Below are 72,089 nucleotides of genomic sequence, written 5' to 3'. Positions count from 1 at the left end.
TCACAATACTGAGAAATAGAATACATATAACTGAGCTGTTGGCCAAAAGGGACCATGGCAATTCCTAAACAACATACTATTGCCAAAGGCTACTTGTTGATCTGCACAAACTAATGATAATTTCCTATTATTGATGGTAATACATATACAGCTCATTGAATACAAAGAAGTTGAGTAGGTGCCTACTTAGAGCCTTTATCCCTATGGACCAATGTTCATGCTCCTAGAAGGTATTCTACACACTACTAAAGAAGAAAGGTAAATTCTACCCCAGTTATAAACCACTTAATCTACAGTGATGTCCTGCTTATACATATACTTGCCTAGCAGAGGTACAAAGCACATAGGAATAACCAACCAAGGTCTGATTTAAGTCTCAGTCCCTGAGATGAAATCCATACCTGATACTGTTTAGGTAGCCAATATCCTGAGACTAGTAAGACCAGAGACCTAGCAAGAAATGAAACACTACTGTTCTTCTAAAGGAATTTACCAATAAAACAATACCTAATGACATTCTGAGATACAGATCCATCAGAGCCTTGCTCATCCTTCAACAGAGACACTTCCTCCTGTAGCAGACAAGAACAAATAAAAGAGACCCATAGTTATACCATGTGCACAGAATGAGATATTTTGGAACACTCAAATCTAAATGAGGTATCTCCATCAAATTCCTCACCTTAAGGCTCAAGGAAGCACATGAAAAAGGAGGCAGAAAGAATATAAGAGCAAGAGAGAATGGATGTCACCAAAGAAGCATGGCCTTGTAACCACAGTAGGATAGATGCACATACAGTCTCAGAGACTGTGGCAGTATGTTCAGAACCCACAGGTATCTGTGCCAGGTATGGTCTCAACACTGACAGAATATGTCAACAAATACCCCCATCACTAACTCTGATGCAATCTACAATTGATAACCATTCACAAATGAAAAGTTAAGTTTCCCCAACTAAATCTCACTAGCGATACAAACCACTTTTTAGACAAAGCCCCAGGACGAGCAGAAGATTGGGGAATGCCATGTTTGGAGGTTCTCTGTTTCATAATGTTTTATTTCAGAGCATATTTTTTAACTTTACACATTTTTATGTTCATATTTTGACACTTATTTTTCTGTATGTCTTTGCATCTATATGTATTTCTTGTGCTTTTTCTTTGGCTCATTTTCTTCTGTTTGTTTGTCTTGACCTATCTGGATTGGATTGTCAGGCTTTGTTTCATCTTATATTATTTAACATTATTATTATTATTATTCTCTAGATGCCTCCTTTTTTATTTTTTATTTTTGATTATTTTATTTACGTTGCAAATATTATCCGCCTTCCCAATTTCCCCTCCACAAACCCCCTATCTCCTCCTCCGTGCTCTGCCTCTATGAGGGTGCTCCCTCACCCTCCCACCCATTCCTGCCTCAAGCAGCCTATCGTTTCCCTATCCTGGGTAATCAAGCCTCCACAGGACCAAGGGACTCCCCTTGGTTTGTCAATTCAGAAAATTTTATTTTCCTAGTGTCCTTGATCTCCTCTGGCTCTTACATCCTTTCTCTCTCTTATTATCTGATCTCGGAAGAAAGCATTTGACTAGAGAAACATCATTGACAGCTGTGAGTTACAAGGTCTCTCTATCTCTGTCTCTCTCCATCTCTCTCTCTCTCCATCTCTCTGTCTCTCTCTGTCCCTGTCTCTGCCTCTGTGTATGTGTGTGTGGGAGGGTATTGTATTTGATTTTGGGTTTCTGCATTTCTTTCTGTCTGCTGCTTGCAGAAACCTCTCAGATGATACCCAAATAACACACAGATCTATGAACATAGCAGAATATCATCAGGATTAGGGGATTGGAAGTCTTTTTTTTTTCTTTCTTTTTTTTCTTTCTGTTTTTGTTCAGTAGTATTTGGCTTTACTCTGGGTCCTTGTGTTGCCTAGTCACTGGTTTTTGATCACCAAGTATTGTCAAGTAAAGCTTCTAACGCATAAAGAGGGCTAAGTCAAATCAGACATTGTTTGGTTACTTCCACAACTTTGTACCACCACTATCCTAGCATATCTTGCAGGTAGTATATGATTGTAGGGATAAAGGGTTTGTGGCTAGCTTGTTTTTTATAGTTTCTCTTTTGATAGCTTACAGAGTACCTACCCTTACCAAGGACACTGGAACATACATGTGAAGGTTCTAAGTAGGCACCAGATCAGCCTTTTTATCTTCAGTGAGTTGTGGGTGTTGTCTTCAGCAACAGGGCCTTAAAGTTTTTGTAAATTACCATATTGTAGCTATTATTTTAAAAATTTTAAAACTATAATCTACTTATTAGATTGGCCCTGTATGCAAATAAATTCTCAACACCCATGATGAATCCTCCTGTAATTTGATGTTATTGTATTGAATTTGTGGTTCAATGAAAAGTAATTGGTATAGATAAAGCGATTTCAATGCAAAAAAATTATAAATAGGGACAACTTAGGAAGATGTTAAGTAATACTCTAAGAAACAAATAGGTTTCAGAAACGGAATAAATGAGAGAAAATATATATTTACATTTTTCTTAATTTATATAAAAGTTCATTGTTCCTGAAGTAATGACAAAATGAATTAGATAATTAAAGAATAGAGATACATAAAGTCAATATACTTTAAAACAGAGAAGGGAAAATTTAAATATACTTAAGCATAAATCAAACAACTTGTAAAGATTTTATATGTAAAAGACTAAAATATCTTCCACACCCTACAGCCTGTCTGCCTTGAAGGAGGTCCACAGTAACCAGGAACACAAGTGAGACCCCTTCCCACCGAAATTCTAAAGCGAACTGGGACACCCAGAGAGCCCAGCTGATGAAGGACCTACCCACCCTGCCAAGATCCACCTTCTTTCCAGTATGCAACCTGGACCAGATGTCCTCCCATACCCTACAGCCTGCCTACTTCCCAAGAAGTTTCCAATAACCAGGGACAGAGCCTGCCTGTCTCCCAGGAGGTCAGCAATAACCAGAAACACAGGAAGTCTATCATATCCAGGGGCACAGTCCTTGTGATTCCAACCTCCATCTACAACTGGAGCAGATCCTGATGCTGTAGCCCAGAGTCTGCCTAGCTCCCAGGAGGTTCAACCTGGCCAGGAACACAGGGAGTCTGCCCTGACCAGGGACATATGAGGCCTGATCTAATCAGAGACACAGGAGGCCCCACTAAATAGAAACAGCACTAGCTGCCTCCCAGAAGACCAGTTTTCACCCAGGTAAAAGAACTCTATCTGCTTCCAAGGATGCCAGCTCCAGACACAGGAACCCAGGCCAGTTAACAGCAGGGATAACCAGATGGTGAGAGAAAAATCACAAGAACATAACTGACAGAGCCCAATGTAATTTGGCAATATCAGAACCCAGTTCTCCCACCATAGCAAGCACTAGATACCCTAACAGTTCTGAAAAGCTAGATTCTGACCCCCCCAAAAAAACCCTATCTCATCTCATGAAGATGATAGAGGCATTTAAAGAGAATATAAATGATTCCCTTAATAAATACAGGAAAACACAGGCATAGGCAGAAACCCTTAAAGAGTAAACAAACAAATCCATTAAAGAAATATAGAAAAGTAGAATCAAACAGGTGAAGGAATTGAATAAAACAGCCAGAGACCTAAAAATGGAAATAGAAATAATAAAGAAAACATAAATGGTGGCAACCCTGAAGATGGACAACTTAGGAAAGAGATCAGTATCTACAGATGCAAGAATCACCAACAGAATACAAGAGATAGAAGAGAGAATCACAGGTGTAGAAAATACCATAGAAGCTATTGACCCAACAGTCAAAGAAAATACAAAGCTCAAAAAGCTCCTAACACAAAATATCCAGGAAATTCAGGACACAGTGAAAAGATCAAACCCAAGAATAGTAGGAATAGAAGAGGGTGAAGATTCCCAGCTCAAAGGCCCAGAAAATCTTTTCAACAAAATCATAGAAGAGAATTCCCCTACCCTGAAGAAAGAGGTAGTCATCAATGTACAGGAAGCCTACATAACACCAAATAGATTGGGCCAGAAAAGAAAATCTTCTCATCACACAATAATCAAAACACTAAATGCACAGAACAAAGAAAGAATATTAAAAGCTATAAGGGAAAAAGGCTAAGTGACATATAAAGGTAGAATTATCAGAGTTACACCAATTGCTCAACAGAGTCTCTAAAAGCCAGAAGATTCAAGACAGATATCATCCAGATCCTAAGAGAGCACAAATGCTAGCATAGGTTAATAACTCCACCAAAACTTTTAATCACCATAGGTGGTGAAACCAAGATATTCCATGACAAACCAAATTTAATCAATATCTTTCTACTAATCCAGCCCTACAGAGAATACTACAAAGAAAACTCCAACACAATCAGGGTGTTAAATTTCATATATCACAACAAATATATAAGAAGAGGAACTTGCACTTAAAGATAAATAGTACAAGCTTCAGCAACAAAAGTAACAGGAACAAACAATCATCTATTCTTAATATCTTTCAAAATCAATAAATTCAATCCGCCAATAAAAGGATAGAAGCTAACAGACTGGATCCATGAACAGACTGTTTATATATTCATCACTTTGCTGCATACAAGAAAAACACTTTAGTGACAAAGACAAATACCTTTGACTACCTCAAAGAAATATAATGGAAAAAAAGTTTTCCAAGCAAATGGTCCCAAAAAGCAAGCTAGAGTGGCCATTCTGATATCCAATAAAATTGACTTTTAACCAAAAGTTATCAAATGAGATATGAAAGGACACTTCATATTCATCAAAGCTAAACTCCACCAAGAGGAAGTCACAATTCTGAACATCTATGCTTCAAATTCAAGGGCACACACATTTGTAGAAGGAACTTTACTAAAGCTCAAAACACACATTGAAACTTGCACATCAATACCCCACACTCACCAATGGACAGGTCATTGAAACCAAAACCAAACAGGCAAAGTGAAACTAATAGAAGTTATGAACCAAATGGATTTAGCAGATATCTATACAACATTTCACCCCAAAATAAGAGAATATACCTTCTTCTCAGCACCTCTTGGAAACTTTGTCCAAAATTGACCATACAATTGGACACAAAACAGGACTCAACAGATACAAGAAGATTTAAATAATCCCATGCTTTCTATCAGATCACCTTGAACCAAGGCTGGACGCCAATAACAACAAAAACAACAGAAAGCCCACATACTCATGCAAACTGAATAACTCTCTGCTCAATGATAAGTTGGTCAGGGAAGAAATAAAGAAAGAAATCAAAGACTTTATAGACTTCAAATGAAAATGAAGACATAGTATACCCAAACTTATAAGAAATAGTGAAAGCAGTGTTAAGAGAAAAATTCATAGCACTAAGTAGCTTCATAAAGAAATTGGAGAGATCCTGTACAAGCAACTGAACAGCACACCTACAATCTCTAGGACAGAGAGAAGCAAACATACCCAAGAGTTGTAGATGACAAGAAATAGTCAAACTCAGGACTGAAATCAACCAGTTAGAAAAAAAGAGAATAAGAGAAAGATACAACAAAACCAAGAGCTGATTCTTTGAGAAAATCAAGATAGATAAATCCTTAGCCAAACTAACTAAAGGGTACAGAGACAGTATCCAAATTAACAAAATCAGGAAAGAAAAGGAAGACATATAGCAACAAAAACTTAAGAAATTAAAAAAAAATCATCAGAACCTACTACAAAACCTCTACTTAACAAAAATGAAAAATCTGTATGAAATGGATTATTTTCTAGACAAATACCATGTACCAAAGTTAAGTCAAAAGCAGGTAAACTAAACAGCCCTATAACCTCCAAGTAAATAGAAGAATTCATTAAATTCTCCTAACCAAAGAAAACCCAGGGTCAGATTGTTTTAGTACAGAATTCTACCAGACCTTCAAGGAAGACTAATACAAACAATCCTCAAGTGATTTCAGAAAATAGAAACAGAAAGAACACTACCTAATTCATTCTATGAAGCCACAGATACTTTGATATCTAAGCCACACAAGGATGCAACAAAAAAGAGAACTTCAGACCAATTTCACTTATGAATATCAATGTAAAAATACTCAATAAAATTCTCACAAACAGAATCTAAGAACACATCAAAACCATTATTAACCAAAATCAAGTAGGCTTTGTCCCAGGAATGCAGGGGGATGTTTTGGTATATGAAAATCCATCAACCTACAAAAACTACATAAACAATCTCAAGGGAAAAAAATCACATTACCATCACACTTGATATTGAAAAACAAAATCTCAACAAAATACAATACCCCTTCATGTGAAAAGTTTTGGAGAAATCAGGAAGTCATGACACATGTCTAAACATAATAAAAGCAATATATAGCAAACCAACAGCCAAATTCAAATTAAATGAAGAGAAACTAGAAACACACTAAAATCAGGGAAAAAACAAGGTTGCCCACTCTCTCCCTATCGATTCAACATGTATCTAAATTTCTTCCCAAAGAAATTAGAGAGTCAAAGAAGATCAAGGGGATATAAATTGGGGTGGAAAAGCACAAAGTAGCACTATTTAGTTATATATATATATGATAGCATACATATGCAAACCCCAAAGTTCCACCAGTGAACTTCTATAGCTGATAAACAACTTCAGAAAAGTGGCAGGATGTAAAACTAACTCAAACAAATCAGTAGTCTTCCTTTATACAAATGACAAGCAGACTGAGGAAGAAATTAGGAAAACAATCCCATGTATAATAGCCACAAATAGTATAAAATACCTTGGTGTATCTCTTACAAACAAGTGAAAGTTCTGTATGACAAGAACTTCAAATCCCCAAAGAAAGAAATCAAAGAAGACAAATGAATATTGGAATATCTCACGTACTCATGGATTGGTAGGATTAGCTTGGTGAAAATGGTCATCTTATCAAAAGCAATCTACAGATTCAATGCACTCCCCTTCAAAATTACAACCCAGTTCTTCACAGACATGGAAAGAGCAATTCTAAACTTCATGTGGAAAAACAAAAACCCCTGGTTAGCCAAAATAGTTATCAACAATAAAAGATCTTTTGGGGGAATCACCACCCCTGACCTCAATCTGTACTACAAAGCAGTAGTGACAAAGACCATGTGGTATTGGTAGCGTAAGACAGGTTGACCATTGGAATAGAATCAAAAAGTGAGTATAGAAAATGTGGTTCATTTACACAATAGAATACTATTCAGCTATTAAAAACATGAAGACATCATGAATTTTGTAGGCAAATGGTTGGAATTAGAAAATATCATCCTGAGTGAGGTAACCCAGACTCAAAAGGACATGCATGGTATGTACTCACTAATAAGTGAATATTAGTCAAAAAGTACAGAATAATCAAGATACAAGCCACAGACCATAAGAACTGTAACAAGCAGAAAGGCACAAGAAACGATGCTTCAGTCCCACTTAGAAGGGCTCCTGGCACATATATAGCAGAAGACTGCCTAGTCTGGTCTCAGTGGGAGAAGACATGCCTAATCCTCAAGAGGCCTGAAGCATCAGGGAGCAGAGAAGGCCTGCTGTTGGCAGGGAGAGGAGATAGAATCACCCTCTCAGAGGCAAAGGGGAAGAAAAGTGGGATAAGCAACTGTGGGAGGGGGGAACATGAGGTTGGGAAATGGCTGAAATATAAATAAATAAAATAATTTTAAAAAACCTAAAATATAGTGAAAAACTTCTGAGTTTATGTAAATAAATGAAGATACATGTCTTGACTTCAGATTAGAACACTTACAACATTGTGAACATATCAATTCTTCCCACTTCAATCTGTGCAAAGCAAATAAATATCAGCCAAAATTTTATAGTTATTAACACACTGATTAAGAAACTTCATTCAAAAACTTAAATCATAGAGTAGTTAATATGAAGGAAAGAATAAAGTAGAAGGATTCCAATTATATTTTATCTTGAAGCATTAAGTAAAGATACAGATATATTATCAAAGAAAAATAGATGGTAAACAATTATATCAGTAAATAATTTCTATGTAAGTTAAGATAGAATAATCATCCCAAAATAACTTTACACAAAAGAAGGTAATTTAGTATTAAAAAGTCATTATTTTAAAGGTTGGTGCCAGAAAGAAATGATGCCCATAGGCAAAAATATTGCCTTTCTATATACAACATTTAAAGTAATGAGTATAATAAAAAGGGTTGGCAAGGACCAATCCCTGACACTCTTAATGATACTCTGTTATGCTTACAGACAGGAGCCTAGCATAGCTGTCCCTTGAGAACTCTACCATAGCTGTCTGAGGCAGAGGCAGATCCTCACAGCCAAGCATTGAACAGAGGTCAAGGACAACTATGAAGGAACTGAAGGGGATACCAACTTCATAGGAAGACCAACAGTGTCAACTAACCTGGATCCATGGGATCTCCCAGAGACTGAGCCACCAAACAAAGATCATACATAGGTTGGTCCTAGGGCATTGGTGCATATGTAACAGAGGACTGACTGCCTTGTCTGGCCTCACTGGGAGAGAGTGTCCCAACTTCTATATATAGGTGATGCCCCAGAGTGAGGGAATACCTGGGAGGTCACCCTGGCAAAGGCAAAGGGGATAAGAGAAGCAACATTTGGGAATATAAGTAAATTAATTAATTAATTAATTAATTAATAAATATATGGTATAATGAATGATTATGTAAATCACAGTTAACTCTTAAAATCATTAAATTATTCAGGGTGATTCTTTCATATTAAATGTAGGCTTATTTTTAAATAGTTACAGAAAACTACAGTATAAATTTGTCCAAATTCATACACATTTACCACAAACAATGAACTTTTACATGAAAACCAAGTAAAACAAGTCTACTTAGGTTAGAAGAAAAACTGTAATAATATATCTGAATATATTCTATTAATGTGATGTGGTTCCGTGGAAGATGATAAAATGTAAACTCAACTATGTTTGAGAGAGTTGGAATTTCTAGTTGAAAGTAAAACAAATTGTCTATTCTAGAACTAGTATTCCAGGTAATAAGTTGTCATTAACAACAATACAGTCTCACAATTCTAAAGTCACAGCACACTGTAGGACAAATGGACACTTAGATGCACGGTGGAGACAGCCATCTAAATTTCAAAGAGTGATGCACAGGATGATAATAAATAGCAGAATATTTGACTAATACATGTGCTGATGATTTAAGAACTGGAGACAGCAGCAAAAGTGCATGCTGTTCTTTCAATGTATACAAAAGGTTTACAATACATATATGCAAAAGATTACATAATAATAATGGACAGGAGCATATACAAAATGAGTGTACATATAAATTTCCTCTTACTCTATTAGTAGAGGTAATAATGGGATGACATTCTTACAGTATTATGTACACACAAATAACAGATCGTATATATAGAATTACACAATCAAGAAAGTTAGGAGTGCTTATAGCGTCAGCTGCTTCTAGAACTAAGGTAAGAAAAACACAGGAAATTTCTGAAACATGGAGTTCTAAGAGGCAAGAAGAAATGCTAAAGCAAAAGCACTAAAACACACAATGTGACCTTACAGTGTATGAATGTGATCTACAAGCTAAGTGAAAGAGTACTCAGAACACTGAGTAACAAAAGAACTTTAGTATTGTACTGTAGCCAAAGTAATTAGAGTTTTCACTAACTCTTCTTCTTATATTTAAGAAGTATAGAGAGATATATACCTTAAATTAAGGTAAACTGGTAAATAAAGGAATTACTCTGCAAGAAGGCAATATTACAAACACTGCCAGTGTTCACAGTGTGCATAAAATGACACTTTCCATGTAGTCTTTGTAAGGTTCAAAAATTTCAGTCTAATCATAAAATACAAAATAACTAACAGAAGTCTTCACACAAATCAACCTTCTCAAAAATAAAGACATTGAAAAACTGAGAGCCAAGTGAACTTACAGAGAGATGACTGGATATGTTAACATTAAACCATAACTGGACATTTTTTAAAATGAAAGCACTGCCAATAATGTATAAAATACAATTAATTAGGATGTATCTGTTTTACACACTTAGAATGATGAAATTTCCATATTAGTAAAAGATTTTATTATCAAATGGAACCATGAATGGCATATGGAAACCATTATTTCCCTCCACTCTACGCTATAATTTATTGTAAAACAAACACAGATATTCCCAAAATGGTTTTTGGGATAATCTTTATGAATGGTTGATAGAAACAAGGAATTAGAGTACAAATCCAAGTACAAATTTGTGGTCAGAATTTCTTCTTTAATGGGAAATATTTTGTTTAGTTCAGAATGAGAGATAAGAAAAGAAATATTTTTTGAAGGCTAATGAGGAACTGGAGTCATGAGAGATAAAAGGAAATTAATTATCTGAAGATTCATGATTAAATTGTAAAGATGATTGCTGGTGTATGTGTCTCTGTGTGTCCTTTTGTGTCTATGTGTATCTCTGTGTGTTTCCATGTGAATCTCTCTCTCTCTCTCTCTAACTCTCTCTCTGTATGAGTGTGTGTTTGTGTGTATATATGTGTGTTGTTTGTGTGTGATTGTGTGTGTTTATGAATGCATGTGTATATTTGTGTGTATGTGTGTGTGTGTGTGTGTGTGTGTGTGTGTGTGTGTGTGTAGTGAGAATTATATCTTCAGGAACCACGAGAATTTCTCAGATTCCCTGGATTCGGAGCTTCATATTGTTGTGACCTTCCCAGCATGTATCTAGGAACAGAGCTGTGGGCCTCTGGAAGAAGAGCTTTTAACTAAGTACTATCCCTGCAAATTCAAAAACATTTTTTAAATTAGACTTTAATTATTTATTTTGAAACCTATTATTCCAGAATTATAAGATGCTTTTATTTCTAATTTATACACAAAGCACTCATTATTATTTTGCAAAAATGTTTATTTAAGAAGTATGTTTTCACTATTAGATCAATTAATGGTAATAATAATAAACTGCTGGAATAAAGTAACAAAAACTTTCTCCATTATTCCCTATTATTTAAATATTTATGTGACAACACAAAAGCCCAAAACAATATTTTCATAAAGAAGTTCCTTAACAAAGAATTGTGAACATTCAGAATTGTTACATCTTTGGGGTAACGTTTATTTACTCTTGTTTAAAGCAATGTAATAAAGAAAATACATGCATAAACTTTTTAAAGCCAACTAATGTCAATGAAAACACACAGTTGTGTTGGGCTTTCCAAATATTTCAGATATTGTACTGTTTCTCTAGATCATACCTGTAATTCAAGAATACCATTAAATCTAGTAGGAATTAAAACTAATGGGAAAAGCATCAACTTGTCTTTGTCTCTCAGCAGATACCCAATATCTTCATAATTACTTCTTCCTTTTGGCTGGTGACTTAATTGGAAATATTGTTTCCTAGATGTGTAATTGAGATTATCCCAGAGTAAAGATATCATGCTTTACATAACAATTTTTCACAATGATAAATGAATGTGTACTCAAGTTTCATTTTACTGTATGCTTCTCAGTGTTAAATAAACTGAAAATGAGAACTCAAAGTATTCCTGGGCAGCCAGAGGAAATTCAGTTTTCTTTGCTATGTTTTCAGATAGCCCTAAAAGACTCCCATATGGGAAGTTTATTTATAGTCCCCACAGGGTTCTATTCTGGGCAGAGCTTTGCGTGAACCCACCTGAGAAATGCTTGGACTTCCTTGAACTATAATTCACCTCACACATTGTGCATCCATCCAGTAAGTTGTAGCCAAGAACAAATCTGGCTTCCTTCCCACTCACAGTATAAGCTCCATACCTTACACAGAGATGAGCAACATGGAGCTGTATGGTTTTCTGTTTACATAGCATGCCTATAGTGCATAGTGACAAGGTAAAGAAATGTTGTCTCTACTTGATAAAATACAAATGTGTGTGCATCAAACAAGTCTTAATTCATAAATGAATCCTGTATATGACAGAAAATAATCGCAGCATGTAGTCACATGTGAAATAATTTTAGAGGACTTCGAAGGTTGTTATGTCAATAAAATTGGGGGCCAAGAGGTTCCTATGTCATCCACCAAAGTGTGAAAACAGTTGTTTTAGAACTATATTATTGCTTAATTTTGTCGAGACATTATCATACATGTATATAATATTTTCTTTTTTTTTTTTTTTTTCATTTTTTTTTATTAGGTATTTAGCTCATTTACATTTCCAATGCTATACCAAAAGTCCCCCTTACCCACCCACCCCCACTCCCCTACCCACCCACTCCCCCCCTTTGGCCCTGGCGTTCCCCTGTACCGGGGCACACAAAGTCTGCGTGTCCAATGGGCCTCTCTTTCCAGTGATGGCTGACTAGGCCATCTTTTGATACATATGCAGCTAGAGTCAAGAGCTCAGGGGTACTGGTTAGTTCATAATGTTGTTCCACCTATAGGGTTGAAGATCCCTTTAGCTCCTTGGGTACTTTCTCTAGCTCCTCCATTGGGAGCCCTGTGATCCATCCATTAGCTGACTGTGAGCATCCACTTCTGTGTTTGCTAGGCCCCGACATAGTCTCACAAGAGACAACTACATCTGGGTCCTTTCAGTAAAATCTTGCTAGTGTATGCAATGGTGTCAGCATTTGGAAGCTGATTATGGGGTGGATCCCTGGATATGGCAGTCTCTACATGGTCCATCCTTTCATCTCAGCTCCATACTTTGTTTCTGTAACTCCTTCCATGGGTGTTTTGTTCCCACTTCTAAGGAGGGGCATAGTGTCCACACTTCAGTCTTCATTTTTCTTGAGTTTCATGTGTTTAGGAAATTGTATCTTATATCGTGGGTATCCTAGGTTTTGGGCTAGTATCCACTTATCAGTGAGTACATATTGTGTGAGTTCCTTTGTGATTGTGTTACCTCACTCAGGATGATGCTCTCCAGGTCCATCCATTTGGCTAGGAATTTCATAAATTCATTCTTTTTAATAGCTGAGTAGTACTCCATTGTGTAGATGTACCACATTTTCTGTATCCATTCCTCTGTTGAGGGGCATCTGGGTTCTTTCCAGTTTCTGGCTATTATAAATAAGGCTGCTATGAACATAGTGGAGCATGTGTCCTTCTTACCAGTTGGGGCTTCTTCTGGATATATGCCCAGGAGAGGTATTGCTGGATCCTCCGGTAGTACTATGTCCAATTTTCTGAGGAACCGCCAGACTGATTTCCAGAGTGGTTGTACAAGCCTGCAATCCCACCAACAATGGAGGAGTGTTCCTCTTTCTCCACATCCTCGCCAGCATCTGCTGTCACCTGAATTTTAGATCTTAGCCATTCTCACTGGTGTGAGGTGGAATCTCAGGGTTGTTTTGATTTGCATTTCCCTAATGATTAAGGATGTTGAACATTTTTTCAGGTGCTTCTCTGCCATTCGGTATTCCTCAGGTGAGAATTCTTTGTTCAGTTCTGAGCCCCATTTTTTAAGGGGGTTATTTGATTTTCTGAGGTCCACCTTCTTGAGTTCTTTATATATGTTGGATATTAGTCCCCTATCTGATTTAGGATAGGTAAAGATCCTTTCCCAGTCTGTTGGTGGTCTTTTTGTCTTATAGACAGTGTCTTTTGCCTTGCAGAAACTTTGGAGTTTCATTAGGTCCCATTTGTCAATTCTCGATCTTACAGCACAAGCCATTGCTGTTCTGTTCAGGAATTTTTCCCCTGTGCCCATATCTTCAAGGCTTTTCCCCACTTTCTCCTCTATAAGTTTCAGTGTCTCTGGTTTTATGTGAAGTTCCTTGATCCACTTAGATTTGACCTTAGTACAAGGAGATAAGTATGGATCGATTCGCATTCTTCTACATGATAACAACCAGTTGTGCCAGCACCAATTGTTGAAAATGCTGTCTTTCTTCCACTGGATGGTTTTGGCTCCCTTGTCGAAGATCAAGTGACCATAGGTGTGTGGGTTCATTTCTGGGTCTTCAATTCTATTCCATTGGTCCACTTGTCTGTCTCTATACCAGTACCATGCAGTTTTTATCACAATTGCTCTGTAGTAAAGCTTTAGGTCAGGCATGGTGATTCCACCAGAGGTTCTTTTATCCTTGAGAAGAGTTTTTGCTATCCTCGGTTTTTTGTTATTCCAGATGAATTTGCAAATTGCTCCTTCTAATTCGTTGAAGAATTGAGTTGGAATTTTAATGGGGATTGCATTGAATCTGTAGATTGCTTTTGGCAAGATAGCCATTTTTACAATGTTGGTCCTGCCAATCCATGAGCATGGGAGATCTTTCCATCTTCTGAGATCTTCTTTAATTTCTTTCTTCAGGGACTTGAAGTTTTTATCATACAGATCTTTCACTTCCTTCGTTAGAGTCACGCCGAGATATTTTATATTATTTGTGGCTATTGAGAAGGGTGTTGTTTCCCTAATTTCTTTCTCAGCCTGTTTATTCTTTGTGTAGAGAAAGGCCATTGACTTGTTTGAGTTAATTTTATATCCAGCTACTTCACCGAAGCTGTTTATCAGGTTTAGGAGTTCTCTGTTGGAATTTTTAGGGTCACTTATATATACTATCATATCATCTGCAAAAAGTGATATTTTGACTTCCTCTTTTCCAATTTGTATCCCCTTGATCTCCTTTTGTTGTCGAATTGCTCTGGCTAATACTTCAAGTACTATGTTGAAAAGGTAGGGAGAAAGTGGGCAGCCTTGTCTAGTCCCTGATTTTAGTGGGATTGCTTCCAGCTTCTCTCCATTTACTTTGATGTTGGCTACTGGTTTGCTGTAGATTGCTTTTATCATGTTTAGGTATTGGCCTTGAATTCCTGATCTTTCCAGAACTTTTATCATGAATGGGTGTTGGATCTTGTCAAATGCTTTTTCTGCATCTAACGAGATGATCATGTGGTTTTTGTCTTTGAGTTTGTTTATATAATGGATTACATTGATGGATTTTCGTATATTAAACCATCCCTGCATCCCTGGAATAAAACCTACTTGGTCAGGATGGATGATTGCTTTAATGTGTTCTTGGATTCGGTTAGCAAGAATTTTATTAAGAATTTTTGCATCGATGTTCATAAGAGAAATTGGTCTGAAGTTCTCTATCTTTGTTGGATCTTTCTGTGGTTTAGGTATCAGAGTAATAGTGGCTTCATAAAATGAGTTGGGTAGAGTACCTTCTACTTCTATCTTGTGAAAAAGTTTGTGCAGAACTGGAGTTAGATCTTCTTTGAAGGTCTGATAGAACTCTGCACTAAACCCATCTGGTCCTGGGCTTTTTTTGGCTGGGAGACTATTAATAACTGCTTCTATTTCTTTAGGGGATATGGGACTGTTTAGAAGGTCAACTTGATCCTGATTCAACTTTGGTACCTGGTATCTGTCCAGAAATTTGTCCATTTCGTCCAGGTTTTCCAGTTTTGTTGAGTATAGCCTTTTGTAGAAGGATCTGATGGTGTTTTGGATTTCTTCAGGATCTGTTGTTATGTCTCCCTTTTCATTTCTGATTTTGTTAATTAGGATTTTGTCCCTGTGCCCTTTAGTGAGTCTAGCTAAGGGTTTATCTATCTTGTTGATTTTCTCAAAGAACCAACTCTTCGTTTGATTAATTCTTTGAATAGTTCTTCTTGTTTCCACTTGGTTGATTTCACCCCTGAGTTTGATTATTTCCTGCCGTCTACTCCTCTTGGGTGAATTTGCTTCCTTTTTTTCTAGAGCTTTTAGATGTGTTGTCAAGCTGCTAGTATGTGCTCTCTCCCGTTTTTTCTTGAAGGCACTCATAGCTATGAGTTTCCCTCTTAGAAATGCTTTCATTGTGTCCCAAAGGTTTGGGTACGTTGTGGCTTCATTTTCATTAAACTCTAAAAAGTCTTTAATTTCTTTCTTTATTCCTTCCTTGACCAAGGTATCATTGAGAAGAGTGTTGTTCAGCTTCCATGTGAATGTTGGCTTTCTGTTATTTATTTTGTTATTGAAGATCAGCCTTAGTGCATGGTGATCTGATAGGATACATGGGACAATTTCAATATTTTTGAATCTGTTGAGGCCTGATTTGTGACCTATTATGTGGTCAATTTTGGAGAAGGTACCATGAGGTGCTGAGAAGAAGGTATATCCTTTTGTTTTAGGATAAAATGTTCTGTAGATATCTGTCAGATCCATTTGTTTCATCACTTCTGTTAGTTTCAGTGTGTCCCTGTTTAGTTTCTGTTTCCATGATCTGTCCATTGGTGAAAGTGGTGTGTTGAAGTCTCCCACTATTATTGTGTGAGGCGCAATGTGTGCTTTGAGCTTTACTAAAGTTTCTTTAGTGAATGTGGCTGCTCTTGTATTTGGAGCATAGATATTCAGAATTGAGAGTTCCTCTTGGAGGATTTTACCTTTGATGAGAATGAAGTGTCCCTCCTTGTCTTTTTTGATGACTTTGGGTTGGAAGTCAATCTTATCAGATATTAGGATGGCTACTCCTGCTTGTTTCTTCATACCATTTGCTTGGAAAATTGTTTTCCAGCCTTTCATTCTGAGGTAGTGTCTATCTTTTTCTCTGAGATGAGTTTCCTGTAAGCAGCAAAATGTTGGGTCTTGTTTGTGTAGCCAGTTTGTTAGTCTATGTCTTTTTATTGGCGAGTTGAGACCATTGATGTTAAGAGATATTAAGGAAAAGTAATTGTTGCTTCCTGTTATTTTAGTTGTTAAAGGTGGCATTCTGTTCTTGTGGCTGTCTTCTTTTAGGTTTGTTGAGGGATTACCTTCTTGTTTTTTCTAGGGCGTTGTTCCCGTTCTTGTATTGGTTTTTTTCTGTTATTATCCTTTGAAGGGCTGGATTCGTGGAGAGATAATGCGTGAATTTGGTTTTGTCGTGGAATACTTTGGTTTCTCCCTCTATGATAATTGAGAGTTTGGCTGGGTATAGTAGCCTGGGCTGCAGTTTGTGTTCTCTTAGTGTCTGTATAACATCTGTCCAGGCTCTTCTGGCTTTCATAGTCTCTGGTGAAAAATCTGGTGTAATTCTGATAGGCTTGCCTTTATATGTTACTTGACCTTTTTCCCTTACTGCTTTTAGTATTCTATCTTTATTTAGTGCATTTGATGTTCTGATTATTATGTGTCGGGGGGAATTTCTTTTCTGGTCCAGTCTATTTGGAGTTCTGTAGGCTTCTTGTATGTTCATATGCATCTCATTCTTTAGATTTGGGAAGTTTTCTTCAATAATTTTGTTGAAGATGTTTGCTGGACCTTTGAGTTGAAAATCTTCATTCTCATCCACTCCTATTATCCGTACGTTTGGTCTTCTTATTGTGTCCTGGATTTCCTGGATATTTTGAGTTAGGATCTTTTTGCATTTTCCATTTTCTTTGATTGTTGTGCCGATGTTCTCTATGGAATCTTCTGCACCTGAGATTCTCTCTTCCATCTCTTGTATTCTGTTGCTGATGCTCAAATCTATGGTTCCAGATTTCTTTCCTAGGGTTTCTATCTCTAGTGTTGCCTCGCTTTGAGTTTTCTTTATTGTGTCTACTTCCCTTTTTAGGTCTAGTATGGTTTTGTTCATTTCCATCACCTGTTTGTATGTTTTTTCCTCTTTTTCTGTAAGGACTTCTACCTGTTTGATTGTGTTTTCCTGTTTTTCTTTAAGGACTTGTAACTCTTTAGCAGTGTTCTCCTGTATTTCTTTAAGTGATTTATTAAAGTCCTTCTTGATGTCCTCTACCATCATCATGAGATATGCTTTTAAATCTAGGTCTAGGTTCTCAGGTGTGTTGGGGTTCCCTGGACTGGGCGAAGTGGGTGTGCTGGGTTCTGGTGATGGTGAGTGGTCTTGGTTCCTGTTAGTAAGATTCCTCCGTTTACCTTTCGCCATCTGGTAATCTCTGGAGTTAGTAGTTATAGTTGACTCTGTTTAGAGATTGTTCTTCTGGTGATTCTGTTACCGTCTATCAGCAGACCTGGGAGACAGATTCTCTCCTCTGAGTTTCAGTGCTCAGAGCACTCTCTGCTGGCAAGCTCTCTTACAGGGAAGGTGCGCAGATATCTTGTATTTGGACCTCCTCCTGGCCGAAGAAGAAGGCCCAAAACAGGACCTTTCTCAGACACTGTGTTGCTTTGGCAGTTCCCAGGTGGTACAGACTCTCACCTAAGCAGACTAAATTCCTAAGTTCCTTGGAGTCCCGGGACCAAGATGGCGACCGCTGCTGCTGTGGCTTAGGCCGCCTCCCCAGCCGGGTGGGCACCTGTCCTCCGGTCCGGAAGGTGGCCGGCTGTCCCCGGCCCACTCAGGGTGCTGCCTCAGCGCCTCTGTGCTTCTGCCTGTTCCAGAAGCTGTCAGGTTCTCTGGCGCACCCTCTCACCTGTTCAGACTAATTTCCTAAGTTCGGCGGGTCCCGGACCAAGATGGCGACCGCTGCTGCTGTGGCTTAGGCCGCCTCCCCAGCCGGGCAGGCACCTGTCCTCCGGTCCAGACGGTGGCTGGCTGTCCCCGGCCCACAAAGGATGCTGCCTCAGTGCCTCTGTGCTTCCGCCTGTTCCAGAAGCTGTCAGGTTCTCTGGCGCACCCTCTCACCTGTTCAGACTAATTTCCTAAGTTCGGCGGGTCCCGGACCAAGATGGCGACCGCTGCTGCTGTGGCTTAGGTCGCCTCCCCAGCCGGGCGGGCACCTGTCCTCCGGTCCGGAAGGTGGCCGGCTGTCCCCGGCCCACACAGGGTGCTGCCTCAGCCCCTCTGTGCTTCTGCCTGTTCCAGAGGCTGTCAGGTAATATTTTCTGATTACCCTCTCCTTCTTCACACTCTTTTATCCTCTACCCATACTTACCAACTCTCTTGTTCCCTCTTTTATAGCCCCTCAATCCAGTGATTACACAGATATCTATGATAAACAAAAAGGTCACAATACAAACTCAAAATAGTAGTTTTATTCCAATGGGTACACATGATGCCATGGCCTGAGCTGTAATGGTACATCATCTGTGTCTAGCTGTTTAACCCTGCCACGGTCACTTTCATTTCTGAGGAAGAATAGCACTGCATGTTCTTGGCAGAGCTGCTCAGCTAGATGACATTAATGAATAGCGACACCACATCAAGCTTAGAGAACTAGCCCACAATGAAGTTATTTATGTAACATATTATTCTAGGCTGCAAACCAAGAAGTGATGGCTCTTTAACAGTCAGGGCCAAGAATTAGCAGAGCTAGGTGTCTTATTCATAGCAAAGCAATATAGCAAAGTGTTCCACTGCTTTCCAATGGAGTAATTAAAACATTTATAGTCAAGTGGATCCATAGGATATGATGCATACCAAACTTTAGCCACTACCTACAGCCATTTCTAGTAACTACCGTATCCGGGCACTGAAAAAAAAATCATAGCCAAAAGGTACAAACATAACATAAAGCTACATTTCATATTTATTCCTGCAGAGGACCTCTGTAGTACTGCAGCTTTTCTTGGAGGATATTTTCTACCTGAAGTGTAGTAATCCATCTAGTGTCCACAGGAAAGAGCTACCTGCAGTTTAGCATGTGTTCATAGAAAATTACTTCAGTTCTTTTAGGTTAAAAGATGTATAATTTTAACATAATGTGTTAAATAAGTCTTTTGTTCATTTAAACTGTATTGTTATTATCAAAATAATAAGACATATAATTTAAAAAGAAAACAGTCATTTTATAATTAAAAGTTGCTTTGCAACACTTTTAATTGCCCCCTTAAATGGCAAAAAACCCTCCATTTAATGTTTTACTCTGTTTTCCAAAGGCTAATCTAATTTCTTCAAATTTTATGTGTTTAACTATCTCTATTGAGGTAATGATTTTACAAATTATATATTGAGTCACTGTTAGGATAACTGAGAATTTAGTTTTGTATAATAATTTTATTATTCTTTCATTTACATTCATAAATTCTATGCACTTAACATGAGGATATTTTCCCTAAAATATTTCGTTAGAATGAGTCACCTTGACCATATCATGTTTCACAATCCTCTGGCAGAATCCTCCAACCCCAGGAGAGGCCAGACCAGCATCCTGAACTCCAGGTAGAAATCCCCTCAACTCTGCCCATGCCTGCCCAGCATAAACCCAGCTCCCCTCTTCTCCTGGTCATCATATTCTGGCCCACATTACCAGTGAAAGGCTACCCCACCATAGTCCAGAACATCTCCATGAATCCAAAAAGCCAATCCAGCTCCCTGAAAACCAGGGATACTTCTACTGAACCATATGCCAGCCTTACATCCTGAATTCCAGAGGATCTCCATGTAGATCAACAGAACCCCAGCTCCCAACTTTGGCAAAAACATCCTGTTTGGCCAGAGGCCATCCAGATTATTAGAAGTCCAATCCCCAAATGTGGTAGAGACCCTCTTCTCAATCACAAAGCACTTCAGCCAGAAGACCAGAGAGAAAATGAAAACCAAGGAAGAAAACATCCATCCAGCAAAGACAAGCCCAAAGATCATCACCTAGCTCTATGATCATTCCAAATGCAGATGCCTAGATTCCAGTGTAAGAACATAATTAACAACAAGTAGGACAGTGTGTCACAAGCAGAGCCCAGCCATCCCACTACAGCAAACATAACACACCTAAGCACATGAGAACAACCTTAAAATCAACTTTATAAAGATAATAGAGCTCCTTAAAGAAGAAATTAATAAATCCAGTAAAGAAACTGAGGAAAATACTGTCACAATAATGGGAGAAAATCAATAATTCCATTACAGAATGTCAAGAAAGCCAAGAAAAACCAAACAAATAGTTGAAAGAAAAAATATAACTGTTCAAGATCTGAAGATTGATAAAAAAAAAAGCAATAAAGAAGACACAAACTAAGGAATTCTTGAGATGGGACATCTAGGTTAATGGACAGGAACTAAAGGCACAGCAACACCAACAGAATACAAGAGATAGAAGATGCAATCTCAGGTATTAAAGATAAAATAGAAGAAATAGATGCGTCTATCAAAGGAATGTTAAATCTAAAAAAAGAAAAAAGAAAAAACTGACACAAAATATGCAAGAAATATGGGACACTATGAAAAGACCATACATAAGAATATAGACATCGAAGGAGATTCCCTAAAACTTTCTGTCAATGTGAGTGCAGATTAACCACACACATTTTAATCCCTCTGGCCGAAACACAAACATATCCCTAGTGTACAACTTTAAGGTAAAATTGGTTTTTAGAAGGAAGCAGCCATGTTTGAAAGTAACATCTAATTGAGTGGAGTACAAAGTAATAAATCAGAAAACATAGAATGAGTCAGAGATAGGATATGCCAAAAATCACAAAACAGGCTCAAAAGGGAGACTATTTAAGAGCAGCACAGGGAGAGTCAGTTGGGAGTCACACTAGTGAGTTCAGTGCAATGGAGCTGAAACACTTGAAACCAGAGAATAAGAAGAAGACAGAAGATTAGAACAAATTGCTTGACGTAGTTTGAGGTCAAGCAGGGAAATTCAGGAAGAAGCTGAGAGAAGCCAGTTTGTATCAGTCAGCTTAGAGAGTAGTTTCAGACAGAGCAGCTGAACCAACCACCAAGAGGTCAGAAAGAGCTAGAAAGGGTAAGTTTATTCAGCAGTAAGCCTCTGAGATGACAGTTATATCAAGCAAATAAAATATATATTTAAAATCAAAAATACATCTGGCAGAGGACTAATATTCAAAATATGTAACAAACTCAAGGAACTATTGAACAATAAACTAAACAATGCAATTTAAATGAGGTCAGATCTAGACAGAAAATTCTCAACAAAGGAAGCTCAAATGGCCATGAGGCACTTAAACATTTAATATCCTTATCTACCAAGGAAATTCAAATAAAAACAACTCTGAGATTCCATTTTATACCTGTCAGAATGTCTAATATTAAAAACACAAGTGATAGATAGTTCATGTTGATGTGTATATGGAGCAAGGAGAATATTCCTCCACTTCTGGTGGGAGTTTGAACTTATACAGCCTCTTTGGAAATGAATATGGCAGTTTCTTAGAAGATTGGGAATAAATCTAACTTAAAACCCTGTTATACCACTCCTGGGTATATACCTAAGGGATACTCCATCCTACTGCAAGGACACTTAACTATGCTCATATATGCTGCATTCAAAGTAGCCAGAAACTGAAAACAACCCGGATGTCCCTCAACCAAGGAATAGATTTTAAAATAAATAAATAAATATGGTACATTTACACAATGGAGTATTACTTAACTTAAAAAAAAAATGACATCATGAAATTGGCAGGCAAATTGGTAGAACTAGAAAAAATCATTATGAATGAGGTAACCCAGACCCAGAAACACAAATATAATATGTACTCTCTTATAAGTTGATACTAACTGTAAATTAAAGGATAATCATGTTACAATCCACAGGCCCAGAGCAGCTAAGTAACAAGGAGGGCATAAAGGGAGATGTTAGAATATACCTGGAAAATGAAAATAGAATAGATATCAAAGGTGGACTCGGGGCAGGTGAGATAAAAACAGGAGAAATTAGGTAGGGGTTGGAATGGATGAAGAGAACACTAGAATCGGGGAGCATTTCACATCGGCAGAATGTGCTGAAACCAGAGTCTGGCATGACCATCATCAAAGAGATCAGAGTGACTGTGCCCATCTAATGGGAGCAGATACAGAGTCCCATAGCCAAATATTAGCCAAAGTTTGGGAAGTTCTGAGGAGAATAGGGAAGGAAGATTTGGAGTAGCCAGACAGGTCAACTGTGCCACATTTAGCTGACCAGGACTCAAGTGGTCTCATAGAGCTCACGGAGCCTGTAAGGATCTGATCTAGCTTGGTGTCTTGACCAGTCTTCATTAGAGAGGCTTCCTCTAGCAGCATATGGGAGCAGATTCCGAGACCAACATCCAGATATTATAGAGAAGGGGTGTCTAAACTGGAGATCTCCATAGCATTTCCCCCCTTGAAGCTCAGTTAATCCCTTAAAAGAGGGGAAGGAAAGATTTTAGTAGTCAAAAGGGATGGAGAACACGGACCACTGAATCAACAAAGCATAACTCTCATGGATTCACAGAGACTTGAGTGGCAAGCATGGATCCTCTGTGTATGTTACAGCTGTTAGCTTGGTGCTTTGTGGGATTCATAACAGTGGGAACAGGTGTATCTCTGACTCCTTTGCTGTTCTTGGGACTCCCTTCCTCGTACTAGGTTGTCTTGCCCAGACTAAATAGGAGGGCATTTGTCTTGTCTTATTTTATCATGCTTTGTCATGTTTGGTTATTGTCCCTTGGGGGCCTGCTCTTCTGTGAAGGGAGATGGATGATGGATCTAGTGGAGAGTGATGTGGCAGGGAGGAAGGGGGACTAGAAGATGGGGAAACTGTTTGGAATGTATTGTATGAGAGAAGAATCTTTTTCAATATAAAAAGATTTTCCTTTAACATAGAGTCACCTTATATCCCATCTAATCCCTATTTTACAGGTTGTTTTCCTCACTGGCTTGTTTTAAACACTGCAATAGTAGAATTAAATACAATACATTCTCAGTTGTCTGAGTTGTTTAAAGAATTATAATGATATCAATAAAAACAGGAAGAAAAGAGATGCAAGTATTTATTTACTACCACTGAATGCAGGACAGAAATACCAGATTTCATTACAAATATTATTTTTATAATCCTCATCAAAGAGTAAGTTAGTAACATTTTGTCATTAAGAAAATAACTTTTAAAAGTTTGGATTATTAAAAAGATTATAATATTCACAACACTTATAAATGATACTTGGCCCTTATAGTAATGTGTGGATTGATAAGAGCATATGTAAATTTACTTTCACAACAGATTCCATTCCTGAAAACAATAGATGATAAATGTGATGGATTTTATAAACCTGTGCAAAATGATTGCAAAAGTTCTAATGGTGGCCAAAACGGGATGTATATAAGATGCTGGTTCCATTCAACTGTGTCTTTTAAGCTGACATTAAAGGAAAAATGTACTTATATTTATATATTATTTACATGAGTAACTTTAAACATCATTAACTGTGAGGTTAAATTACAATGAAATAAAATCTGAAGACACTGTGGAAGTAGAATTTGGCCTATTCATCTAAATTGTCAAAATTAATAGTGTATTTGTTCTAATTTACATTTAGGCAAGTGAGATACACCTTAATATAGCTTTCTTCGTGCTGACACTTCTCATGCTTCCTCTCTTATTCACATTTATCCAGGATGGTCCTTCCTAAGACAAATGCCATTGGACAAGTTTTCCATGTGGCAATCTGACAGTGTATTTACACAACCTCAGATGGCAGTGTCATTACTACCATGGCCTATCACCGAAGGAAATGTTGTTCTGTGTGTTTGCTTGTGTATTTATGTATATGCATGCACATAAATATATTTGTACATTATCTTAGTGTTTCTATCTCTGTGCAAAGACATTATGATCTAGGCAACTCTTATAAAAGAAAATATTGGGGCGTCCTTACTGTTCCAGAGGCTTAGTCCATTATGATCATGGGTGAAAGCATGATAACAGGCAGGCAGGCAGGGTGTTGGAGAAGCAGCTGAGGGTTGAATCCTGATCAGCAGGCAGCAGAGGAAGAGAGTGAGACTGGGCCTAGTATGGGCTTTTGAATACCAAAAATCACTCCAGGAGACAGACCTCTAACAAGAAAATGACACTTTCAAATCTAATACTGGAAACTAAGCACGCAAATAAATGAGCCTATGGAGGCCATTCTCATTCAAACCACAAAGGAATGTGTGTTCGTGTGTGTGTGTGTGTGTGTGTGTGTGTGTGTGTGTGACCTGAATAGTTTATTTTATATTTATAATGTATTGAACTGGCATTGTCTTGATATGTACATATTAGTACTTAACGTGTATTATTTATCTTAAATAGTGTCTCTTTCAAAAGGATAAAATACCCAGACTTGTTAAAATGATATATTAAAATAGTATACCATTCTTGAAATAAACTTTTAGAACAAATTAGAAGTCATAATGTATTATCCTATTTAGAACAATGAGTACTGATTCATACACAGACTACTGTAACAACCTGAGCATCATAGTTGAGGAATCAGAGCTGAGATTCCATGTATGATAAGAAGCACAAATAACAAGGAACCCATTCAAACCTCTTGTTTTGTGAGTTGTTCATGTTTTACTAGAATAATTTTCTTCAGTATAATGTTACTAACGTTTATTTCATCAAATGAAGATATATCTAATAGCATTCCAAAAGGATGTAATGGGCTCCTATAACTTTTATTTTCTATTCATTGCATTTCATTTTCAACTGTATCCAGCAGTGTGTCACTATTTTTTTCCATTTCTTTATTTTTTTATTTTTAGTGATCATTTCATTTGTTTACATCTCAAATGATATCTCACTTCCCAGCTACCTACTCCACCAACCCTCCATCCCATGATATCCCACTTCCTGGTTAATACTGGAAACTAAGCACGCAAATAAATGAGCCTATGGAGGCCATTCTCATTCAAACCACAAAGGAATGTGTGTTCGTGTGTTCGTGTGTGTGTGTGTGTGTGTGTGTGTGTGTGTGTGTGACATGAATAGTTTATTTTATATTTATAATGTATTGAACTGGCATTGTCTTGATTGTCTTGATATGTATATATTAGTACTTAACAACCCCTATCCCACATCTGCCTTCTCTCCTCCCCTTTGCCTGTATCAGGAAGCTCCCCCATACCCACACTCTCCCATCCCACTGATCCAGCATCCCACTACATTGGGGCATCAAATCTCCCCAGGACCAAGGGCCTCTCCTCCCATTTCTGTCAGGCTAGCCATCTTCTGCTACATATGTATCTGGACTCTTACAATGTCCAGATTTGAAATTTTAATCCTGGGAAACCATCTTCACTTTGTCCTGACTTGAATTTGTAACTAGTATATTTTTGGGAAAAGGGTACATTTTTGCAGATGTGATCATATTGGGAATCTTGGGATGTGAAAATTATCCAGTGTACACAAAATACAATCATGGTGTCATTATTAGACACACACACACACACACACACACACACACACACACACACACACACAGAGAGAGAGAGAGAGAGAGAGAGAGAGAGAGAGAGATTACACAATAGAAGTCAAGATGAATGTAGGCAGAGAGATTTGAACATGTTGTCTTTGGTGATTGGGTGATATGGCTGCAAACCAGTGACTTACCAATATCTATGAATTGTAAGGAAATGATATTTTCAATTCCATAGCCCCCAGAGAGAGAGTAAATCTCTATTTGACCTGACATACAGCCTCAAAAATTTAAAGCAAATACAATTTCTCTTGCATTAAATGACACAACCATATTTAACTAATACATCATACTCCAGACTGTATATTTCCAACAGAATAATAAAGCTTCAGATAAATTAACAACAAAAATAATGCTTATAAAGTCACAGCAAAAGAAACAAAAATTTCAAAGCCTATTTGCATGTCACTAATACAATTAGTCAGCACTTTTCAAGGAGGGTGATATTATAGAGACAATAAAAGAACATGTGCTAAATGCTTGTCTGTGCTCCAGTGAGTCCATATGTGAAAACTGTAGCTGAAGTTATTTGCTCATTTGAAAACTCAGCATCTCAAACATTCGATCATATCCTGTTAAACTATCAATTCCTACACTATCACGGTATATGATGTAATATGATTCAAGAAGTCTAAATTTAAACATCAAAGAATTAACTTACCATAGAGGCTTTTTTATTCAATAGTTGTGGTATTTTGAAAATATTATTCACATTTTAATTTCTTCAGTTATCACACATAGACACACACACAACTCATAAAAGATCTCTAGTTTATAGTATGATTTATGCATGAACATTTCACTAGGCATAATGTTAAATAATGCTAGTAATATTGATGGTATCTTATTAAATGTGTATTTCCCAGCCATTTTTTTAAATACTAAACATAAAAAGCATCAAGTCATATGTTTTGTCTACCTCAAATATAACTGAGTATTTCACACTTATTAGGTAGTTACCAGTTTTTAGATCAGAATAAATGAATGAGCTAATGAACAAATGAGTGATGTTTTGCATAAAGTGTGCTATGAAATTGTCCATGAATATACACTTGCAAATGGTGATCATGAACAACAAAAGGGTTAATGGATTTCCAGCTAAGAACTATGGACAACCACGTCTTGGTTCCTAATAGAGGGCTCCATCCCTGAAACTTCTTTTTCCTTACTTTGGAACCATATCATTCACAATTTAAAAGGCTTAATAAGGGAGAAGAAGGAAAATTGCAAAGAGAAAAAAGAAGAAAAGGGAGGAATATGGAAATGGAGAAAGGAATCAGTGAGGGGACCAGAAAAAGAAAAGACAGGGAGATCGGTGTGACCTCTGCTGACTGCATCCTGATCTGATTCTTTCTGCCTGAGCTCCAGGTGTGCAAACTACTGCAAGTTCACATGGGTATGTAATCACACTACACAATCAAAACCAATTCATGTTCTAGTCATTTCCCCAATTTGAAATTATGAAGTAAGTAATAGATTTTATTGGTATTACTTAAATCCTTTTATCTGTAAAGTGGTGTGGAGGTGGATTCAAAATTAAGGAAAGGTACATGTTTGAATTTAAGTGAAATGAATTCACTTAGAAATAGGTGCCAAATGTGATGCATGAAAAGGGACATTTCCAGAAGAACAAAGAAAACAGTCACCTGAAATGATGCTGGAAAAGCAAATAAAATGAAAACAAAAGTGTTAATTGGATTTTTCATCATAGGACACCTTATTGATCTCCATGGTAGCAGTTGAGAGGCAAGATGCAACATGTGGAGGAATAAACAAAAAGCAAAGGAAAAAAGACAAAGTTAGAAACATCTCAAAAGAGAAATAGAATAAAGATGACATAGACAAAGGGAGTCAATATGTGATTTCTAGTTAATTATTGTTTGTCAACTGAATACATGTATATCACTGTATTATTCCCCATAATCTTCCCAAAATTACCTCTCTCAATTTTATTTCTTTTTATCTACTATCTATCTATCTATCTATCTATCTACCTACCTACCTACCTACCTACCTATCCATCTATCTATATATCTACCTATCTCTGACTCACTAAGTACAATTAGCACTGTGTAGGCTTTGAGTTTCTTAAAAAAACCCTATTTTTAATAAGTGCTCTAAAATGCTTCTAGCCTATAATTCAAATGTAGGGGGAGAAAGATGGTAAAAAAAAAAAAAAAAAAAGACAAGGAATTGTAGATCTTTATAGAAGTAGTTTCTTGGGGGCAATTCTAATCTCAGTCAAGATACCAACAGTTCCATTCAGTAGTGCCAAACTATCAAACACAGATCACTAGCAATGGCATGATCTAATAGAAACAGCCAGTTTTCCACTGAATTAGCACGAGTCAACAAGAGGGACCAAGAACCACAGAGATGCCAAGAAAAGTTCTCTAGTGTGACTTTCTCAGTGAAGTAAAGATCAGCAAAGGCAAAGACACAAGACACAAGACCAACAAAACATTACAAAGATATATGAATATGCCCTCACTGTCCATTGAGTTCTATTTATACTCTCTCTAAATATCACATGTCCTCACACAGGTCTTGCCTCAGCAAAACAACACATGAGTATGTCTTAGCAAAACACCACATGAGTTTGTATCAGCTGACATACCCAAAATCTTCCCCCCTCAGTGCTGCCCACATGTGCATGGATTGATGGGTTGGGCCATCCATGGAAGCATGGCAAGTCTATCATTGGCCAAACCATCAGAAAATAATGTAGGAGACAGCCCCCGCCCCCTTGAGCTCAAGATGCCTGGGACCCATGATGACAAGGAAGAAAAACCTGCTGGGGGTACTGTGTTTCAGAGCATGAGGCTATGGCTTCTTATGGGCCTCAGTATGAATACTGAAAGGCCCCAAGGCCTGCTTCTTTGGCTAGAGCACCTCGTGATGTCATTTCTGCAATTATTCTCAGGACTTATCATTCTCCTTATCTATTTACTGTTCCTTCTCTTTCTTCCTTCCTTGATTAAAGTAGTATTTGGTGACCTGGCAAGACATAGTAGAATCCCGTTTGATATCCAGAAACTAGATGTTACCAAAAATATTAAAGTGAAAGCTGTTCATGAATGCAAGAGAAATGTATGTTACAGTTCCTTGCCCAAGGTACAAATGAAAGTAATCTAGAGCAGTAGGCAGAGATGAGTAAATCTGCAGCTGTTTCCTGCCAGTTTTAGTCTAAATAATAAACAATTCTGAATAATGAAAACAGGACATTTTTATTATAAAGCTGATTATGGAATAATCATCAATGGCTTCCTTGGGTTTAGGGACAATGGTGTCAGCCTCATAGGAATTTTCCATACAGGTTAGGTGAGGATGTTTTCGTAGACGGACAAATGAGGTCTAAAAGTTACAAAGACTGAAGGGTTAGCCATATGACATCAGGTTTGCCCTTTTATAAAACCATACTGTCTCACACATGTCTGGAAAACACTGACTTTGTGACCACAATATTGCTGCCCCTGACCTCACCGAAGACTGGTGGTAGAGAGATATAAAAAGAAAAAAACAAAAAACAAAACGGTGCTTGCTGTAAAACTTTTATGTTTCGAATTGTATAGTTCCCTTTTTCTATTCTAAATTTGTACTTCTCTGTATCATAAGAAAATGTTGGCACAGTAAAATAGAGAAACATTTACCCACCCACCTATGAACTTTGTAATTCAACTTCCTGGTATGATTTCAATAAAAGACTGAGGCTGAGTCAAGTCTATATGAGTACACTGACTCCTGAGTTCAGGGGCTCTAAAGTCAAAAAAGAACAGTCTGTCAGTATTGTATCACAATTTTGTGTTTTCTTATTGGCCTACCAAATATCTCTAGTCCTTGACAACTCCTGAATCTTGTTAAGGCTGGACCCTGGCCAAAAGAGAGAGAGAGAGAGAGAGAGAGAGAGAGAGAGAGAGAGAGAGAGAGAGAGAAAGTAAAAGAAAAAAGGAAAGAAAAATAAGATTGGTCCTCATTGATCATCTATCCTTTTCAAACAATTCCTTGGTAAAGGTAGGTAGAACCTAGAAATTGTCACCTCCATGATCCATGAATGCTGGAGATTTGTTTGACTTGTGTTAGATGCTGTGAGTTTGCAAGTTTGGTACCCATGTTGAGTCCTGAAGTCCAAATTTCACAGCACTCCTCCTCATTCTTCAGCTCTTATACACTCTGTCTGCCTGTTCCACCATGATTTTCCCTGAGCCTTGAAGAGGGGTTCATAATATATTACATTTAGTGCTGAGCATCAGTTCTTTAATTCTCTGAGTTTTATTCAATTATGCATCTCATCACTGTCTGCTGTCCACAGTGAAAAGACACTTTTTCTGAAGAAAATTGAGGGCAGCCCAAATATGTGTGTATAAACATATAGAAGCAGGAAAAGGGAGGATGGGATGGGGGATTCCTGGAGTGGAAACTGGGACAAGAGATAATATTTGAAGTGTAAATAAATAAAATAGCCAATAAATATAGAAATATACTATTGAAATAGTGAAAAAAGGAGGCAGTTTGACAACATAAGCTTTTTATAAAATAACAATACCAGGTACTATTCTAAGGCCTATGACCTTAGCCATGAGTTATAGTGTTGCAAAGAGACACCATGACCAAAGCAATTCTTATAAAGAAACCCATTTATTTTGAGCTGACTTACACTTCAGAGTTTAATCAGTTAACAACATTGTGGAAAGCATGGCACTGTACAGGCAGACATGGTGATAGAGAAGGAACCTCTGGATTTGCAGCCAACAGGAAGAAAGAAAATGACACTGAGCCTGGACTAAGCACTTGAAACCTCAAAACCCACTCTGAGAAATACTTATTCCAACAAGGCCTCTCTTCCTAATAGTGCCACTTCCTATGAGTCTATAGATGTCATTTTCATTCAAACCAACACAATCCCTGACCCCCATAAGCTTGTCAAGATATTATAGTGCAAAAATGCATTCAGTCTGTCTTAGGGTTTTACTGCTGTGAACAGATACCATGACCAAGGCAAGTCTTATAAAAAACAGCATTTAATTGGGACTGGCTTACAGGTTGAGAGGTTCAGTCCATTATCATCAAGGTGGGAGCATGGCAGTATCCAGGCAGGCATGGCGCAGGAGGAGCTGAGAGCTCTATGTCTTCATCCAAAGGCTGCTAGTGGAAGACTGACTTACAGTCAACTGGGGTGAGTATCTTATACCCATACCCACAGTGACACACCCATTCCAACCAGGTCACACCTATTCCAACAAGGCCACACCTTCAGATAGTGCCACTCCCTGGTCCAAGGATATACAAACCATTGCATTCCACTCCCTGGTCCCCATAGACTTGTTCAAAAACATAAGTCTATGGGGTCATACTTAAACATAGCATAATGCAAAATGCATTTAGTCCAACTTTCAAAGTCCTCATAGTCTATAGCAGTCGCAACAATGTTAAAAATCCAAAGTTTAAGGTCTCTTCTGAGATTCATTCAACTTAATTAACTGTAATCCCCAAAGCAAGGCAGGAAATCAGCTGGGCAAACTCCAAACTCTGCATCTCAATGGCTGATGTCAAAGCGGTCTTCAGATCTCCACTCCTTTTTCATCTTTGTTGACTGCAACAAACTGCTTTCTCCTGGGCTGGTTCCACTCCCTGTTAGCAGCTTTCCTCAGCATGTATCCCATGGCTCTGGCATCTTTATCATCTTTGAGTCTCCAAGGCAATTTCAATGGTAACAGCTTCTTGTTTCAGTGTCTGGGATTCCACTTGATCTTTTGGACTCCTCCTAAGGGCTGGCATCACTTTTCCAGCTCTGCCCTCTGTAGCACTCTAAGCTCAGTTTGATCCACTCCACTACAGCTGCTGTTCTTGGTGATCATCCCATGGTACTGACATCTCCAATACACTGGGGTGTTCCACTCCAACCAGGCTTCACCAATAGCCTCTCATAGGCTCTCTTCATGGTGCCAAACATCAAATCCTTTGCCTGACCCCTTCAGTTCTGGGCCATCAACTACAGCTGAGGCTACACCTTCTCCAATGGCCTTCCATGACTTCTCACAGTGCCAAGCCTCAGCTGTTCTTCATGACAACTTCATGCCTTCAAAACCAGTACCACCTGGGTGACTCTTAAACATTACCAAGTCAGCTGCAGCACAAGGTACAACCTTGGCTATCTCTGGAACACAGCTTCTTTGTGCTCCCAAAAAACAACTCCCAGATTTCAACTCAGTGATGCTGGTCTCTTCTTAATCATTGCTAATGTCTTAGCTCCAGCTAACCAGCATCAATTGTCCCAGTAGTTCCTTCCATTCTTAACTCTAGAGCCAGAGCCACATGGCTGAAGCTGCCAAGTTCTGCTGCTTACAGGATCTAGAACATGATCCCCTTGTACTATTACATTAACACCGGCTTTATGTTTTCTAAATCCTTCACTGCCTATGCTTGGCTATCCTGGTTCTTGCTCTGTAGATTGACCTTGAATGCAGAGATCAGCATGCCTGTCTCATGAGACTAAAGGTTTGTACCACTATGCCTGGATCTAAATTCAGCTGGGTAGGATCTTGCCCCAAGGTCCCACTCCCTTAATCTGTTATTTCCTAGAACACAGGATTTTGCTCCTTTTCACTTCCTGGTATGCCTTTAATACTCGAACCATATATTTTATATTTGGCCTTTCTAAGCTTGCTATGCTTGTTCAAACTTCTCTTTGTGAGACTTAACCAGAGAACAGAGTCTCTGCTGGGCTTTTTTGAAACTTCCTTTGTCAATGCAATTAATCCAAGTCTCTTCACCTTAGCCTCAGGCAGACTTTTCAGACAAGGGCAAAAAGTAGCCACATTCTTCACCAAAATACCACAAAACAGTCTTTATGCCACATACTGAAAGTCTTCTCTTTTGAAATTTCTTGGGCTAAGGCAACACAGTTCAAATTACTCCCAACAACAAAGTCTTCCACATTCCTACTAGGATGACCCATTAAGCCCCATTTAAAGCATTCCACTGGGTTCCAAATCCAAAGTCCAAAAAACCCACATTCTTTCAAATAAAAGCATGGTCAGGCCCATCACAGCAATACTCCACTCCTGGTACCAACTTCTGTCTTAGTTAGGGTTTTACTGCTATGAACAGACACCATGACCAAGGCAAGTCTTATAAAAAACAATATTTAATTGGGGCTGGCTTACAGGTTTAGAGATTCAGTCCATTATCATCAAGGTGGGAGCATGGCAGTATCCAGGCAGGCATGGAGCAGGAGGAGCTGAGAGCTCTATGTCTTCATCCAAAGGCTGCTAGTGGAAGACTGACTTCCAGGCAACTAGGGTGAGGATCTTATACCCATACCCACAGTGACACACCCATTCCAACCAGGTCAACCTATTCCAACAAGGCTACACCTTCAGATGGTGCCACTCCCTGGTCCAAGGATATACAAACCATCACACAGTCCAAACTTAAAAGTCCCCTTTCATAGTCTATTGCAGTCAGTCCACATTGTTTAAATGTCCCAAGTTCAAAGTCTGTCCTGAGACTAGTGCAATCTGTTAAGTGTAACCCCCTGTAAAATCAAAATGAAAACACAGATTCCATACTTCTAACATGTAATGTTACAGGGCATATGCTACCATTCCAAAAGGAAGAAAGGGAGCATAATTAAAAGATCTTGGATCAAAGCAAGACTGATATTCTGCTAGGCCAATTCCAAACTCTCCATCTCCATCTGATGTCAATGTGCTCTGCAGATCTCCAACTTTTTCAGCTTTGTTGACTGCAACACACTCCTGTCTCTTGGGAAGTTTCTACTCCCTGTTATCAGCTCTCCTTGAGCAGTATCCTGTGAGCCTGCCATCTGTGATGTATGTATCTGACCTCAGTAGCTTTCCTTAGTTGTGGAGGGATATTCTATAGCTCCGTTCTTGTTCGTTTGACTCTAATGTCAGAACCAGAACCAGGTGGCCAATGTTTCCAAGTTCTGCTTGCTGCAGCTGGAACAAGGCCCCCTTGCTCAATTAAATTTTTACCAAATTTCTATTTTTGATGTTTTTCTCTACTGCTTAAGCTTGGCTGTCCTGGCACTTGAACTGAAGATCAGGTTATCCTAGAGCTCAAAGATCTTCCTGCCTCTACCTCCAGAATCCTGTAATTAAATGCATGCACCACCCCTCCTAGTCTTAAATTTCCTTTTCACAGTTGAAAGATTCACTGAGTAGGGTCTTACCCTGAAGTCCCTACTCCTTTTTTTTTTTTTTTTTTTTTTTAGGATCCAGTTTTTCATAAAACTTTTTCCTAGTGCTCTACTTTGCCTCAAACTGAACATTTTGTATTTGTCCTTGTTCAGGTTGCTCCTATTCATCATAGATCTTATAATTTTGCCCACTAATAACCAAGCAACACAGTCAACACTAGGCTTTCTATAAATCTCCTCATCCAAAGCTATTAATCTATGACTCTTCATATAGCCTCAGGCAAACATTTTGGACAGGATAAAAATCAGCTACATTTGAAAACAGCCACATTCTTTGACAAAATATCAAAAGAATGGTCACTTGGCCACACACTAATATTTATTTTTCTCTGAAACGTCTTGATCCAGGCCCCCAACCACTATCAGCATGACTGCCTTTGACTTTCCTACTAGTATGGCCAATTAAGCCACACTTAAAGCATTCAACTGCTTTCCTAATCCAAGTCTAAACATCAACTTTCTTCTAAATAAAAACATAGTCAGACTTACTGGAGCAATACATCAGTTCCTAGCAACTTCTGTCAATTTTTAGGTTTTTTTTTTTTTTTTTTTTTTTTTTTTTTTTGGCTGAGAACAGACATCATGACCATGGCAACTCTTTTATTATTATTATTGTTATTATTGTTGTTGTTGTTGTTGTTGTTGTTGTTGTTATTTAATCTTTTTGTACAGTCCAGTCCTTATCCCTCTTCCAGTCTACCTTCCAACTGTTGCTCATCCCATTCCTCCTTCCACATCTCCAAGAGAATGTCCCCACCCCACCAAACTTCCCACTCCCTGGGTCCTCAAACCTCTCAAGGGTTAAGTGAATCTTCTCTCACTGAGGATAGACCAGAAAGTCATCTGCTGTCTATGTGTCAAGGGCCTCATATCATCAGCTAGTGAGTGCTGCCTAGTTGGTGGCTCAATGTCTGAGAGATCTTGGAGGTCCAGGTTAAATGGGACTGCTGGTCTTCCTATGGGGTTACCCTTCTCCTCAGCTTCTTCCATCATTTCCCTAATTCAACCACAGGGGTTCCCAGCTTCTGTCCTTTAGTTAGGTGCAAGTATTTGCAACTGATTCTTTCAGCTACTTGTTGGGCCTCATAACATCATAACCATTACAACTGTTTTAAAGAAAAGCTGGCTGACAATTCAGAGGTTTAGACTATTGTCATCATGAGAAAAAGCATGGTAGCATGAGGCAGACATGGTACTGAGAAAGAACCAAGAGTTCTATGTCTGAATTGGAAAGTACCAGGAAGATATAGGGACTCTGGGACTGGCTTGATCACTTAAAAATCTCAAAGACCAACCCTAGTGTAAGAAACTCATACCTCCTAATAGTGCCACTCCCTATGAGACTATGGGAGACATTTTCATTCAAACAACAACAGTTACTACATAACTCATGTAACCATTTTAGAAATAAGTGCATTTTGCCTGGCAATTCAGCATTGTACCATGCAGGGTATATTGATGTCACAACCAACCCCAGAAGATTAAATAGCACCGTCTGACATTATGAAACCTAACCAGCAGAGAAACAGATTTGGTGTCACTTTGACCTCAATTTCTCTATGTTCAGCAATCAAACTGTGTGGTAGCTACAGCAATAAATATTAAAGATGTGTTCATGGTAGGTAGCCAAGACCAATGGTGATGTCCTGTCTTTTTTAGAACTCTGAGAACATTCTGACCAATAACTTCTATGAAGATCTCCTATGCTTTGCACTGAGACTTTAATGACTCCTTTGTTCTTGGAACATCATTTTATATTCATGCAGGGGGCATTTGTTCAGAATAAACCAAAGGGAAGGTATATAAAAAAGCCATGAGGGAGCCTACTATTTTACAAAACAATGAAAATATTATTTGAATGGTATTGATATTAAATGCATGTTATAAGATAAAAGAGGAAGGATTACTGGGTTTAAACAATTAAGTGGAGATGGGGGTGAAGAAAAAGTGGTCATGGATGGATTAACCAAAACTAAGGCTACATAAAAAAATTTATTTTAAGAAAACTCAGTTAATAAATGATCTCAAAAATGTAACTTTTAAAAGTGATTTTAGATACGGTATGCCAATAAAAATATGAAGAAATTCTGCTTTGAGAAAAATAAAGGATGGGTATGAAAATCCTTGAGAAGATTATAAGAATTAAGGCTTTTCCAAATAAAAACTGAGGAGAAAATAAAGAGAATAAGACAATGCTTGTATAGAAAATGGTTCAACAATATGTATGGTATATATATATGTGAAGAGAAATGCAGATTTCAGTCAGAGGTGAACAGTGACAAACTTTAGTGCCTCAATGGATTTTAGGACTTAATCTTGTCAAATCACCTTGTAGTGGACCAAATAGAGTTAAGGATAAAGTATCTGGGGACACATGGATTTAATAAAGAAGGTAGTTAGGTGTGGTCTTAGGCATGTGAGATCAAGGCAACTTTAAGAAACAGGTTGTTGAAACTGTTGAAACAGAAACTCAAGAATAAAGCAACAGAAATGACAGATTTGTTACCTTGACTTAATCACTGAAAGTAAGGGAGGCACAAATTGAGGGTGAAATTATGAGAAGGGAAGGAAAGTATTTAGTGAATGAGCCAAGATGGTGTAGGGTCTAGATGAACAGTGACAGTAGTTTATCCATTTAGAATGGGTTATTAAGAAGATACAGTTTTTAAATAGGGCAAGAGAAGATACATGTATACATGATTGAGACTTGTCATGTAGTCTAAAACTTTTAGATAATGCACATGCAGACACCTACATATAGTCAATATAATACATACTAAGAAATTCATTGTTAGTTCAGGAATATCATTTTATAAAAAGGGAGAGAATGTTTGATAAAATTTCTTCTGATCCTTTTAATAAAAAAGAATATGACAAGGATTTTTAGAAGCCTACCTATATGTTGATAAGCAATTTGATCTAAAATAAATTTCTTGATGATAAGGACTATTTCATAAATACCTATGATCTAAGCAACTGACACAGTTTGGGGAACGGAGATGCTGAATTTGTTGAATGTGTTGTTGTAAGGAAGAACTTCAAATATATGAGGATCTCTTTTAATAATAACTGAATCCAGGAATAATTTATGAGATTCTAAATTAGCCTCTACAGAACAAGTCAAAATGTATTACGCTGTGATGTGTCATGTGGAACTTAAATAGCATCTTACCTATCAGGCATCACACAGTTTGGACCTTAATGCCTAGCACATTTCAAATTTACTAAACTAAATGTGGATGAGAATTGTGATTTTATGTTCTTATATATTGAATAGCAAATAATTATTAAGCATATTTAGGAGAAAACCCAAGAGATCAGACCTTGTCTAACCCTGGCAATTTGCTCGGCCCATCTGTGGCCATGGTTCATGAATGATGTGTTCCACCAGGCTGGTGAATAAATAATCATTGTCATTCTCCTTCATTGCGTCTTCTACTCACGGAGGCCATTAGCAGATGAGAGTGACATTAATGCACATCTTGTATAATAAAGACTCCATGACTATAAGAATCTTACATTCGTTGTCAAGGACCCATGAGAACAGTAGGAGGGAGATGAAGACTAGATAAAAAGGTAAAAATAGCAAAATTCAATACAACTTTAAGTGAAGTGAACTAAAAAGTGAGTGAAATTACAGTTATATTTGACACTTGGAGACTGATTATAATTAAATACAATGCATATGTGTATAGCAAATATATACAAAATAATATACAGATACATTTTGTGAATATAGTATGTATACATAGGTACATACACACACACACACACACACACACACACACACACAGTTAGGAGTCCCACAAAAACATCAAGCCAATATCCATAGCTTATACTTAGAGGATCGGTACAGATGCATTCAGGCCCTAGGCAAAACCTATGCTTACCCCTTCAATCTCTGTGAGCCAGTATGAGCCAGGTTTAGTTGATTCAATGGACCATGTTTGCCTAGTGTCTTCCATCCCCTCTGGCTTCTATAATCTTTCCTCTCCCTTGTAGTTGATTTAATGGGCCATGTTTGCCTGGTATCTTCCATCCCCTCTGGCTTCTATAATCTTTCCTCTCCCTCTTCTGTTAGGGTTCCCTGGGTTGCCAGGGGAGGAACTCAGTGTAGACCTCCAGTTTAGAATCTTTCTCCTCATAATGCCTGGCTGTGGGTCTCTGTAACTGTACCCATCTGGTGCTGAATGAAGCCTCTCTGACGATGACTGGACAAGCCACTGATCTAGAGCATAGCAGAATATCACTTCTTGATTTTCTTCCGGTTTTTGTGTGCTTACTAGGTGCTTCGTTTCCTTGTTTGTTATTTGTGTGTCTGTTTGTTTTGCCTCTCATATTTGGTTCTCTCTTAAGTGAGGGGCTCTCCACTCTTTTGTTTCTGTGCATCTAGGCAGTGTAGAGCATGGATACCCTCTCCTGGCATCAACTTTAAAGTAAACCAGACAGTGGTTGGCCACTCTCAGAAGTACTGTGCTACCATTTTCCCAGAACTTCTTGCTAGCAGGACAGATTGTAAGTGGAGAATTTTGTGGCAGGTTTAGTATCCAGTTTTCTCTTTCCCTAGCCTACTTCACATACTTCATACTTCACGTACTGAAGAGACTAGAAAGTAGGGGTGAAGATTTCCATGCAATAACCAGCTTAACCTGGTTGAGCTGTGTGGATGTTGTCTTCATCACAGGTCCTTGCTGTCAGATTTCAGAGAGAAACTTTCTGTCCTAGCATCAGCCTAAGTTGTTTGGAGATCTTCACAGAACCCCCTCGACCAACAGTTCAACCAAACACAAAACCAATACCATTACTAGAAGCATGGCTGGCTAAACAGATGCCTAGCTTAGAGTCCTTATGCCCCATTACTAGGGGTTGTTACTATGGTTGACCTCATAGATTTTAGAAAGTGTCTACTGCACTATTTCCAAATCACCCACAAGACACAGACACACCTCGATTCCAGTTGTCTCTCCCCATATTCTCTCCCTGTTTTAGTTAGGGTTTCATTGCTGTGATGGGACAACATGACCAAGGCAACTCTTATAAAGGAAAACATTTAACTGGGACTGGCTTACAGTTTCACTCAGTCTATTATCATCATGGTGGGAGAGCATAGCAGGGTTCAAGTAGACTTGGTGCTGGAGAAGTGAAGAGTTCTACATCGTGATCCAAAGGCAGCCAGGAAGAGACTGGATATAGCAGGCAACCAGGAAGAGGTTCTGAGTTCCACATTGGGTGGAGCTTGAGCATATATATGACTTTAAAACCCACACTACTCACAGTGAAACACTTTCTCCAATGAGGGCACACTTCTTTTTTGGTTGTTGATGTTTTGTTTTGTTTTGTTTTGTTTTGTTTTGTTTTGTTTTGTTTTGTTTTTGGTTTGTTTTGTTTTGTTTTGTTTTGTGTTTGGTTTGGTTTGGTTTGGTTTGGTTTGGTTTGGTTTGGTTTGGTTTGGTTTGGTTTTTTTTGAGACAGGGTTTCCATGCGTAGCCCTGGCTGTCCTGAAACTTACTCTGTAGACCAGGCTGGCCTCAATCTCAGAAATCTGCCTTCCTCTGCCTCCCAAGTGCTGGGATTAAAGCTGTGTGCCAGAACTTCCTGACAGAGGCCACACCTCTTAATAGTGCCACTCCTTATGGGCCAAGCATTCAAACACATGAATCTATGGGGAGCAAACCTGTTCAAACTTTCACACTCCCTCCATCCTTTCTCCTCCCAACCTGATCTCTCCTGCTTCTGTCCCCACCCACCTGCACTCTACCAGTGAAATCTATGCTATTGCTCCTTTCCAGGATGATCTATGAATCCCATTAAAGCCCTTTTCTTTACCTAACTTTTCTAGGCATGTGTATCCTAGCTTTATATTTACTTAACAGCTAGCATCTAGTTAAAAGTGAATATCATAATTTCTTTTAAAATATAAATAGTGTATTACCTGGGTTTCTAAAGCATTTCACCCTCTCTATTGCTAAACATCCTGCCAATTTTAGTTTATTACTTATTATTTATTATTTATTATGGGGTTGCCTTGTGCAGCTTCAATAGGGGGTCTTTTATCCTTTCTAATTGTATCTTGGTTTGTTTTGCTTGATTGTTTTATCTTGGAAGCATGCTATTTTTTTTTTTTTTTTTGAGATTGAGGGAGTACATCTAGGGGAGAGAGGAGAGGGTATTACCTGGGTTTCTAAAGCATTTCACCCTCTCTATTGCTAAACATCCTTCCAATTTTAGTTTATTACTTATTATTTATTATTTATTATGGGGTTGCCTTGTGCAGCTTCAATAGGGGGTCTTTTATCCTTTCTAATTGTATCTTGGTTTGTTTTGCTTGATTGTTTTATCTTGGAAGCATGCTATTTTTTTTTTTTTTTTGAGATTGAGGGAGTACATCTAGGGGAGAGAGGAGAGGAGGCAGGACTAGAAGGAGTAAAAAGAGGAGAAATTTGGGTAGTGATATAGATAGATAGAGAAGAATCTATTTAAAAAAAAGAGCATCTATTCTCGTTTTGTTGTTGTTGTTGTTTTTTGTTGGTTTAGTTTTTTGAAACAGGGTTTCTCTGTGTAGCCCTGCCTGTCCTGGAATGCACTCTGTAGACCAGGCTGGCCTTGAACTCAGAAATCTGCCTGCCTCTGCCTCCCAAGTGTTGGGATTAAAGGTGTGAGCCATCACTGCCCAGCTTCTATTCTTGTTTTAATCTTATTTCTGTTATTATAATTACAACATATATCCCTTCCTTTTCTTTCTGAAAAACCTTCCATCTACCAGCCCTATCCTCATAGCTTCTTTTTCACTAATTGTTACTGTATACACACACGCATATCTATCTATCTATCTATCTATCTATCTATCTATCTATCTATCTATCTGTGTGTGTGTGTGTGTGTGTGTGTGTGTGTGTGTGTATCACTTGAATGTATAAGGTATGTTTTCAGGGCTAAACATTTGGTGCTAGACAAGCAATTGATGTGCTATGCAACTCTCTAGGGTAAATTCATCTTCCTTCTTCTGGCTTTTCTTATCTTTCTGTCATTCTTTTTGTGGATTGAGGCCTCATGGGCTTCATTCTATCTATTTTGGCATGTCCATTGGTGTCCTTCTTGTTTAGATCACATTTTAGCAGTCATTTCCGTGAGATATTATATGTGCATCTTCTGACATTACAACAAGCTTGCAAGACCCTTTCATTCCAAGGCCTTTTCCAAAATTATACTCCATTGGATTCTCCAGTCTGTTTCCTGGGTATTTAAAGAAAATACTGTAAAGATACAGTGGAATAGGTGATAGCCTGGGGCAAGCAAAATGGCTTCACTCACATCTTACAAGGATCGTCAATATCCTATTGATGGTCACCTTTAAAATGCAGGATATTTAATATTTTTTGGCTTACATTACTTTTAGTGTGTGTGTGTGTGTGTGTGTGTGTGTGTGTGTGTGTGTGTGTGTGTGTAAATATGAGTATTTGCATCTGAAGCAAGCAGCAAGTGAAGCCAGAAGAATGTTTCAGATCCTCTACTACTAAAGTTACAGACAGTGGCAAGCTGTCTTATACGAATGCTAAGAGTTGAACTTAGGTCCTCTGGAAGTGCTTTAAGAGGTCTTAATTGCTGATCCATTTCTCTGGCCCATTTAGCATCATTTTATACTGATCAATGGACCACAGATTACTGTTTCTTGAGCAAATGGAAGACTTAGTCAACATTGTATTACCCAGAGAAGTAACTGCTAGATTTCAGGAATGTACATTTTCAAATTTACAAGAAAATAATGACAGTTTGTTCATGAATATGGTAGGATGGAATTGTAATTTCCTCACTGGGATGATATGATTATATACTTATGTTCTCTCTGAGACATTGTATTAGCAAACATTTTCAATTCTATAAACTCAGAGAAGCAAAGTAAAATTTCCTCGGTTTTTGATTTGCATAAACTTGATCATTACTAAGGTTATATATTGTCAACTTTTTATGATCATTAATAATGATTCTTTTAAATTACTAGTTTATGCACCTTGCTTTTTCTTCAAATTTAGTTTCATTTTTGTTTGATATAAAGGTACTCATCATCTATTCTAAATATTAAATTTTTCTCTTATTTGAGATAAATATATTTAATATTTTATAAACATTTAAACTTTACCATAATCAATGCATCAGTATTTTTCTTTATTAGATAGATAGATAGATAGATAGATAGATAGATAGATAGATAGATGATAGATAGATAGATAGATAGATAGATAGATAGATAGTAGATAGATAGATAGATATAGGTATAGACATAGGTATAGACATAGGTATAGACATAGGTATAGATATAGGTATAGGTATAGGTATAGGTATAGGTATAGGTATAGGTATATACTTGTTTTCTTTGCTGTCACAGTAGTACCTCTTCCATTATGAATTGGGTTTATTTCTTCATTCACTTCATTCAGTTTATGCCTTTCAGTAAATGTAATTGATTCTTCAGTAAAATTTCTGTACAAATTCTATAGGTTTATTTCTAGATACATTACACTTTTTGCTTCTGTGGATGATATTTATTCAACATCTATATATATTTGAAACACAAGAATGTTATTGATTTGGAAGTACTGATATTGCTTGGAGGAACCTTGCTAATCATTAATCTTAATAGTTTGTAAAACTCTTGAAGGGGATTTTAGGACCCTGTTCCCTCCTTGTCTCTTTTGTTTCTTGGCACTGAATTGACTGTTTGCTCTGCCATTCTCTCTCACTTACTTGAGAATGGTCCATCACATTATGGACTGACCCTCTAAATTATGGTCCAAAATTAACCAATATTTTTTATTTAACTGTCCCAGCTATTTGCTATAGTGATAGTAATAGAACTATCCCACAGATGATTTGTTTTTAAATTTGTATTAAGATTATAAAGCCAGTAGAAGTAATTTTGTGACTAGACTACCCTAAACTGCAATTCCAGAGTATTCCACTAGTAGAATACAAGACTTTAATAGAATATATAAAGAAGTAACTATGTAAGATAATTTCTTGGCTAGAAATATAAGTTGTCCTTACTTCATTGATCCCAAAAGGGGGATATTACTATGAAAATCCTGCTTTAGTTGGCAGCTTCTGGTGGTCTCATCTGCTTAAAATGGAGATTCCCAAGAATAAGGTGGGTTAAGTGTCACTTATGTCTCCTGGGCATATATCCAGAAGATGCCCCAACTGGTAAGAAGGACACATGCTCCACTATGTTTGAAAATCAAAGTAGATTAAAACATGTCATAAGATCTAACTCTTCAAGCCTTCTCTCCATTTTTAGTAATTGTAAAAACACTTTAAATTTCTTGGCATGACATTATCTCAAAGTTTCCATTGTGCTCTCTGGAAGATCACTCTTCAGTTACTCTCATTGCTTTGCATCTTTTTTGGTCTACGTTTATCCAACGTTATCTCCATTCCTCTACTTTGTTCTTCTCTGTGTTACTAGCTTTCCTTACACCTTTTTCTTCTAAAAGAAACTGTAGTAAGACTTTTAAAAGTAGAAAAGGGAATTTCTCACTTTTACAAATAGGAGAAGTATATTCTCTAAATTTTTGGACTCCTAACTTCATATGACATAATAAGCATTAAGAATCATTTTGTGATCTATTAGATGAAAAAATGTGCTTTGGAATAAATATGTATACAAGAAAATATTTGATCCTTACTGATGTTATCTATTAAATGTCATTGAAGCCCTTGCTCAGAAGCTATTGTAAGCAGCATTGCATAGGACAGCAGGTGCTTACTCAGTCCAGTTTGCTTGGTACACAAAGGAATCAGAACACTGTGACCTGCTAATCTCATGAGTATAAAAAAAATGATGCGTTTTTCTGTGTCCTACTTTCCTTAATTCAAAACAATAAGAAAAAATGAATGAAAATAAATGTACCTGTTTCCTTGGCCAATTTTTTTCTTTTTTTTTCTTTTTGTTTTTGTTGTTGTTGTTGTTTTTGTTTTCAAGACAGGGTTTCTCTGTATAGCCCTGGCTGTCCTGGGACTCATTTTGTAGACCAGGCTGGCCTCGAACACAGAAATCTGCCTGCCTCTGCCTCTTGAGTGCTGGGATTAAAGGTGTGAGCCACCACGCCCAGCACCTTGGCCAATTTTAAGGTGTAACACAAAATATACAAATATAATATATGAAGCACTTAGAGCAACACAACAAAGGGGAAAATAGTCAATAAAGTTTATTATCATAACTTGCATTTCCCACTAATTTATAGTGGATTTTTTTTCAGATTCTTTTACTTATTCACTTTATGTCCCACTCAGTGGCTCCCTTCTGGTCACTCCTTCCCATATAACACAATGCTGCTCCATACACCCTCCCTTGTCCTCTGAGCAAGTGTGCTCCTTCCTGGGTAACCTCCACTCCCCACACTTCAATTCTCTGTGAGGCTATTGTGCTTCCTTTTGCATTGAGACCAGACAAGGCAGCCTAGCTAGAAGAACATGTCCAGGCTACAACTTTTGGGATAGCTCCTGTTCCAGTTGTCCATGTTCTGTACCCACATGAAGGTTAAACTGTACTTCTGTTACATGTGAGCATGGAGGTCTAGATACAGCCCATGTATGTTCTTTGGTTGGTGGTTCAGACTCTGACAACTGGAAGGGTCCAGGTTGATTGACGCTGTTGGTCTTTGTGAAGTTCCTATCCAATTTGGTGCTCACCATCCTTCCTCCTACTTCCATAAGAGTCCTCAAGCTCCATCCACTGTTTGGCTATGGATGTTTGTATCTGTCTGAGTCATCTGCTGTCTGGAGCCTCTCAGAGGACAACATGCTCCTGTCTGCAAGCATAATAGTGTATCATTCGTAGTGTTTGAGATTGGTGCATGAGCAAAGTTGTTTTGTTTTGTTTTGTATTGTTTTGTTTTTTAGTGACTTCGTGCTATTTTACTATTCAAGCACTGAGAGACAGTCAGATCCTATGCTGATAATCTTAAATGAGCACGTGAACATGTACTTATGAATATACTTAAAAGTAGAGCAGCTAACTCAAAAATAAGAAAACACAAAGTACATAAATCACATCTCCACAACAGATGCATGGGCACAAAAAAAATTCTGCAAATTATACCAGATTTTTATGGTGTATAGAAAGTACTAAAATGAACAAAATATTTCTACCTTTATGTTAGAGACAAAGAATGAAGTAAAGGTAGACCAATGACCTATGATTTATCAAGGAAATAGAATAGATGGGGGGGAGGGGCAGGCATTGTATTCTCTGTATTCCTATCTCTTCTATTTTAGGAAATAGTCTCCAAATGAAATATTTGACAAGATAGAAGCCAATATAATGAAGCTATCATGTATTGCTCTCTCAATTCTTGTACTTAATATCACATGATTATTATGGTGAACTATCTCAAAAATGCCCATCCTCAGGTAAAAGAACCTGAAAAGTTTTGGTGAGGCCCAACAATATCTATGTTTCCTTTCTAAACCAATGTTCTTCACTTATTTCCAAATCGGAGTTAACAAAATGGAGTTAAAAAGAAAGCAAAAACAAAACAAAACAAGGGAACTTGGCAAAGGATACATTATTATGAAGGATGAGTTTTTGAATTAAATAGACACAATAAATGCTATAAATAATATTTGTTCTGACTACTACAGCTGAAAAACAACAGGCAAGACCTAATGATGGCTGTAAGAGAAGTTTCCATTTCCTATAGAACTGTGTGGGATGCATGATGAATGTAGCATCCTCAAAGTCTTATGAAATATAACACTGAATGATACATACTTAAAGCTTGAGGAGGAGACCTGGAGACACAAGGAAGGGAGCATGCATACACCAAACAAGTCCTTATGGATCAACCTCATGTCCTTCTTCCATAGGAGCACAGTCAAGGAAGGTATCTAATGAGTATTTCACACCTAAACTGCAGAAAGCTACTTGAAAAGCAATCTTTTTAGATTGTTCTTGCTGAGATGAAAAGCTAAATACATTTACTCAAATGGACATAAGTTCAAGTAAACAAATGAAATTCTCCTTGATCAATGAAGCAAGATGAGGAGAGCTGTAAGGTTCTATTCTTTACATCATATGAGTCTCTTACTTTGTACATAGTTAGCGCATAACATGGTATGTGGGGCTTATCAAAGCTGAAAAGCTGAATGCATGCAAACATCTAGCTTATAAAACAAAGGTCAAGGATGTTCACAGCTTGAAGAAAAAAACAAAATATTTTAAAACAATTATTATGGTCATAACAGAAATAAAAGGTGGGGAGAAATAATGGTAGCTACTAAAGAATGGGAATGGCTGAGAGATAAATTAATATTGCAACATGATTGTCGAACTGTCTGCAGGCTCTCAGACTGTAATCTAATACATGTATTATGTCAGTATCAAGAAAAGTTAGAGTTCCATTTAAGTGCAAGTCACCAAATCATGAAGATTTTTTTTTTTTAATTTTGCCCCGAGCAAGGCACTTAAGTTTTCAGAAGACTTTGATAAATGAGAGAGGGCATACTTAAGAGTAAAAGGACAGAGCAAAGGCAGCTGGAAAGCATGCATGGAAAGCTGTTAAATAGATTAGAATGGTTTTTATATTTAAAATGTATTGTTTTATTATTTGATAGTTTCATATGTGTGTTAGTTATTTTTATTCACCTAACCCCCAACTCTCTGTCTCTCTCATTTCCCTCTCATCTTTCCACTGAAAACTTTGCTTCCAAAAAGTGCCCCTTCCTATTTCCATGTCATTGTGTGAGCCTTGTGCATTGCACACCGAATTTAATTAAGATTGCCTGCATGAGCATGGGTGGGATGCTATTTCCATGTACACGAGCTACAGTTTCATTCAGAATGAGATTAGAGACATTATGCTCTCTTCTTTCAGAAGGCATTACAAAGATATTACATCTTTGGTTGTGTGACAAAATATCATACAGGAATCAATTTAATGAATGGAATGTTTATTCTTTCTTACAGTTTGGAAAACACTGTGCATCATAGCAGGAAAGGTAGGTAGAGCAGCAGAGGCAGGAGACAGCTGTCACTCTGCAGCAGGTCAGGAAAGAGAGAAAGAAATGTAAATGGCAAGGACTATGAAATCTCAAATCTTCTCTCCCTTCACTCTACCTCCCCACCCCCATGCCTGTGACTATGGAAAACAGTGCCCAGAGCTGCTAACCAAGTCTTCAATCATAAAAGTATGGTGGACACTTAACATTCAAACCACAACAACTGAAATAACCAAAGCAGTGGAAGATCTGCACACCTCAGAGGAGTGGAACAGAATGAATTCAGGACAAAGCAAAGATGGAAACAATACACAGTAGGTAACGGTTAGTCAATAAATTGAGTTGTGAAAAACAAGCATCTTTATGCAGTAATATGAAACAGTTATCATCAGGTAAGGGGCCTATATAAAAAATGAACAAAAGATTCAATGAAGACTTAAGCATAAAGCTATAAGCCTCAAACCCCTGGAAGAAATCATAGAGAAGAAGTTTGCTGGCACAGGTATCTGAAATAAATCCATGATCATGGCACGAGATACACAGAAAACACAATGTAAATAAGTGCAAAGTACACTTGTGCAGAGAGCACAGGTCATTGAGTAGTGGCCTCCTAGAGTTGTCCCTACAATTGGATTTGAGTAGTTACCACAAGAGACAGTGCACCAAGGACCAAGGTAAGAGGTGGCTGCTAACTAGTTCTCCAGCCCTGAAGCAGGGCAGCCATCTTACTTGGGTACCTGTGACTACTATCAGTGACCTCTGGGTTCCCCATCCAGCAACAGCTCCATTGGGACTGACAAGTACCCCAAGGATACTGTGCCTCCCCAACCCCCACACACCCGTGTCTCCTCAAGGCTGATCTTGTCTACTGGTAGGCCAGCTTTCTTTCAGAGAAGGTCATCCTCCCACTCATGGCCACAGTACCGGAATCTTATGAGTAACGAGTAAACTGTTAGTGTACTACAAAGAAAACAATCAACCAAATTAAAAGGGCAACTACAGAATAGTTTTTTTTTAAAGGGAAATTGTATTATCTGGCAAGGAGTTGAAATAAAAAATATATAAGCACTAACAGAAAATAAAATAAGCAAAAGATTTGAACAGAATTCTCTCCAAGGAACAAACTAAATGGACAATAGACATAAAAGAAAGTCCTTGACATTACAAATAATCAGGAAAATGGTAAACTAAAACCATAAAGAGACTCCTCTCCACATATTTTAGAGCATAAGATAATGATCATGTGCATAGGTGCAGAAAGAGTAGGACCTGTCATGGCTTGAATAAGAACAGCCCCAATAGACACATTTATTTGAATTCTTAGTCATCAGGGAATTGGACTACTTAGAAGGATTACAAAGTGTGACCTCATTGGAAGGAATATATCACTAGGGGTGGGCTTTGGATTAATACTATTTCTATTTCATTATAAAGAATACATTTATTAGCAAAATATTAAAATTAATATATCTTTGTAGATGCATTCATCAGCCTGAGTAGATAGACTTTACATTATAAGGTACCTCCCTGCTAAAGTAGAGAAGTACTGACCTTAAACTTTAATAATTATATTTTCTTATATTTACAATCAAATTATCTGAATTAACAAATTTGGTAATTTAATCAATGAAATTGGAACTTTTTCTCTAACAAATTTGTGGCTATGGGTGACTGAAATAATATTTAAATGTTCATTTAAAATATATGTATAATACTCGACTTCTATTTAAAATATTTAATGTGATATTGGATAATGACCATTGATGGTCTACAATAAGACATTTATTTGAAGTCAAATTTGCACAGTAGGAGAATACAGTTTTGTTTTTCATGTGTGAAATTTAATGCTGCAAAACCTATAAACTTCCTTTTTTTTAAGATGAAATTACTCCTATAAGGTATCTATTCTCAAAGTCCTAATCATGGGTTTATTATCTGGTTTTTTAACATGTTACTCATCAAAATAATTACATAAACTCTAAGCAATACCCGATTTACAACATAATTATAAAGCCATCTTAATTGTGAAATGAAATTGAACTGCACAAGAGAGATATAGAAGAGCTATTTTAAAAGACAACTGCAAGAGTCCTCAGGTTCTTCCTATCACATGTAGGTTCTGTTTATGACAGGTAAACTAAGCCTCATTCTCTATCCTAATCGTCATGGATTCTTAGTTTATGTGCAGCCTCAGGTCGTTAACGTCCTTGGCGTTACTACATTAACCAACTCATCAGATGAAGCAGCACAAATGATCAACTATAATTTGAAAGACACAAGATCAGGGCCTGTCTTGAAACACTAGGATGCTCTTTGGCTTAGATGTGGCACACAAACTCCCTAAATAGTATTTGAAGCCACAGTGCATACCTAAAATAGGGCTATTTTGATGATCAAAAGTCTCTGGTTTTGTTTTCCAAAATTAAAGTGCTTATGTAAGACGTTTTAAGAAGCCTTGTCTCAGAAATATATAAATTGAAGGACTGTGTGCAGCAAAACAAAAGGGACCAGGAAATCTTAAAAGCATTTCATAGACACATTTTCTTCTGCTTACAAATTACAGTCTTATTTTGGCAAGAGATCTATCAGTGGTGGGTGTTTAAGATTTGACAAGGCAGGATCTTTTCTCTCTGAGTGTCTTTTAAATGGAAATAAAGAATTGTAACCCCATTGCTAACCCTTTAGTATCCTGGGTAAAATTTTGAATTAATATTACTTTAATACATATTTATGGAACACTAATAAACATAGGCATTGTTCTAAATTATTATTATTCTAGAAATTATTCTAGATGATTGTGACACTCCTATAAACAAGATGAGAGGAACAGTACTTGAATAGTATTTTATTTTTTTCTATACTGTTAGTTGAGGTCGGAATATATGCCCTAAATATGGGAAGCACCATTTATGGGCTGGACACCCAGACTGAAGGAAAAAAAAAGGAAAGACCATGACTAGGAAACTCAAAGTCACTAAGGATAAACCTAACGTTCCTTTGTTGCATGGACATAATATCACATGTGCCAATTTAGCAAATAGATTTGCTAATGTCCAGAGATTATTGTTGTTCTCTGCCTTGGTCAGATAAGTTTCATCTCGTTGTGAGTGCTGATCAATCCCTGTAACTTGTCTCAGCATTCATAATTGCTCAGAACAAGTGATTGCTGAGCTTTTGTCCCTAAATGAGGCATGCATACTTTGCCTCCAAGGATCAGGGGGAGATCATGAGTGCTACATCAACTCCAGTAATGCCTCATGTGACAGGCCTAGAAACCTGGATTCAGTCCTGACCTGAAAAGTTCATGCAAACTTAGCCTCCTGGAACCGTGGCATCCCATAGCACATATGCTCCAAATTTTTCCTTATGTTAGTCAAAGTATGGATCTGTATGCTTTCTTTCAGTACTGTTTTATTATAGGAGTCTCCAAGCAATGACTTGCCAAATACCTAAATAAAATTGAACTTTGCTTCCTGGACTTCATCAATGCCCTAGGTAGTCCTTGAGACAACCCTGGTCTTGGAATTCAGTAAGAATGTTGCCTATTCAGTGGCATTCAGAATTGCCTGTAATATTGTAAGAGAGATAGTGAAAGAAATCAGGCATTACTATCTACTACATAGAGTTAGAAATCTCAGGGCAAGCTTAGCAAAGTATACTTAGAATCTTCATTACAATCAGGTATGGCAGACTACATTCCATATTAGAAGAAAGTTGGTGAGGTCTTCTGACAAATGGAGATTCACTACAGATACTTAAAAGAGAAGCTAATTTACTCCCACATGCAGGAATTTACAATGACCTAGGAAGAAGGAAGGTTGTCTAAGAAGGAACTAGAGAAAATACTTAGAACTATAGATAGCTGAGTCCCTCCCATACACAGGAATTTACAATGGCCTAGGGGGAAGGTCGACTGTACAATAGACTAGAATTGGAACTATTGCAAGGGCATGAAGTCCTTGCCCCTGGCTTCTAAGACTAAGCTGACCTTAGGTGGGTCTGCTTTTGATCCCAGTTGTTAACATTGATTTTTATCCCAGTTGCTTCCTGTTAGCTTTTTGTATGCATTCCTCTGTTTTGTGTAAAAGTCACTTATAAGACTGGTGCTCTCTTTGAGACAAATTGCATTCAGATACAGCATGCTCCCTTGTGACTGTGTCGGTTTGTCACCTTCTTGCCAACTCCCTGCCCACCTGTCCGGAACCATGATTTCTACCAGGGACTGAAGGGGGCTGACTGAGGTCAGTCTGTGGCACATGAGAAAAGCTAAAAGAAAAAAAAAAAGGGGGGGGGGTGAGTGGAATGTAGTGAAATACCATCTTGCCATAGCCACAGCATTCATTAACTCTGGAAAGTGTGGCCTCAAGGGCAATATATACAAGACATGCACTAAATGAGGTCCATCAACAATCCATCATGTTGGTAGGAGTTTCATTAGGACTCACTGCTCCACAGTAAACTATAGGTAGTAATAGATTGGGAAAGGAATCGTTTGATTTTTAGTGCCATAGCCACTGATAATTTGCCTATGGCTCAGTAAATAATCTCTTGCATATGCTCATCTCTGCAGCCCTAATTAAACTGCTGGAATCACATACACAGTCACACACACACAAAAGATATGAACATAAGAGGGAGCTTGATAGAAAGTGAAGGGGGTCAGTAGAATAGAAAGGGGATAAAAAAGCATAATTGGAGATACATGTAACCAAAATACAAATGTGAGCATATAATTTGTCAAAGAGTAAAGTAAAATATTTTTAAAGAAAAGAAAACAATTTAAACATTAATGTTCACGCTTCCATAATTGTGACAGTGTGATAATGAAAGATCCTGACAGAATGTAAAAAGTAACAGAAGCCCAGAAATTGCAAAATAGATTTCACTCATAGCAGAACTAGCTACACTGATTTAGAAAAATAGAGGTGCACAATGCTCTCTGGCCGGTCCTTGAACCCCTGTGTCTGCCAATGCTCTGACTGTTCTTTGAACCCATGTGTGTGCCCACTGCTGCAGCCCACTGCCAGGTGTTTGTGATATTGGTTGCTTGGGAAGAGTAGGAAAATTTCCTCAACAACCACAGCTGGGGCCAATCCGGAGTTGCTGTACCTGCACCAGACTCTTTCCTTGTACCCCTCCCATACCCATTTCTTGAGAAATCATTTTAGAATAGACATTTTTAAGATCTGGAAATGCCCTACTCCCTCCTTCTCCTTTCCCCCATGAGGGCCTATAAAAACTGGTACCCCTTTCCCCTCGGGGTTGACTCCTCTACCCTTGCGTGGGATATGAGTCCTCCCCAGAGCTCTGGTTTTCCCAGAATAAATCCTCGTGTGGTTTGCATCAAGCTTGGTCTCTCATGAATTCTTGGGGGTCCATTATTAACCTGAGACTTGAGTGGGGGGTCTCCCTTTGGGAGTCTTTCATTGGGGACTCATCCAGGATTGGCGCGACCACCCACATCTCCAAAGACCCACTTTGTGGTGAGATTTCTTGTCTAAAATATTTCTGCAAGCCTGCGAGGTTCAGTGCTGAAATTTGCAGCTACGACATTTCATGAGAAACGGAGACCTCAGGGTGAGGCACAGAGTGTGAACAGCAGAAGTGCTGGAATCGCCAGCTGCCGCTCAGGAGGGATGTCGGAGCCAGGGGAAGGACTCCAGGAGTCCTTCTGGGGCAAGGAGTGAAGAGTCGGTAGTCTTCCCAGATTGGAGGACTTACGCACTTCCCCGACCTTTTGTATTTCTGAGCTGGTTTTGTCTGTCCATTAGAAGACGGACATTTGTAAGTGTGTGTGTGTGTGTGTGTGTGTGTGTGCGTGTGCGCGTGTGCGTGTGTGTGTGTGTGTGTGTGTGTGTGTGTGTGTGTGTCTGTGTGTGTGTGTTTTGTGTCTGTTTCATGTTTTCTGTTGTTTGGATGATGTGACACACTGTAATGACCCCTCTAAGTTTGACTTTAGACAACTCGACTGATTTCAGTAGAAATTAAGAAAGGACCTGGCAGATTTTTTGCGTGTCTGAGTGGCTGGCTTTGGATGTAGGATGGCCACCAGAGGGGACTTTTGATTTGACTCTTATCTTTGAAGTTAAAGCCATTGTTTTTCAGAGCAGACCTGGGTCCCACCCGGATTAACAGCCTTACATTATTGTCTGGCAGGACCTCATCCAGAATCCACCATCATGGATCAAACCATGGATTCTCCAGCATAGGTCAGGCTCCCGAGCTCTGACTCAGCGAAACAAAAGGGAAACCAAAGGTTCCTCCCTAAACGGAGCCTCCTCTTCAACCCATAGCTTGCCCCAAGATCTATCCCAATATTGAGGGGCCTCCTGAGTGATCAGAATCTCCTCTCCCTCCGCCCTATCTTCTACCCCCACTGGGTCCCGCTCCTCTGCAGGTCTCTGTACCAGGCCATCGGACTGTTGGCGGTGCAGCTGAGAACCAGTGGCTGGGACCCGGAGCCAACGAGCCCAGAGTCCCCCAACAGATGGAGCTCCTGGCACCACTTCTGCTTTTCCTTTGCGAGCTGTTGGCGATCCACCCGTGGACCCACAATCTCTGCAGACCCTACAATATTGGCCTTTTTCATCAGCTGATCTGTACAATTGGAAAGCTAAGCATGCCTTATTTTCTGAGAATCCAGCCAGCCTGGTGGAGTCTCTCATGTTTTCTCATCAACCCACTTGGGATGATTGTCAGCAGCTCCTCCAGGTTCTGTTTACCACTGAAGAAAAAGAACCATTCTCTTGGAGGCTCGGAAAAATGTTCCCAGAGTGAATGGAGTCCCAACCAACCTACCTAATGAGATTAACGCTGGGTTCCCTCTGGACCAGCCAGATTGGAACTACAACATGGCTCAAGGTAGGGAGAGGTTGGCAGTTTACCACCGGGCTCTAGTTGCAGGTCTAAAGGGAGCAGTGAGATGCCCAACCAATTTGACTAAGGTAAGAGAGGTGATGCAGGGCCCTACTGAGCCCCTATCTGTTTTTCTGGAAAGATTGATGATAGCTTATAGATGCTATACTCCTTTTGACCCAACTTCTGAGGGTCAACAAGCCACAGTTGCTATGGCTTTTATAGGGCAATCAGCATCAGATATCAAGAGAAATTTACAGAGACTAGAAGGATTACATGCCATGGCTTTACAAGATTTAGTCAAGGAGGCAGAAAAGGTGTATCACAAGAGAGAGATGGAGGAAGAGAAGAAAGAGAGGGAAAAGCATGAAGAAGAAGAGAGGGAGAGTAAAAGGGATAGAAGACAGGAGAGGAACTTAAGCAGGATTTTGACTACAATAATAGGCGAGTGTGAAGGAAGGAACAAGCCTGAGAATAGACAGACAGGGTACCTGGGCTACATGGAACCTAGACCTGGAGGAAGAAGACCCATCCAGAAGACTTTAAAGAATGACCAATGTGCCTATATTGCAAGGAAAAAGGACATTGGGCATGGGAATGCCCAAAGAAGAAGGGAAGGGCCCCTAAGGTCCTGGCTCTAGAAGATGATGATTAGGAGAGACAGGGCTCAGACCCCTCCCCAAGCCTAGGGTAACCTTGATGGTGGAGGGGACCCAATGGACTTTTTAGTTGACACTGGGACAGAACATTCTGTGTTGAAACATCCATTGGGAAAACTAAAAAGTAAAAGAACCATAGTAATTGGAGCCACTGGTCAGAAACAATACCCCTGGACCACTGCACACACTGTAGATCTGGGGAAAGGGCAAGTGAGTCATTCTTTTTTGGTCTTCCCCGAGTGTCCCACACCGCTTCTAGGAAGAGATCTTTTGACTAAACTAAAGGCCCAGATCAGATTTACCCAAAAAGTGCTGAGTAAAAGTTGGAATCCCCCACCTCCATAGTCTTAGCCCTGCAGCTTGAGAAAGAATACCAATTGCATGAAGGCATAAAGCAAACGGAGGGGCCAGACCTAAAGATTGGTTGACTGCTTTCCATAGAGCATAGGCAGAGACTGGAGTCATGGGAATGGCTGTCAGAGTTCCCCCTGTGGTTGTGGGACTGAAAACAAATGCAACCCCTATAGGGTTGTGACAATACCCAATGAGGCGTGAGGCAAGAGATGGAATCAGGCCACATACTCAGAGACTATTACAACTAGGTATTTTGGTACCTTGCCAGTTGCCCTGGAACACTCCTCTACTGCCTGTAAAGAAATCTGGCACAAGTGACTATCGACCAGTCCAAGACCAGAGAGAGTCAAGAAGAAGGTTCAAAATATTCACCCAACTGTTCCTAATCCCTATAACCTCCTCAGCTCACTCCCCCCAGAGTGAGCGAAAGTGGTACACAGTACTTGATTTAAAAGATGCTTTCTTTTGCTTGAAGTTACATCCCTCCAGTCAGTCCATATTCGCCTTTGAGTGGAGAGATCTGGACACTGGACAAACAGGACAATTGACCTGGACACAGTTACCCCAGGGGTTCAAGAACTCCCCCACCCTTTTTTATGAGGCTCTATATCAAGATTTAGCCTCCTTCTGAGCTGAAAACTCCCAGATAACTCTGCTTATATATGTTGATGATTTGCTCCTTGTTGCAAACTCGGAGAGAGAATGCCTGCAGGGGTCCAAGAGATAGCTAGCAGAACTGGGTGAGTTGGGTTACCGGGCCTCCACTAAAAGGGCCCAGCTATATCAGATGGAAGTAGTCTACCTGGGATATACCCTCTGGGATGGGAAACGGTGGCTGACAGAGGCTAGAAAAAGGACTGTGACTCAAATACTGGCACTGGCTACTCCAAGACAGGTGAGAGAATTCTTGGGCACTGCTGGGTTCTGCAGACTTTGGATACCTGGGTTTGCAACACTGGCTGCCCCCTTGCACCCCCAGACCAAGGAAAGTGGAGAATTCAGATGGACATCCGAACATCAGAGAGCCTTTGAAAATATTAAGGAGGCCCTGTTGACTGCGCCAGCCTTGGCATTGACAGACATAACCAAACCCTTCATCCTCTATGTTGATGAGAGGGTGGGGTGGCCAGAGGAGTTCTTACTCAGGCTCTAGGGCCATGGAAGAGGCCTGTGGCATATTTGTCTAAGAAGCTGGACCCAGTGGCCAGCAGATGGCCCAAATGTTTAAAAGTCGTTGCTGCAATAGCCTTACTCGTTAAGGATGCCAACAAGTTAATTTTGAGACAGCAAATAACTGTGGTAGCCCCCTACTCTCTTGAAAGCATTATCAGCCAGCCCCCAGACTGATGGATAACAAACGCCCGAATGATCCACTACCAGACTCTGTTGCTGACTGAACGGGTCATGTTTGCTCCTCCTGCTATCCTCAACCCTACTACCCTCCTTGCAGAAGAGAAACTGGGATCCAAAGTGTTCAACGCGACCAGCCATGGCCAGGTGTTTCAAACTGGTACACAGATGGAAGCAGCTTCCTAGTAGAAGGTAAGAGGATGGCAGGGGCGGCGGTGGTAGATGTTAAGGGAATCATGTGGGCTAGCAGCCTGCCAGAAGTTACGTCAGTGCAAAAAGCTGAATTAACTGCCCTGACCCAGGCCCTTTGGATGACTGAGGGGCGGCCCATCAACATCTACACTGATAGCAGGTATGCTTTTGCTACAGCCCACGTCCACAGTGCCATCTACAGACAAAGAGTGTTGCTGACGTCAGCAGGCAAGGACATAAAAAAACAAAGAGGAGATTCTGGGCCTCCTTGAGGCTATTCATCTGCCAGCTAAAGTGGCCATTATCCATTGTTCTGGACATCAAAAAAGGACACAATGCTGTGACAAGGGGGAATAACATGGCTGGTGTTGAGGCTAAACAGTCCACACTCGGCCCTAAGATACTCCCCTTCTGGACTCGACAGATAGAATCTCTCCAGAAAGTTGCTCTGCCAGAACTGGAACTGTGCAGCCAGAGTTTTGAGTATACCTCTGAAGATATGAAACTAATGAACAATTTAGGGTTTACTGCAGAAAATTCACAGGGCCAATGAGTAGCCCATAATAGTAAAGTAATATTACCACAGAAAAAAGGGAAAAGATTCATTGAAAATATACATCAGCTGTCCCACCTAGGAGCCAAACACCTGCAAACGCTGGTCAAAGCATCTACTTTTTATGTTTTGAGATTCTCTGATGTTGCAGAGGCAGTAGTTAGGAACTGTGTACCGTGTGCCATGACTAATGCAGGATATTCAAGATACCCAGGGAGAAGGCCACGAGGAGATCACCCTGGAGCCTATTGGGAAGCCAGCTAAGTATGGTAATAAGTATCTTTTAGTTTTTATAGATACCTTTTCAGGATGGGTGGAGTCCTACCCAACGAAAAAAGAAACTAACAATGTTGTGGTTAAGAAGATCCTAGAAGAAATTTTTCCATGGTTCGGCATACCTAAGGTAATAGGGTCTGACAACGGACCGGCCTTTGTTGCCCAGGTTAGTCAAGCACTGGCCATCCAACTGGGGATTGATTGGAAATTACATTGTGCTTATAGACCCCAGAGTTCAGGATAGGTAGAAAGGATGAATAGAACTCTAAAAGAGACCTTAAATAAATTGACCTTAGAGACTGGCGAGAATGACTGGACAGCCCTCCTTCCCTTTGCCTTATTCCCAGTCAGAAACACACCAGGAAAATTTAAGCTCACTCCATATGAAATCCTGTGTGGGGGGCTTCCCCCACTTACTGAAGTGGGGAGAGTGTTAGATCCTCTAGAATTTAACCTTGGTCCTTCATTGTTTACATGCATGAAAGCCCTAGAAGTGGTCAAAAACACTGCCTGGGAGCAGCTCAAATAGCCCTACAAACCAGAGATTTGATGGTACCACAACAGTTCCTGGTGGGAGATGCAGTTCTTGTCCGACGACATTGAGCTGGGAATCTAGAACCTCGTTAGAAAGGCCCTTACATTGTGCTGCTGACCACCTTCACTGCTGTCAAAGTAGAAGGCATCTCTGGTTGGATTCACACCTCTCACATAAAGCGAGCTCTTGAAGCACCTCAAGATGAATGGGAATTGGAAAGGACTGATGGTCCTCTTAAGTTGTGCCTACATTGTCGGCGCCATCCTGAAAAAGAAGACTGACAACCCATACCACCCTATGAGTCCCACTTGGCAAGTGATATCCCAATTGGGGGATATACTTTTTACCACTTCAAAATTAGAACCTCCGGGGGCATGGTGGCCAACCCTGTATTTTTGCCTCTGCCAAATTATTCCTGTGGCTGGGAGTACTCCCCCTAATGAGGTCCAAAGCTATGGGTTCTATAGCTGCCCCAAGCACATTAAGAGTTCCTGGTGTGTGTGTGTGGGGGGTCTAGGTGGTACTTTTGCAGTGATTGGAGTTGTGTTACCTCAAATGATGGAGATTGGAAATGGGCCATTGAGTCCTCTGGTGATAAGTTAGAGTTTTCTTTTCAAATTAAGGGGCCAGGCAAATATGCGATAATGGGGCTATACAGAGATCTGAAATGCAAGTCTACAGACTTAGACCGTGTGAAACTGAAGTTCACAGACATGGGAAAAAAATGATCTTGCCCAGTGGATTGGAGGCATGACCTGGGGAGTCGTGTTCTACACTTCTGGTAGTAAACCTGGATCATTGCTCCATGTCCATCTAAATATTCAAAGTCCCCCAGCCCTACCAGTAGGCCCTAATAAGGTGCTCCCAGAGCCAAACTGACCCTTCCTCCCAGGGCCGGCCCTGACCTTACCCACCACCCAAAAGACTCCCCAGATGTCTTCCCCACAGAAGGTCCCTCTGAGGCCTGTTCTTCACTCTATAGCCCCAGTGCAAGTTGGGCCACCTGGTCCCAATAAGTGGTGGGCTTGCAGCATGGAATGACCTGCTGTGTATCAATAACAGTGTTCAACGACACTAGAGATTATTGCATCCTGGTGCAGTTAGTGCCCAGAGTCATTTACCATCCTCAAAAACTTTTGTTGATGAGTTTGAAAGACGCCCGACTCGCCTTCACAGGGAGCCTATGACTATGACTTTGGCTGTGCTCCTAGGGTTAGGAGGAATAGCAGCAGGGATTGGAACTGGAGCTGCAGCCCTAGATAGGGTGCCCCGCTATTATAGTCAGTTAAGAGAAGCAATGGACACTGATATAGCAGCCCTAGAACAGTCTATCACTAGGTTAAAAGAATCTTTAACATCCCTGTCAGAGGTAATTCTCCAGAATTGTAGGGGGTTAGACCTGCTTTTCCTTAAAGAAGGAGAGTTGTGTGCTGCCTTAAAAGAAGAATGTTGCTTCTACGTAGACCATTCTGGGGTCATAGAAGGCTCCATGAGCAAGTTAAAAGACAGACTAGAAAAGAGAAAACGAGACCGAGAAGCACAGACTGGATGGTTTGAAGGACTTTTTAATAAATCCCCTTGGATGACCACCCTCATTTCTACTCTGATGGGCCCTCTAATAATTTTGTTCTTACTGCTGATGTGTGCCCCGCTAATTCTTAATAAATTGGTGACCTATGTTAGAGAAAGGATTGGTGCCATCCAGCTGTTAGTACTAAAACAACAATACCAGTCTCTGCAGAACCTTGAAGAAGAGATTGCAGTTTAGTTCTAAGATTAGAACTAGTAACTAGAAGAAGTGGGGAATGAAATATCCTGACAGAATGTAAAAGGTCACAGAAGCCCTGAAATTGGCAAAATAGATTTCACTTTTAGCAGAACTAGCTTCACTGATTTAGAAAAATAGAGGTGCACAATGCTCTGGTCGCTCCTTGAATCTATGTGTCTGCCAATGTTCTGACCGTCCTTTTAACCCATATGTGTGCCCACTGCTGCAGCCCACTCCCATGTGTTTGTGATATTGGTTGCTGGGGAAGAATAGGAAAATTTCTCCAACAACCACAGTCAGGGCCAATCTGGAGTTGCTACACCTGCACCAGACTCTTTCCTTGTACCTCTCCCATACCCATTTCTTAAGAAATCATTTTAGAATAGACATTTTTAAGATCTGGAAATGCCCTACTCCCTCCTTCTCCTTTACCCCATGAGGGCCTATAAAAACTGGTACCCCTTTCCCCTCAGGGTTGACTCCTCTACCCTTGCGTGGGATATGAGTCCTCCCCAGAGCTCTGGTTTTCCCAGAATAAAGCCTCGTGTGTTTTGCATCAAGCTTGGTCTCTCATGAGTTCTTGGGGGTCCACTATTATCCTGAGACTTGAGTGAGGGTCTCCCTTTGGGGGTCTTTCAAGCATACATGTCACACTTTTGCTTCCATCCCTTCTCTGCTTCAATGGTCTGTAGTCCTTCGTAATGGAAGCCAAAATGAAATTTACATCCCTCTCTTAAATAGGTTCTTGTCAGGTGTTTCATGAAACCAAAGAAAGAAGTTATGAATATTTGGTTCATTTCATAAGAATAAATATTGAGTCTTTGCCACATCAAAATCTGGAACTTACTTTATTATATTTCTATCTCATTAACTTAGTATTTGAGAATGAGTAAGCAAGCACTTAAAATAGCCTAGGTGGGAAACAAGCCCACATGGGTGAGAAATGCTATGGAATGTGCCAAGCTTTCAGTCTTAACTGACATTTCTAATGCTTCCACACCCTGACATGATTGTGTGTGAAGCCGCCAATCTGACATTTCTGTGAATGGCTCCTCATGTCCCCTTTACCAGCAACAGCTCTGAGTTGTACAAATGATTCTATGAATTGCCCTTTGAATTAGCTGTAAAACTTCCCTCCACTTTCCTTAAAAAGAAGGAAATTAGACCATTTCTTCTCACAACAGGAAGAGCAAGACAATAGTCCTTTATTCTACATGATTATGTAAGCAGTTTCCATCACTTCAGAACATTTTTGAAGTGTCTCCTTTGTTTCTTATAGTTAAATATATTAAAATGTATGGTTATACAGAGAATATGTATTTCATATAATTTACAAAATTCATTGCATTTACTATTGATGAGAAATATTTGTGGCTATGTTTTTAAGTTTTAAATCAGTGACAAGCAGACCTGGCCTCCAGGTTCTTCCAGCACCCCTCAGTCCCTACCAGTTACAGGGTATGGCCTGCACACCCAACTCTCTACCCTAAATTTCTCTGGCCTGGGGGCTGAGCAGCCCTCCCCCATATAATCCAAAGGGTTTAGTTACCCACCTCTTTCCCCTTCTTTTGCTCCTTTTGTACCTTTGGCCTCCTGGCTACTGTACTTGTTGTAGCTAATATTTAATCTCAGTTGGAGGTTTCTACCCCACCTTTGATCATTCAGATAAAAGACACAAAATCTTTATTTTTATGATAAGCCTTAGACAGCATTAAAACTGGGAAGGTATCTACCTTCTATGGTATTATGTCTACTATCTTGCCAATAACCCTGAGATATGACTATCAATATTCTGCCTGGGATGTTTTTACTTCAGTTGGCCAGCTCTCATGGCCAGGTTTTTATGATTCACTTAACCCATGTCAACTTCTCCTCTCTCTATCTTCTCTTTCTTTTCTTCATAGTTTTGCCTCTGCCTCAGACCCCAAGCCCAGAAATTGAAACTCTGCCTACTTCTCCCCTGTCCTGCTAAAGAGTATAGACATCTTTATTCAATGAACAGTTTTAAATTAAGGAGCAAGATTATATAACATCATTTGGTATGTGATGATCTCCTTGTCACGGGAGGTAATAAGAATTTGGGTGCCAGTGTTTAGCATTGCAATATATAGCAAAAGACCAAACCTCAATAATTCCTCTTTTTTTCTAAATAAGTAGGCTATTTCTCCTATAATAATAAGCCACAGTAGGAATAATTATTAAATAACTATGAAAATTATTAGGAAAGAGCTACATTAAAAATGTCTAGTTTGTTTGTATTTGGCAACTCAAGAAAAAGTATTTTATTATCTCTCCTATCTTGGTGAGTTCAAAGTTTTATATCTATATCAATTTTTATCCTAAGTTGTACTACTAATTTTAAAACATTTTCTTAAATCCTAAACAACTTATGTTTATTCTGCCTTTGATCATTCAGTTCCAATATAAAACACATAAAACTTTTATATTTACAATAATCCTTAATCAGCACTATAGCTGGAGAGATACCTACCCTCTAAAGCGATTAGTGGCTACTTCCCTAGCAATGACTCCAAGTTATAAATCAGCATGTTCCATCTTGGCTGCTCATAATTCCAACTGGCCATGCCTCATGGCTCTGATTTCATGACTCCCTACCCCATGGCATCTCCCCTCTCTGCTTTTTCATCTCTCTTCCCCTCATGGTCTCCTGACTCAGACTTCCAAGCTCATGACCTGAAAACCACTTACCTACATCTCTGCCCAGTTACAGGCTGTCAGTATCTTTATTCCACCAATAATTTTAAATTACGAGGCAAGGTTACCTAGCATCACTTTGTGTATTTGAAGAGTCTCTTGCCCCTATTGCAACCAGGGCCAGTATAAACATTACAATGCAAAGCAGCAGACCAAACCTCAACAATACTTGGTTTCCCTCTCTTCCTCTACCTCCTACTCTCCCAACATAGTTTAAAGGGAAGATCACTCTGGATCACTCTGGACTTTTCTAGAAGTACTTTCTCCTGGCTGTACTTCTCCACATATCTATAATAAACTTTCTCCTCCACCATACCGAGGAGCAGTCATTTCCTTTTCTTTCCTTTCCTTTTATTTATTTTTGTTCTGTTTTAGCTATGTGTTGCCTTTTCAAAATAAAATCAAACAAATTAAAAAAAACAAAAAAATATAACAAAAACAAAAAAGAATGATCTCTTCATCTTTGCTCAGAAAGGAGGAGAATCTAGGGAGGAGAACGAACTGGCACTAACAGGATAAATTAAAGAAACAAAATGTAGTCTATTGCAAGAGAGATAATGAATTGATGGTGAAATCTATCATGGTGTTGAGTACATCTCAGTAGACTTAATGGGAGCAGTATCTTCTAGATAATTAATGGGCATGCAGCTGTGTTGATAGGCTATATAAATGAGAATCCTGAAAAACCAGTTCTATGTGTTTTATTACCTTTTCAGGAACTCACAGGAAAAATAAGGAGGCAAAAAAACAACTTTAAGCATTCGCTGGACATTTGCCTGAGTTTATTTACTCATCCCAGGCTTCTTTCTTTTTGTAAACATGAAGTAATTCTTGTGCCATGGATTTTACAAAACTAGGACCCAAGGAAAAGATTTTTCAACTCCCTCAATTTTGTAAAATTTAATTTTTAACTATTTTATGTAATCAGAAGTAAAAAACACTAACAGCACAGAAGTGATCACCATTTAAATCACTTCAACATGGAACACAAGCTATAGCACAAATTGTAATGATTAATTGCCTTATTTGGTAACATATTTCTCTCCTTCATCAAAACTCTTTATTGTTTAAAATACCACTTGACTGACTTTTCATATCTCTTCTAGATGATCCCTTCTTACTTGGGGTAGGTCATTTTAGCACACTATATACTTAGCACTTGGTAACTCAACACAATGAATCCATTGTTTCCATAGTGCAATGTTGTAGGCATGCAGTGGCAATGAAATATTTCTAACACACCAGAACAAGGTCTAACAAGGTCTTTAGGACCTTGTTCTTCTTCTAATGTAAACATTTGAAGAAGAGAAAGAAGTAGGGTAAATGTATAGAAGATAAGGGCACACATTTCATTAATACCAATGGTTTATCTGGTGCTATATAGGTAGAATTATACTAAGATGAATCTTGACAAAATTAGACTCATAAATTAATGAAAACAAATGCTATAAGGAGAAATTCTCTCATAACCAGGAAATTACACTATTAAGAAATAAAGAAATTTGAAATAATAAATATGAATCTCCAATTTGAAAATCATTTGTCTAGTTTATTTTAAAAAACAAGCTAATTAAAATTCAACACACACTGTAAATAAATGCTTGAATGGTTGCCATAGTCAGACCTTAAAAGTAATAAAATGGATGTTTTGTTAAAATATTCTAATACTTATTAAATGTGTGCTAATTTTATACATGTGCACAAACTCAGTGAATCAAACTGTGACACAAAACCATGGTGAGATGAGACCAAAGTATACAGGAGTATCGAAAATAACATGGTAAGTGTCTCACTAGGAAGATGCTGTGGACTCTGAAATGTTGACAGCTTGGATTCTCCCTTAGCAAAAGAACCAACATGTAGTTGCTTTTTGTTTGTTTTGTTTGTTTGTTTATTTTGTTTTGTTTTTATTGATTTGTTAGGGTGGTCAATTTTTTTCTTGCTCTGTGCATGTATCCTGGCCTTGTATGTGATGCACCAATAGGCATTCAAGAACAAATTATTTATCAATGTGTATAAATATCCTCGTCTCAGTAGATTGACTAGGACTTTATTCTAAGGTTAAGAGACTGTAGATATTTAAACTATTGAGGATACACAAGGCAAAGATGGAAGAAAGACATACCAGCTCCAAAATGCATTAGAGTATTGGACAAGAAAACTTCAATGTGCCAGCATACTTACATACATACATACATACATACATGCATACATATATGAGAATTCTGACCTAATGACGAGGACAACAAAGGGGGATGATACTGTATGAAGATAAAGGTGGAAATATTTCATCTCACTTTAATCACTCATCAGAGATCAAGTGAAGATTACCTATTCAGAGGTGTTATCTAGAAGTGAATAAGAAACCAGTAATATATCTCAGTGAATGGTCTCCAAAATGAATGCTTTTTAGGTCAATTCAGTTGTTTTTAAGATAGCTAATTGAAAATGCTATGCATTTCCACTGACAGCTTGTTAGATATGTATATTGATTCTGAGAACTTACTCAGGGTACTTTGACAGACAAGGTTTTTCATGGTACCAGCTTCCCATTATGAGAGTTGATAAATATGTGTTGTCTTCAGTTGCAACTTTGTGACAACAATGTCAGGCAGAAATAGAAAACTAATACACATATGAAGAAAAGGGATCAAGTGCTGCTTAAGTGGGGATTACCTGTTTTTATTAAGTATCATTCTAGAGGATTTAAGAATAAACCAAATAGGAGAAGATTGATAGATGAAATGATTATTCTTATGTGTCCTTTGCCAAGAGATCGACATAGGCCTGATATTGAGGGTATCACTAAGAACACAAGAGAGACTTGTCCTACTTTTCTGCTTAATACTTTGCCAGGACATTACTTTTTAGTTTGCTTCTTCACAGACCTACAGCAGGGCGACATTAACTTGATGGCCAGGTGAAATTAGGCAAGGTAGGGCTTTGGAATTGAATGTTCCGCCAGTGGCCTCATTTAGCCACAAGTCATAAGCACTGGCCTGAGAGCTAGAAAGGGGACACAGAATCTGGGAGGAGGGGAGGAAAGCAGATCTAGGGCACCTTACAGGCGATGCTGGGATGCTGGGATGGACTGCCTGAATAAAGGCTTTTTGGGAGATGGGACAGACTTGAAGGCCTACACCAAGCAGGTGCAGAAGCAGAGGTGAGCAGAGCTGAAGCACTCCCCATTCTTTCTTCAAGCCCAGTGATCACAGATTCTGAATTTGTCTCACTGTACATTTCAGAAGCAAATGCATGCAAAACTATCATTCTTGAACGAGAGAGGTGGGTGGAGAGAAAATGGAGGAGGAGAGAAAGAAAGGGAAGAGGAAAAGCAGGGGCAGGAAAGAGGAGGAGGAGGACAGAGTGAAGGAAGTGATGTTTTAAGAAACTGGAATTTATATAGCCTCTGTGATCCCGAGGCACTCACAGTTTGTTGACATCTGAGAAACAGAAGCACGAGAAGGAATCCATCAAAGGAATACTTTCACACGAATATCCATACAAGAACTACATATAAATTGCTTTAAATAATGAAACAAATAACAGCATTTAAAACAATTTTCAGTAGGAATACTAAAGATATCTATGCATTTAAGTTATTAGAGAATATTTTAAATTATATTAGAAACAGTTTTGAAGATAGAAGTGCTCTCTTGCTCTCGTTCTCAGTCTCTCGCTGGGTGTACATATCTGCATGTATGTTTGTGTGTGTTATAAAATTACTATATAAATTTAAAGAAATAAATAATTAAGACTTAACACAGGAAAATATTATAGATTCCGCTGAGATTATAAAACACCATTAAAGTTGTTAAATCTATTATTTAGAAAGACATTTAATTTTTAACTATTTGAAGCCTTCATGTAACAAAAGTGTTTTTGTACTGGTTAATCAATGTACCTAGTTCAAGCCAATGCACAGATTCCAGTTTCATAGAAGTAGTCTTTAAATTAAACATGAAAAGACATAAACTAAATACATTAAATAATTTATGGAGAAGAATAAAATAAAATAAAACTAGTGTTATTCAATTTGAATAGAATATTAAGCTTCAATATGATAAATATGAGTGATTCTGATAAAATGACAGGACTGTGCAATCCAACAAATAGTCTCCCAGTTACAGACCAGAAAGAATCATCTATAAACTCAGAGAAAATGAAAGCTTGCTCTAGTTTAAAACCAGCAAACACAACAGCAAGGAAGCAACTATTTTTCAAAACCATACATTCCACCAAAGGTAAAAATAACCAAAAGGCTCACTGAAAGATTCAAAGCACAACTGCTTTTCTCATCTAGGTCACACCAAACATTAGTACTCACTTAACTAGAACAGATAAAATCTTAAACAGAAATTGATAGGAAATATATCAGGTAACTAGATAACTGACTCATTTCTGTTGGCAATTCAGAATGATATAAACACTATAAAATAGATTTGGGGAGGTTTTCTAGGTTTTTGTTTTTTGTTTTTTTTTTTTTTTTAAACTTGAGTGAATATTCACTTACCCTATGATCCAGTCATCCTACTCCTAGATGTTGACTCTATATTAAATATCAATTCATTTTACAGACTGCATGCAATTGTGAATAGCAACACTATTAACTGTAAAACTCAAGAAACATCATTATTCTTCAATGATCAATAAACAAACTGAGTTACCTTGTCCCTGTGAATACCGCTGAACAATAAAAATGAGTCTAGTGAAACTCTCAACATCATAGGTGAAGCTCAAAAGCATTTTGCAGGAAGAAGGAAATCAATCTCAATTTGTTACATTGTGTCTGATTCTATTTGTAAAACTTTATAAAGATGTGGCGTTTTGAGGATGGATGTGGGGGGGGGGGACTAGGTCCTATTTGATTATAAAATAATAGCACATGCAAGAATTCTAGATACACCTTTTATTGATAGTTGTGTTTATCAATAGATTATAAAAAGTAATGGATTTATACCTTTAAGTGGCCATGAATATTGCCATAAATAGAAATAATTATGAAAATCCAGTAGTTTACGAGTTGGCCGCTTTTATCATTTATTTTTTTTTCTGATAGTTTCCACTTTGAGAAGACTAACCATAACAATAGTAACAACAATGTTTGTATGTATATTCTACCTTAGCATTAATTTAAAATGAAATACAAGTAAAAACAGAGTTCTTGGAAGGTAGATTCCTAGAACTATTTGTAACTTCTAATAACTCCCTTGAGTTTTTTCTATTCCTTCACAACTCTGCTCATGATCTAAGGAAGAAAGCTAGTTCTTCTCACAGCTCTTGAGACAGGGGCAGAACTGAGACAGTGGCCATGCCTCATTTCCCAATGTTGTTCAATTTTTCTAAACAAAGTTTTTGTTTCAAGAAAAAGAAAATAACAATTTTAAGTAAATTAATTTTTAAAATGCTTGGATTCTTTATGAGAGCGATTTTTAATTAAAGCCTCTAGAAATGATTTATATTTTATTTGACTGTGAATGAAAGGGAAGATATGTTGAAGTTCACTTAGCAACCATGAAAAGAAATGTTTAAAAGGAAAGATACTCCTACACCCATGAATCTGGCCTTTGTCAAGCACTTCTTTCCTCTGGACATTTCAACTTCATAAGCTAGCAGGTATTTTTCAAGTGTCTTAACAAGTTCACAGTTTTATTCAACTGATCATAGGAACAGAAGAAAGAGATTCAAGAATAAAGGTAATTTGCCTGTTTTTTTGTTTGTTTGTTTGTTTGGTCTTTTGGTATGTAAACAAGGAATCAGTTATGGTCATTGAATACCTGTCTTCCCAAGCTTCATGCTACATAACTGATTTCTGTCAACTTAGTCCAAGGAATTATATAATATTAATTTGATGTAGTCGTTGAATTTGTAATTTGTCCTAAGTTTATCAACACTGTTCTTTCTTTTTTTGTTTTTGTTTTTGTTTTTGTTTTTCGAGACAGAGTTTCTCTGTATATCTCTGGTTGTCCTGGAACTTACTCTGTAGACCAGGCTGGTCTCGAACTCAGAAATCTGCCTGCCTCTGCCTCTGCCTCCCGAGTGGAAAGCATGCTCACCATGTATTTTTCTAAGTGTTGCCAGTTTAGCACATATAGTAAAATCATCAACTGTTTTAGCTGAAAATATAAATTATTTTTCTGATTGTCTTGCTTAATAATATTGATTTTCAAATTTATATCATCTAGAATCTTCTAGGAGCCAAGTCTTTGTGCTTACCTATAAGGAATTTTCTAGAGTAGCTCAACTAAAGTATGAAGTCTCACCATAACTATACATAACACTTATGAGCTGTGGTCCTAAGCTTTATAAAGAAAAAAAGTGAATGGGAGGTGAGTACTACTATCATCTTCTCAACATGAACTGCAGCCTCAAGCTCTGGATGCCTGGAGTTCAACACCTTTGAAAATGGATCAAAACAACCACTTTTCCCCCAATCTACTTATCTAGGGTATTTTAACACAACCATGAAACATGTAACCACAATTTGACTTATAATAAAGTTTTCAGCAGTGATTTCTGCAAATATAGATGACAGGGTTCCTTCCCTGTATTATCCCATTCAGAATCCTGGAGGGCTTAGGGTAGTAATAGATTTTCCAGGTTTGTCTTCATTCTTCAGATCTTTCTTTAGCACCTCACTGGGCACCCTGCTACTCCTTTCTTGGTGCACTCTTGTTAATTTCAAAGATGCTGACCTCTCAAGTCTCCTCATTCTTACAATTTCTCCATATATATCTTCTACTATTTCTTCTTTTTTTCTCTGCCTATAAACATGAGGACAGCATGATTGGAAGCTTCTTTGAAACTATTTAGAAAACACATAATTTTAATGGCAAATCAGGAACATTAAATGAAAAGTAGGTAGTAGGAATAAATGAAAGCTCCTATATATTGCTTATATTATACTTTGTTTTTTTTAATTAGGTATTTAGCTCATTTACATTTCCAATGCTATACCATACCCACCCACCCCCACTCCCCTACCCACCCACTCCCCCTTTTTGGCCCTGGCGTTCCCCTGTACTGGGGCATATAAATTTTGCGTGTCCAATGGGCCTCTCTTTCCAGTGATGGCCGACTAGGCCATCTTTTGATACATATGCAGCTAGAGTCAAGAGTTCCGGGGTACTGGTTAGTTCATAATGTTGTTCCACCTATAGGGTTGCAGATCCCTTTAGCTCTTTGGGTACTTTCTCTAGCTCCTCCATTGGGAGCCCTGTGATCCATCCATTAGCTGACTGTGAGCATCCACTTCTGTGTTTGCTAGGCCCTGGCATAGTCTCACAAGAGACAGCTACATCTGGGTCCTTCTGAAGAAAGAAATTAAAGAAGATCTCAGAAGATGGAAGGATCTCCCATGCTCATGGATTGGCAGGATAAACATTGTAAAAATGGCTATCTTGCCAAAAGCAATCTACAGATTCAATGCAATCCCCATCAAAATTCCAAATCAATTCTTCAACGAATTAGAAGGAGCAATTTGCAAATTCATCTGGAATAACAAAAAACCTAGGATAGCAAAAACTCTTCTCAAGGATAAAAGAACCTCTGGTGGAATCACCATGCCTGACCTAAAGCTTTACTACAGAGCAATTGTGATAAAAACTGCATGGTACTGGTATAGAGACAGACAAGTAGACCAATGGAATAGAATTGAAGACCCAGAAATGAACCCACACACCTATGGTCACTTGATCTTCGACAAGGGAGCAAAAACCATCCAGTGGAAGAAAGACAGCATTTTCAACAATTGGTGCTGGCACAACTGGTTGTTATCATGTAGAAGAATGCGAATCGATCCATACTTATCTCCTTGTACTAAGGTCAAATCTAAGTGGATCAAGGAACTTCACTTAAAACCAGAGACACTGAAAGTTATAGAGGATAAAGTGGGGAAAAGCCTTGAAGATATGGGACAGGGGAAAAATTCCTGAACAGAACAGCAATGGCTTGTGCTGTAAGATCGAGAATTGACAAATGGGACCTAATCAAACTCCAAAGTTTCTGCAAGGCAAAAGACACCGTCAATAAGACAAAAAGACCACCAACAGATTGGGAAAGGATCTTTACCTATCCTAAATCAGATAGGGGACTAATATCCAACATATATAAAGAACTCAAGAAGGTGGACTTCAGAAAATCAAATAACCCCATTTAAAAATGGGGCTCAGAACTGAACAAAGAATTCTCACCTGAGGAATACCGAATGGCAGAGAAGTACCTGAAAAAATGTTCAACATCCTTAATCATCAGGGAAATGCAAATCAAAACAACCCTGAGATTCCACCTCACACCAGTCAGAATGGCTAAGATCAAAAATTCAGGTGACAGCAGATGCTGGCATGGATGTGGAGAAAGAGGAATACTCCTCCATTGTTGGTGGGATTGCAGGCTTGTACAACCACTCTGGAAATCAGTCTGGCGGTTCCTCAGAAAATTGGACATAGTACTACCGGAGGATCCAGCAGTACCTCTCCTGGGCATATATCCAGAAGATGCCCCAACTGGTAAGAAGGACACATGCTCCACTATGTTCATAGCAGCCTTATTTATAATAGCCAGAAGCTGGAAAGAACCCAGATGCCCCTCAACAGAGGAATGGATACAGAAAATGTGGTACATCTACACAATGGAGTACTACTCAGCTATTAAAAAGAATGAATTTATGAAATTCCAAATGGATGGACCTGGAGGGCATCATCCTGAGTGAGGTAACACATTCACAAAGGAACTCACACAATATGTACTCACTGATAAGTGGATATTAGCCCAAAACCTAGGATACCCAAGATATAAGATACAATTTTCTAAACACATGAAACTCAAGAAAAATGAAGACTGAAGTGTGGATACTATGGCCCTCCTTAGAAGTGGGAACAAAACACCCTTGGAAGGAGTTACAGAGACAAAGTTTGGAGCTGAGATGAAAGGATGGACCATGTAGAGACTGCCATATCCAGGGATCCACCCCATAATCAGCATCCAAACGCTGACACCATTGCATACACTAGCAAGATTATACTTTGTTTTTTGTTTATTATTATTTAGTATTTTTTTATAGTCCATTCTTTATACCCATCCTGGTCCACCCTTTGACAGTTCCTTATCCCATTCTTCCTCCCTGGTCTCCAAGAGGAAGTCTAAACCCCCCACTACACCAGGCCTCCCTATGCCCTGAAGCCTCAAGTCTCTTGAGGGTTAGGTTCATCTTCTTTCACTGAGGACAGACCAGGAAGTCCTCTGCTGTATACGTGTTGGGGCCTCATATCAGCTAGTGTATGCTGCCTCGTTAGTGGCTCGGTATCAGACAGAGATCTCGGGGGTCCAGGTTAATTAAGATTGCTGGTCTTCCTACAGGATCGTGCTCCTCCTCAGTTTCTTCCAGCCTTTCCTGAATTCAACCACAGGGGTCCTAACTTCTGTCCACTGGTTGGTGTAAGTATCTGCCTCTGTCTCAGTCAGCTGCTTGTTAGGCCTCTTGGAGGGTCTGCATGGTAGGCTCCTGTTTGTAAGCACACCATAGCATTAGTAGTGGTGTCAGGTCTTGGCATCTCCCCTTGAGCCCAATCCTAATTTGGGCCTGTCA

Source organism: Mus musculus, chromosome 4 (genome assembly GCF_000001635.26).
Source record: "Mus musculus strain C57BL/6J chromosome 4, GRCm38.p6 C57BL/6J".
NCBI classification, from domain to species: Eukaryota; Metazoa; Chordata; class Mammalia; order Rodentia; family Muridae; genus Mus; species Mus musculus.
The sequence above is the reverse complement of the archived record's forward strand: the minus strand, read 5'-3'. Positions refer to the sequence as shown.